Source organism: Mustela nivalis, assembly GCF_964662115.1.
Source record: "Mustela nivalis genome assembly, contig: HAP1_SCAFFOLD_1290, whole genome shotgun sequence".
Classification (NCBI taxonomy): Eukaryota; Metazoa; Chordata; class Mammalia; order Carnivora; family Mustelidae; genus Mustela; species Mustela nivalis.
In genome coordinates, this window is record NW_028135374.1 from 90,945 (window position 1) to 163,033 (window position 72,089).

The 72,089-nt window shown below is 39.0% G+C and overlaps 1 protein-coding gene across 1 annotated transcript; it reads left to right on the plus strand.

Moving 5' to 3' along the window:
- Positions 1-15,670: 15,670 nt before the first annotated feature.
- On the plus strand, positions 15,671-50,423 carry LOC309857791 (uncharacterized protein). Its single transcript, XM_082750553.1, has 11 exons — positions 15,671-16,232; positions 18,663-18,768; positions 23,149-23,196; positions 36,122-36,175; positions 36,816-36,869; positions 39,293-39,346; positions 40,249-40,302; positions 46,060-46,113; positions 46,992-47,045; positions 49,338-49,391; positions 50,343-50,423. The coding sequence occupies exons 2-11, from the start codon at positions 18,713-18,715 to the stop codon at positions 50,401-50,403; spliced, it is 543 nt and encodes a 180-aa protein (XP_082606679.1). The 5' UTR covers positions 15,671-16,232; positions 18,663-18,712; the 3' UTR covers positions 50,404-50,423.
- Positions 50,424-72,089: the final 21,666 nt, after the last annotated feature.

The following is a 72,089-nucleotide window of genomic DNA, read 5'->3' on the forward strand; positions in this document are numbered from 1 at the left end:
CCTTTGCGAAGTGTTGTCTGGACTATTACTTTAATCTTCTTCATCTTTGATTGTCTCTGAATTATTCATCACTTTAAACATATCCCAGGCATCTCTTCTGACACAATATGAGCAATTTGTTTCTTGATGCCACCACTGAAGCTTGTGGTAACCCATTCAATAGTTTGGCCCCAGATGCATTCTAATTGGTAGTTTATATACTTATCTGCCCTACTTGACTGAGGTTGTGAGCTCCACAAGGACTGGGCTTATGTCTTCTTTCTTTGGATAATCTCAATACCTAGCAGTATTGGGCACACTAGATTCTTGGTAAATGCTTGGTCAACAAATGAAAAAGATGAGCAAATGAATGGGTGAATAAATAAAGGAGTCTACTCAGTTCACTGATTAATGTTTATTAGTTAATAATAATTAATTGTCAAATCCCAGCAAATGTTTCTCCCTGGGGTTGATAATTCATTATATGGAAGATCAATATCTTTAAGGTAACATCTTATAAGTGATAATTTCTCTTCTGCAAATTGTTTCTTGATACCAAGGATTATTTTTTCTTTTTTACACATTTGGGGTAAATACCCAGGAGTGCAATTGCAGGGTCATAGGGATGTTCTATTTTTAATTTCTTGAGGAATCTCCACACTGTTCTCCAAAGAGGCTGCACCAACCTGCACATTTGTAATTATGATGCCTCATGTCTCCATCTAGTGAAGCCAATTGGTAGTACAGCAATTAAAATGTCTAAGAATATAAGAACCACAATTGTGAAAAATCATATATGGAAAATTATCCCTCACTCTCTGGGTTCAAGAACCTCCCATTGTGACTTCTTTGTACTTTCCAGAGTTCAGCAAGTCCTTCTTGCCCAGAAGACCTATTTATAAATATCAGAACAGGGTCAATGCCACTGTAAAATAATGTAGATATAAGGATAACATTTACAATTAACTTGTCTTCCACCATTTTTATCTCAAAGAGCCATTGATATTTATTAACATGGAATGTTATTTAGATATTTTACAGAATAACATTTTTGTAAATTATGCAAACAATGCTGGCATGAGTTAATTTAACTAATACACTTTTATAGATTTATTTTTTTATTTGACAGAGAGAGAGAGAGAGAGAGAGCGCACACAAGCAGGAGGAATGGCAGGCAGAGGAAGAGAAGCAGGTTCCCTGCTGAGCAGAGAGCTGGACACAGGGCTTGATCCCCAACCCCAGGATCATGACCTGAGCCAAAGGCAGATGCTAAACTGACCAAGCCACCTTGGTGCCCCTAATTTAACTAACATTTATTGTGTGTTTTTTAGCAATCAAGATATGCTTCAAGATAAATATTATTTTGTAATGGTATCCATTCCTGTAAAGCTAAAAGGAACATAACAAAATAATATATTGTGTAGGTAAATCTCTGTCACCTATCTATCTAGACTGTGAAGAAAAGCAAGGGGTTTATGAATATAATGGTGAGATGGGTAGTCACCTCTGTGGAAACGCAGGATGGATGGATCAGGAAGGAACCTCTAGTAGTTTCCCCGGGATGAGAATTGCTTTCATTCTATGTGAAGTCTTGGGTTTATGGATGTTTATTTTGTTGCTATACTTCCTAACTTAGATGAATATAATCCTAACTTAGATGAATATATTCATTGATCTAGAAATCCTACTTTTGAGACTCTCCTACAGAAATAAAGCACCAGTATATAAAGATATGCATTAAAAAGGGAGAAGGAGGGACGCCTGAGTGGCTCAGTTGGTTGGACGACTGCCTTCAGCTCAGGTCATGATCCCAGGAATGGGATCAAGCCCTGCATCAGGCTCCCAGCTCCACGGGGAGTCTGCTTCTCTCTCTGACCTTCTCCTCGCTCATGCTCCCTCTCACTGTCTCTCTCTCAAATAAATAAATAAATAAATAATCTTTAAAAAAAGGAGAAGGAAGTAAGAAAAAATAAGATAAAGAATGAGTGCAGTTGCTGTGGAAACCCTATATACACTCATTCTACTTCTGTACTCTTATTTAAGTGTGATACTTATTGGTTTTTCATAAAGGCAATATTTAATAACATCATATTATCATATGATGTGCTCCAATAAAAATATTCATGTTTTAAATGTTTAATTTTAAGCAATATTAGGACTTAAACATTGAAATGGATAGATCATATGCATAAATATAATAAGGTATATTATGTTGATAAAAGAACATTGAATATGACAGAGTAGAGAAAGTCTGGTAGCATAAAAAATAGATACATGAATTACAATATTTTCATTTGGGGATTCAAAAAACTTAAAGTTTAAAATCATCTTTGGTGTATTTTATAGAAAATACTGTATTTTCTTGCTGTATTTTATAGAAATACTTTGCTGTATTTTTACTTTTATTTATACAAGTATTTTTAAAAATACTTTTTACAGTATTTTTAAATACTGTAAAAATACTGTAAAAAAGTTTTTAAAATACTTTTTTTATTTGTAAAAGTATTTTTTAAAATACTTTTTCAAAGTATTTTAATACTTTGCTGTATTATAGAATACTTTGCTGTATTTTATAGAAACCCTATGTTCTATAGTATTTTCTATATCCTTATCACTTTGGTATGAATTGGCAATTGTTCCCCCAGAAATATTTTATATAAAGAATGAATGTCTCAAATCCAATGTGAATATTGCTATTCATTAGTATTTTGGATTTGTTTTATATTAATAGTAACACAAATAATATTATTATTGTCATGAATCTAATGTTTGCAGTTAGATGGATAATTGCCTGACTCATTAAATTATAAAAGAAAAACAGCTGTGTTTCTATATGCTAGCGAGAATCTATTGAGGGATGCTTGGCTTATTCAGTCGATGAAGCATGTGACTCTTGATCTTGAGGTTGTGGGTTCAAGCCTCATGGTGAGTGTAGAGATTACTTAAAAAAAAAAAAGAAAGTATTGAGAAATGAAATAAAAATTATGACTTGCAAATCATCAAATACATAAACCCATCTACAAAAGACACAAACCTATAGAAGTAGAGAGTTATGTCATGTTGATGGAGTGTAAGGTTTAAGTTCATTGGTCTCCAGTTGATCTCTGGATTGACCACAGTCCCAATAAAAATACAAGGGGTCCTTTCTGTAGAAAACAACCAGCTGGTTCTAGCATTATTATGGAACTGCAATGCACTAAGAATAGCCAAGTCAGTCTCAGAAAAGAAAAGAGCTAGAGGATTATACTATTTAAGACTTCCTCTAGAGATAATCAAGACACTGTGGTTTAGGCATAAAAACAGACAAAAATGGCAATGGTACAGAATAGAGTTCAGAAAGAGACCCATATATAGTAGATTTTTTTGACAATGGTACTAAGGTAATTCAATGGGGAAAAAGGTCCTTTCAACAAATGGTGCTGCTAAAAGTGGATAAACAAAACAAAACAAAACAAAACAAAAAACAAAAAAACAAAAAGAAAAATTAAATAAACATATGCAAAAGGAAAAAAATGAAATCGGAAACATACCTTACACTATACACAAAAGTAAATTTGAGATAAGTCATATATCTAAACCAATGTTTCTCAGCCTTTTTTCATTATTACCTTCTCTCTTTAGGAGGCTTTAAGACACATTTGCCCCCTAATCATCCCTCCCCAGTGGCCAAAATGAAAAAGAATGGGCCCTGGGGCACTTGGGTGGCTCAGCTGGTTAAGCCTCTGCCTTGGCTCAGGTCCTTGTCTCAGGGTCCTGGGATCCAGCCCTACAGCGGGCTTTCTGCTCAGCAGGGAGCCTGCTTCCCCCTTTCTCTGTGCCCACTTCTCTGCCTACTTGTGATCGCTGTCTTTCAAATAAATAAATAAATAAAATCTTTAAAAATAATAATAAAAAAAGAATGGGCCCTGGAACAAGGATCAAAACACCAGTTGGGGAGGGGAAAAGTGAGAGAAGGCAGGCAAAGCAGGGCGCTGTACTTAACCCACCACAAAGCTTCCCGCCTCTGGAGCTCACATCATCTCCTTAGTCAACCCCCCCACCTTCCTACTCAAGGCCATTGCCAAATATTCTGCACTTTCCCTCAGTTTTCATTCCCCTAGTAGATGGTCTGGAGCCCCCGTTACACAGAAGAACCATAAGCCAAAGGATGGGAGCTTTCCATCCACAAACCTTCGGTGAACTTCACGTTCCACCCCTACTTTCCCCTTTCCTTCCACTTATTGTGAAAGAGTTGTCCCTCTGGGAGACAGCCCTTGTCCCTTCCTTTCGCTGTCACACTGCGTTGTGACTTTCGGCTTGGTTCCCTATCTTGCTACTCATGGCCCTGCCCCAGACTCTGGAGCTGCACACGTGACTGGCCCTTACCGATTATTTGGGAGAGTTAATAAGCCACCTGAGCGCTCTCTGCAAGGAGGCCTCGCCCAACACGCTTTGGGGCGGGGCCAGCGTCAGGGGCCCTGTCTCACGCGGGCCCACCTCCAGCTTCGTGGTGGGGGTGTTCATAGACTTGACCTGAGGGTGCCGAATTCTACCACCTTTGCTTCAGAGAGACCAGAGTTGCGCACTGAACCTTCCAGAGGAGGGTGAGGCAGGCTTTCCGGATGCCTGAGGGTCCTTTCAGCCTGCACCCTCTGGGGACTTTAACGAGCTCTTGCAATTCTGGGCCTCAGATGGTGCTCTGAAGCCTCTCCAGGGACGGGCCCCCCGGGTGTGGATGCCCTCGGCGCTGGAATGCCAGGGACACAGTGAAATAAGGTAGGAATAATATTGACCGCTGTGTTGACCCCCCCTCCCCCCACGGGGTACTGGTTGTTGGGGCTTGGGTGAGCCGGGACTCTAAGGCCCAGATTTCATCCGTCTGTTACTGTGATCAAGCAGGTGTGGTACGCTGATCTCCCATGCTGCATCTCCCTGGTGCCTGCGGAGGCCCCTGCCTTCATCTTTCATTTGGGAGATTCTACACTTACCGGCGGACCTACCGTGCATCAGACGAGGTGTGGTGGAGGATGTGTGTCCGTGTTTGCCTCGCCTGAGGTGGATGGAAATGAGGGATTTTTAAAAAGTTTTTATTGACCGGGACGCCTGGGTGGCTCAGTTGGTTAAGCGGCTGCCTTCGGCTCAGGTCATGATCCCAGCGTCCTGGGATCGAGTCCCACATCGGGCTCCTTGCTTGGCAGGGAGCCTGCTTCTCCCTCTGCCTCTGCCTGCCACTCTGTCTGCCTGTGCTTGCTCTCGCTTCTCTCTCTATGACAGATAAATAAAAAAAAAAAAAAAAAAAAAAAAAAAGTTTTTATTGACCAGCCATGGGAGACTCTTAACGCTACGAAATTAAGTGACGGTTGCTGGATGGGAGGTGGCTGAGGGGATGGGGTCACTGAGCGATGGGCTTGAAGGAAGGCACTTGATGGAATGAGCAGAGTGTTCTGTGTGGATGTTGAGTCACTAAACTCCATGCCTGAAACTAATAGACTGTAGTAAACTGAATTTAAATAAAACTCAAAAAATAAAATAAAAAGCTTGTACTGAGATAGCTCCTATACCTTATGACTCCCCCTTTTAAAGTATGCAGTTCAATGGATTTTAGTGTATTTACAGAGTTGCACGGTTATCATCACAATCTAATTTTAGGATTTCTTGACTCCAAAAAGAAACCTCATACCCCTTTTTCTTCTCCCCACCCTCCACCCAAGACCTGGGCAACCTCTAATCTACTTTCCATCTCTAAGGGATGCCTATTCTGGGCATTTCATATAAATGGAGTCCTATAACCTGTGGTCTTTTATACCTGGTTTCCTTCAGTAGTGTGTTGTCTTCAAAGTTCATCCAACTTGTAGCACATGTTAGCCGTTCATTCTCTTTTTTTGCTGAATAATTTTTTAAAAAGATTTTATTTATTTGACAGAGAGAGATCACAAATAGGCAGAGAGGCAGGCAGAGAGAGAGGAAGGAAAGCAGGCTCCCCAGCCAGCAGAGAGTCCCATGGGGGGCTTGATCCGAGGACCCTGGGATCATGACCTGAGCCAAAGGCAGAGGCTTTAACCCATTGAGCCAACCAGGCACCCAATTGTTGCTGAATAATTTGACCATGTATGGATATCCCACATTTTAAATAATCATTCATCAGTTGACCAACATTTGGGTTGTTTCTACTTTTTGGCTATTATTATTTTGCTATCAACATTCATATACAAGTCTGTGTGGTCTGTCTTTTAACTTTTTTAGGTATATACCTAGAAATTGCTGGGTCATGTGGTAGTTCCCTGTTTCACCTTTGTAGGAACTGCCAAACTGTTTTCCAAAGTGGCTACACCATTTTACATCTCCACTAAGAATGCATGAGGGTTCCAGTTTCTCCTATCCTTGTCAGCATTTGATATCCTCTGTTTGTCTTTTTTATAGCCATCCTGCTGTGTGAGGTGTTACTTCATTGAGGAAAAATGTGTTTTTAACAGTTTTTTCCCATTATACACATATTATAAGGAGAACTTTGAAAAATTTGAAAAAATTACTTTTTTGTAAAATTACTTCAATATATTTGTGTCTTTCCAGTTTTCCTATACATATTGTTACATTATTTATACAATACATACCATTTAAAGTAAAGGTTAAAATAAAAACCTTAACATTTAATCATAAATGTTATGTTTATGTAAACTCCTCTTACACATTACTTAAAAGAACTGATAGTCTCTGAGAGGGATATAACCTATTAATCATTCTATTTTTCTTTGACATTAATATACTTTTCAATATTTTGATATTATGGGAATTGCTTTACATTTTTCTGCATAGTTGTTTCTGCTTAAAAACTGTATTATTTCAAAAAGCATCAAGCTTTTCCTGAATTTCAGGAAAACCCGAGGTGCCACCCAAGGCTACTGCTTTTTCCCACCCTCCTACAATCTCCTTAGGCAAGTTATCCACTCCACTCGGGTGGTTAATTGTCAGGGCTGACTGCTCTGAGCCTCACGCCTTAATTGCTTGTTAAACATTCCTAGCTTTGGTTTTCCATAAGGACCCTAAACCTAAAATCTTTAAAATGGAACCCGTTATCTTTCATTGCCACCAACCTATTCTTCCTCCTTATTTCCAGTAGCAAGAAGGACCACATAGGAAAGAAACAAGGGAGCCATTTCCCTCTCCATCTTCCACGTAGCAAGTTCCACGTTCACAGGTTTTACACATTTTGGTCTGTTTCTCAAGTCTGTGTCTCCTCTCAATTCTTACTACCCAGGTTTATTTATTTATTTATTTATACCCAGTTTATTTATTTATTTGACAGACAGAGATTACAAGTAGGCAGAGAGGCAGGCAGGGCGGTGGGGTCGGGTGGGGTGGGCTGGCGGTGGGGGGAGGGAAGCAGGCTCCCTGCTGAGCAGAGAACCCAATGAAGGGCTCCATCTAAGGACCCTGGGATCATGACCTAAGCCGAAGGCAGAGGCTTTAACCCACTGAGCCACCCAGGCGCCCCGTAGTGTCTCTTACCTAAGCTGTGTAGTAGCCTACTGTTGGCTCTCTAATCCTTCAGTTGTCCCTCTTAAATTCTTTCCTTCACTATTGCTAGACGGCCCACCTAAAACAAAATGATCATGAGATGCCCCTGCTTAAAATCCTTCAGCTGATTTGTATTGCTTACTAAAGTCTATACTCTTCTAAGTTTTTAATTCAGTCATTAGTTAACATACCATGCGATATTAGTTCCAGGTGTACAATATAGTAATTCAATACTTCCGTACAATACCCAGTCCTCATCACAACAAGTGCACTCCTTAATCGCCTATTTCACCCATCCCCCCACTTTCCCTCTGGTAGCCATATTTGTTCTCTTTGCTTCCCTTTGTCTCCTTTTCCCTTTTGTTCATTTGCCTTGTTTCTTAAATTCCAGATATAAGTGAAATCCTGTGGCATTTGTCTTTCTTTGACTGACTTATTTCACTTATCATAATACTCTGTAGCTCCTTCCATGTCATTGCAAATGCCTTACTTTTTATGGCCAAGTAATATTCCATTATGGACATCTCTCTCTCTCTCCATATATGTACACACACACACACACACACACACACATAGCTATACATATTTATGTGTCTATAATACATACAGATATATATAAAATCACATCTTCATCCATACCTCAATGATGAACACTTCAGCTGTTTCCACAATTTGGCTATAGTAGATAATGCTGCTTATAAACCTATAAACAGGAAGGTGCATGTATCTTTTTGAATTGGTATTGTTCTATTCCTTGAGTAAATATTTAGTAGTGCAGTTGCTGGATGATATGGTAGTTCTATTTTTAATTTTTTGAGGAAACTGTATACTGTTTTCCAGAGTAGTTGTACCAGTTTGCATTCCCACCAACAATGTAAGAGGTTTGCCCTTTTTCCATTTCCTTGCCAACACCTGTTGCTTCTTGTGTTGTTGATTTTAGCCATTGTGATAGGTATGAGGTGATATTGTAGCCTTGATTTGTATTTTCCTGATAACTGATGTTGAGCATCTTTTCATGCATCTGTTGGCTATCTGTAGGTTGTCTTTGGAAAGAGACACAGTGAGAGAGGAAACACAAGCAGGGGGAGTGGAAGAGGGAGAAGAAGGCTTCCTGCAGAGCAGGGAGCCTAAGGTGGGGTTTGATCCCAGGATCCTGGAATCATGACCTGAGCCAAAGGCAGATGCTTAATGACGGAGCCACTCAGGGGCCCCTGCCTACTTTTTAATTGTATTATTCATTTTGGGGGGTGTTGAGTTGAATCAGTTCTTTATATCTTTTGGATACTAATCTTTTATCACATATGTCCTTTGTATATATCTTCTCCCATTCTGTAGTTTGCCCTTTAATTTTGCTGATTGTTTCTTTTTTTGTGCAGAAGCTTTCTATTTTGATGTAGTTCATTAATTTTTGCTTTTGTTTCCCTTTCCTCAGGAGACCTATCTAGAAAGAAGTTGCTATGGCCTATGTCAGAGAATGTACTACTTTTTTTAATTGAAGTATAGTTGACATACAATGTTACATTAGTTTCAGTTATACAATATAGTGATTGGATAAGTCTATACCTTATGCTATTCTCCCAAGTGTAGTTACCATCTGTCCCCATACAACATTATTACATTACCATTGACTAGATTCCCTATGTGGTACCTTTAATCCTAATGACTTATTCATTCCATAGCTAGAAGCCTGTATCTCCCACTCCCCTTCAGTCAATTTTCTCATCCCCCCTCTCCCCTCTCCTCTGGTAAACATCAATTTGTGCTCTGTATTTTGGGGTCTGATTCTGCTTTTTGTTTACTTATTTGTTTTGTTTCTTAGATTCCACATATTAGTGAAATCATATGGCATTTGTCTATTTGTGTCTGACTTGTTTCACTTAGCATAATACTCTCTGGGTCCATGTTGTTGCAGATGACAAGATTTCATCCTTTTATGGCTAAGCATTTGTCTACTGATAGACAACTGGATTGCTTCCATATTTTGGCTGTGATAAATAATGTTAATAATGTTGCAGTAAACACAGAGGTGCAGTATCTTTTTGAATTTGTGGGTTTTTTTCCCCATTGGGTAAATATCCAGTAGTGGAATTACTGGATCATATGATATTTGCATTTTCTGTTTTTTGAGGAACCCCTATACAGTTTTCCAGAGTGGATGCACTGATTTCCATTTCCACCAAATGTGCATTAGAGATCCTTTTTCTCCACATCTTCACCAACGTTGGTTTCTTGTGTTTTTGATTTTAGTCATTTTGACAAGTGTAACGTGATATCTGATTGTGGTTTTGATTTTCATTTCCTTGATGATGAGTGATGTTGAACATGTTTTCATATGTCTGTTGGCCATGTGTATATATGTCTTATTGGGAAAATGTTTATTCAAGTCTTCTGCCCATTTTTAAAATTGGATTTTTTTTTGGTGTTGAGTTGTACAAGTTTTATATGCATTTTTGTTAACTCCTATAAAATATATCATTCACAAGTATCTTCTCCAATTCAGGAAGTTGCCTTTTCAATTTTCAATTTGTTGATTTTTTTTTTTTTTTGCTGTGCTTTTTATTTTGGTGTGGTCCCAATAGTTTAGTTTTGCTGTTGTTTCCCTAGCCTGAGAAAAATATTGTTATAGCTGATGTCAAAGAAATTGCTGCCTGTGCTCTCCTCTAGTTATTTTTTTTTTAATTTTTAATTTTTTATTTTTTATAAACATATATTTTTATCCCCAGGGGTACATGTCTGTGAATCACCAGGTTTACACACTTCACAGCACTCACCAAAGCACATACCCTCCCCAATGTCCATAATCCCACCCCCTTCTCTCAAACCCCCTCCCCCCAGCAACCCTCAGTTTGTTTTGTGAGATTAAGAGTCACTTATGGTTTGTCTCCCTCCCAATCCCATCTTGTTTCATTTATTCTTCTCTTACCCACTTAAGCCCCCGTGTTGCATCACCACTTCCTCTCCTCTAGTTTTATGGTTTCAGGTCTCACGTTTGGGTCTTTAGTCCACTTTGAGTTTATTTTATATATGGGAATAATAAGGTGGTGCAGTTTCATTCTTTTGCATGTGTGTGTCCAGTTTTCTTAACACTAGAGATAGAAAGAGACTTAACACCAAAGATAGAAGAGACTATCTCTTCCCCATTGTATATTTTTGCTTCCTTTGTCCCTAGATTAGTTGACCCTATAAGGGTGGGTTTATTTCTGGGTTCCCTATTCTGTTTCATTGATCTATGTGTCTATTTTTGTGCCAGTACCATAATGTTTTAATTATTACAGCTTTATAATATATCCCCAAATCTGGGATTGTGATAACTCCAGCTTTGTTCTTCTTTCTCAAAATTCCTTTGGTATTCAGTCTTTTGGGTTCTATACAAATTTTAAGATTCTTTGTTCTAGATCTGTGAAAAATGCAGGTGGCATTTTAAGAGGGATTGCGTTGAATCTGTAGAGTGCTTTGGGTAGTGTGGACATTATAACAAGATTAAATTTTTCTGGGGTCTCTGTCTGGCTCAGCTTATAGAGCATGTGACTCTTGATCCTGGCATTGTGAGTTTGAACCCTACATTGGTGTAGAGATTACTCTAAAAAAATCTTTGGAGAAATTAATCTTTGAGTTTTTTTTTAATCAATAAGCATGGAATATCTTTCCATTTGTGTCATCTTCAGTGTTTTTTATCAGTGTTTCATAGTTTTCAGAGTACAGGTCTTCCATCCCCTTGCTTAAGTTTATTCCTAGCTATTTTATTCTTTTTGGTACAATTCTAAATGGAATTGTTCATTTTTTCTGGTACATCATTACTAGTATATAGGAGCACAACTGATTTCTGTACATTTCTTTTGTATCCTGATACTTTACTAAATTCATTTATTCGAATAGTTTTTTGGTGGCGTCTAGGATTTTCTATGTATGGTATTATGTCATTTGCAAAAAAATTATGTCACTTGACTTTTTCCTTACCTATCTGGATGGCTTGTATTTCTTGTCTGATTGCTGTGGCTAGGACTTCAGTACTATGTGGAATGAAAGGGGTAATAATGGACATCCATTTCTTGTTGCTGATCTTAGAGGGAAAACTTGCCATTGAGTATCATGTTAGTTGTGCGTTTTTGTATGTGGCTTTTATAATACTGATGTGTGCTTCCTCTAAAAACACTTTGTCGGGATGCCTGGGTAGCTCAGTTGGTTAAGCAGCTGCCTTCGGCTCAGGTCGTAATCCCAGCGTCCTGGGATCGAGTCCCACATCGGGCTCCTTGCTCGGCAGGGAGCCTGCTTCTCCCTCTGTTTCTGCCTGCCATTCTGTCTGCCTGTGCTCGCTCTTGCTCCCCCCCTCTCTCTGACAAATAAATAAAATCTTTAAAAAATTAAAAAATAAAAATAAAATAAAAACACTTTGTCGAGTTTTTATCATGGACAGAAGTTGGTACAGAGAAAGCATTTGACAAAATCCTACTGAGATGACATGATTTTTTACCCTTTTTTGATGTGTATCATATTGATCTGTGAATATTCAACCATCCTTGTTGTTTCCAGAATAAATCCCACTTGATGGTGGTGAAAGATCTTTTTAATGTATTGCTGAATGCAGTTTGCTAATATTTTGTGAGAATTTTTGTATCTCTGTTGATCAGAGGTATTGGTTGGCAGTTTTCTTTTTTTGTAGTGTCTTTGTCTGGTTTTGCTATGAGGGTAATTCTGGCCTTGTAGACTATATTTGGAGATTTTTCTTCCTCTATTTTTTCAAAAATATATTGAAGAGGATAGGTATTAACTCTTTGAAAAATGTTTAGTAGAATTCACCTATGAATTCATTTGGTCCAGGACTTCTGTTTGGAAATTTTCGGATTACTGATTCAATTTCATTGCTAGAAATACAAAATCTGAACAGACCAATTACTCCCTGATTCAGTTTTGGAAGATTGTATGTGTCTAGGAATTTATCCAGTTCTTCCAGATTGTCCAATTTGCTGGCATATAAAGTCTGTACTACTTAATATGCTGTACAGGGCTATATTTGCAACTTCTGCTACTCCCTGCTCTGCATGTTATTTATGGGAGTAATAGATACTGTTTAGTTTCCCCCAAATTCCCCATGATGTTCAGGGCTTCTGTGTAATTGTTTTTTTATGATTTTTCTGTCTGGAATTTCCTCACCACATTTTTCTTCCTGCCTTTTTATTTACTGTCCTTCAAGTCCAAGCTCTAGAATCATCCCCTTCAAAAAATCGAAGTTCCAAAGCAAGCCAATGGCCTTTTGTTCTGTTCCAGGCAGTGTTTATCTCTATTATTCACTTCAAACATACTTTTATTTATTTTTTTGTACTTAAATTCAGTTAGGAACATCTAGTACATCATTAGTTTTTGACATAATGTTCAATGATTCATAGTTGTGTATGCCATAATTTAAATGTATTTCCTGAACATAAAGTTTCTTACTTTAATTTCTGTAGTCTTTCCATGTTTTTTTTTTTTAATAATTTTTGTTGATTTCTGTTCATGAGGGTATGATTCCTCATGTGTTGCTGGATGGTGTTAAGAGCTCATATTTGGATGTTCCTTAGTTTTGGGAATCCTGAGGGATCTAAATTGAGATGATTTTCTTTGGTTTCTGCTGGGTGCTAGGGTCACTACCAATCAGGAACCACTTCAGTTTAATTGATTGGACTGAGGTTTCTTGAACTGTGAGCATAGCATCAATTCAAATCCCAGAAAGAGCATAAAGCTGATTACAAAACATTAGTGAGACTATTAAAATTATTAATATTTTTAAACCCAATGCCAACAGAGACACTGATTTGCTTGTTGGTCATTCTGTTAGCATATAGGTTTTTTTTTTAAGTTTTTTTTTTTTAATTGCAATTAAACATAAAGATTTAGCTCACCATTTTGTCAAATTCCAATCCTATTACATGGGTAACCAACAAAACTCTAGATTCCCAGGAATATGTTAGAACTTTTCAAAGTCCTTTCTTGACATCTCATTGCACAATTTTCCTCCCTCCCTCCCTCCCTTCTTCCCTCCTTCTTCCCTTCCTAGCATTTTGATTAGCCTATTGTTTGCCCCACTTCCTGTTTAGCACTTCAGGCAGCCACAATGTTAACTAACAAAACTCTGGATTTTTTGGCTTGACATACTGCCAAAGCATTCCAGGCTTCTGAGTCATTTACCACTTTAGTTTCAGTACCAGCGTGTGTATGTATGTATGTATGTATGCATGTATGTATGTGTGGGTTTATGTGCCTGTGATAATTTCATACTTCCCTTCTTTTTTAAATTTAGCAATGTATTTAAAAGTATTTTTAGGGGGTGCCTGGGTGGCTCAGTGGGTTAAGCCTCTGCCTTGGCTCAGGCCATGGTCCCGGTCCTGGATTCCAGCTCCCGCATCCAGCGCTCTGCTCAGCATCAGCAGGGAGTCTGATTCCTTTTCTCTCTCTGCTTGCCTCTCTGCCAACTTATGATCTCTCCCTCTCTCTCTGTCAAATAAAGAAATAAAATCTTTTTTAAAGAGGTATTTTTAGAAGTAATGCCAGTGAAAATGGCAAAGCAGGGATCTCTAAAAATTCTTTCCTTTACAAAATAGCAAGAATGTTGGTGAAAATGGTCAGAATCCTCTTTTCCAGAACTCTGGAAATTAACCAAAGGCTTGCAGCAATTTGGGGGAGCATTTATTGAAGAATATACTCTGGATTTTGATGAGAACAGAGAACTTTGTGGTGTTTTATCTTGAGCCATTCGAATTACACTCTCCCCAGCTCCATGGTAGCCTTGAAGACCAGCGTCTTTCAATCATGGTGAAAACCAGTCTTCTGGGTGCCGATGGAAGGGACAGAAGAGGGTTAGAGCTATTCAAAGGTCTGTTCCCAGAGAAATGTCATTATTTGACCTATCTAGTGGGTCCCTGCAAGAGCCCACTCACAAGATTGTCTTTATGTGGCCTGACTTGGAGCTTACCCAGCCTTTGCTCTGGGGACATTTGTTGAAATCAGTGAATCAGAGACCACTGTTGAACATCATGATTGCCTAAGGTATATATAATAGTTGAGGCAAAAGAAAAAGTTGTGTAATGAGATATCCGTAGAGAGTTTGTAAAGCTGCAGCATATTTCTGGGACTCTAGAAGGCCACCTGCACCTCTAAGGCTGTACACGTGTCCAGGACTTTGCCTACTTGAAACCTTTAGGTCTTTTCAGGTCTTTCTTATCCCTGGCCAAGGTTCTTGTGCCCTGCACAGGTGTAGGTTATGGTGGATCTGTAACCTGCCTGGCTGTGTGGAAAGCATGCTCAAACAGTACATGAAACTTCTTGTGTCTATGGAGAGACTTAGTGCTTCCCAGGCATCTGAGGGAATCTGTACATTTATTAGCTGACCATTATGCTAATCAAGCTGACTTCAGTGGCCACACTTTATAAAGAATAGAGACTTTACAGAATTTTGAATTAGAAGTTTCTAGTCAGAATTCAGAAAAGTCACGACACGAACAACAATGAACCCTGGGAAAGGGAAAAATCAGTGATTTGCCGTTATTTTAAAAGTCCAGTTTTCAATAAAATATTAGGACCTGAGAAGAAACAAATATTGGGACCTTCGAAAGAGTTTCTTAGTCTTTTTATGATCCTCTTATGGGACACAGGGAGTTTAGAAGGGCTAAGGTTGTCTTCTTGCCTTTCCCTTAGGGAACACAAGGCTCTGGTAAAATAATTTCTGTTTAGAGCAGTTCTTTCTCACAGAGAACAGAATGCTCTGGGCATATTTCAAAATGATCTAGTCTTGGGATCATCAACATGATACTGAAGTCAGTGACCATGTTTTATTCATTTTTGTATCTTGCCAAGAACTTGCAGAGATTTTTAATAAGTATGACCTTATTTTCTTTTCTGTAACTTCAGCTGTGACCATTTATTAGGCATCAGAACATGTACCAACACGGTATGTCAAACAGGTGTTTTTTATTCCTTCTTGTGGTAATTCTTATAATTTTCATACAGAAATTTCTGATGTTTCATCTGTATTTTTTAAATTTTTTTTCCATACTTGTTTTCCTTTCTTTGGCACTTGTATCCACCTCAGGTTTGCTCTACCAGGAAAATGGGAATATTTTAGATTTAAAATTAATATATTTTTTTAAAGATTTATTTATTTATTTGACAGACAGAGATCACAAGTAGGCAGAGAGGCAGGCAGAGAGAGAGGAGGAAGCAGGCTCCCTGCAGAGCAGGGAGCCTGATGCGGGGCTCCATCCCAGGACCTTGGGATCATGACCTGAGCCGAAGGCAGAGGCTTTAACCCACTGAGCCACCCAGGTGTCCCTAAAATTAATATTTGATTGCTTCCTCTCAATCCCATGAAATGATGCTTGCATAAATAATTTTTGCCGAGTCCTATATCAACCTTGCCTATTTTAGTCAAATTTAGGGTTATCCAGAAAACATTCAGCCCTCTGATTCATTCTCTTTCTTGCAAAATAAAAGGTATGAGACAATCTTCTGTGAGATTATTATCCTCAGATCTTTGATCTTGGTATTCCCCCATTTCCCATCTTTAAGGAGAACTGATTCTATTTTTAAGACCCTATAGCCTGGAACCAACTTCACGGTATACCCCACTCTACTACTACAAACTCAGGACCAACTGGAATCAGTGTGGAACGAAGTCCATTGTATTCCCCACTCTACTTCTATCTCAGAACTATCCGGAATGTGTTGTTTGGGGTTGCCATGGACACGGAACTCTTATTCTGCTACTGGCTTGTTCCAAGCAGCAGGTAAAGAGCTGGGGTGGAGGGCTCTCCAGACAAGCGTATTCTATACTCTACTTTCTATGTTGACTAACCTTGTCCTTCATCCTCACTGAGAGTAAAAAGAATATACTATTCTAGAGGGAGGGCTGGAGGATGGGGGAGGGTACAGGAAGGGGGTCTTTGTGGCCACAGACAGGAAGTTTTGCCTTGTGCTCAGCTGTGGGTGTAAGGGCCTGGTTAGCCATAGGAACTTACTTGTAAACCCCAGATATAGGGGCGGGCCAGGGTGGATGGAGACATCCAATCAGTGGGGCATGCATATATTTACTGCGGTGGGTTGAAATCCCATTGGCCACCTCGCTACTATAAAGGTTAGTCTGTGAGGCTGGGCGGTGGCATAGTAGGAGTACTAGGAGGAGTTAGAAGAGCTGTTAGGGAGAGCCCCTAGAGCCGGTAGATGGGAGAGCCGTCAGGATAGCTCCGGTAGTGAGAGTTGATGGGAACCGCGCCGCCCCTACCGCCCTGCACGGTTTCGCCGCTCAGAGCCGCGGCTCTGGGAAGCAGCGCCACGGCGAACAGCCTTGCCACCACCGAGCTGCGGCCCCAACGCGAGGGGCCTCGCTGTCTTGAACCGCGGCCCCGCCGCAAGGGGCCTCGCCGTCCCGAGCCGCGGCCGTCGGTGCAGCATCGCGGCGAACGGCCTAGCCTCCAGCAGCCTCGCCGTCCGGAGTGCCCTCGCCGTCCCTAGCCTCAGCCCCGCCTTCCCAGCAGCCGCCCGGAACCGCAGCCCCGCAGCGAGGGGCCTCGCCGTCCCGAGCCGCGGCCCTTGGCTGTAGCACCGCGGCGAATGGCCTAGCCTCCAGCAGCCTCGCCGTCCGGAGTGGCCTCGCAGTCCGGAGCGGCCTTGCCGACCCGAGCGGCCTCGCCCACCGGAGCGGCCTAGGCGAGCGGCCGCGGCCTCGCCGACCCGAGCCGCCTCGCGGACCCGAGCCGCCTCGCGGACCCGAGCCGCCTCGCCGACCCGAGCCGCCTCGCCGACCCGAGCCGCCTCGCCGACCCGAGCCGCCTCGCCGACCCGAGCCGCCTCGCCGACCCGAGCCGGGGCCCCGCCTCCCAGGCCCCGCCTCCCCAGCCTCGGCCCCGCCTCGAGGGGCCTTGCTGCTGGGAACCAAGGCCTTGCCGGGAGGGGCCTCGCAGCCGGGATTGGCGGCTGTCGGCTGCGGCGCCTCAGGAACCCGCTAGCCGCCAGCAGCCTCACCGACCCGAGCGGCCTTGCCACCCCCAGCCACGGCCTTCTCACTCTCAGGGAACCAGAGGTGGAGGGACTGTGGGGTGAGGGTGTATGGATGGGGTTATGGGGTGCACTAGGTCAGTATAGGACCAAATAGCAGTAACCTCGTTGCTGGCCAGGAATTGGGACAAGATTTGACTTAATGGGCTTGGTTTGGGGAAATAAAAAAGGAAAAGAAGTTAAAGGCATCATCCTGGAAGGCAGGAAGAAAGACCCCTGCTATTAGTATCTCTAGTAATGTTTGCTCCTGTTTAGGAAAATTTGTTGTCAAGTGACAAGATCCTAGTCTTTCTGTGTCTACCACCCTTTGAGTGGTGGCCCCTGGAAAGCAGCCCTGCCTGCGGGTAAGCAGATCCGAGCTTTGCAGGGTAGGAGTATCCTTAAATATGCGGCTCTGCCTTGGTCCACCCCTTCCTGGCCACCTCTGGAACAGAATGGAGCAACCTCAGAGCTTTGGGATTCCTACTCTCACTGCCCATGAGGTGCTATCTCTTGCAGGTACGGAATTACAGGTGGTTGGCCCTCACACCTAAACTCATCATCAACATTTATGCCCAAATTGACCTATTTATGAAAATATTTTTCATTCGTTTTCATTTTTTTCTCCTTGTCCAGAATTTAGGCCTTGTGGCACATTTCAGGCTGCCTCCTTGATAACTTGGATTGCCACGATAATTTGGCAATATCTTATTCTCCAGTGACTTCTAGTTTCCTTGCATGACACAGATTGTTCTGTGCAATGTTGAAGGATGCATCTTTGCTTTCCCACTCTTTGATTTATGCTACAGAATATTTTAGGATGGAAAGATCACAAATCCCTATGATAATATAAAATTGGTTTGAAATGAGTTTGTTTCCCTTACTGGGTCCTATGTAGCAAGAGAACAATCTTTAAAGTGTCCTGTCTTTGAATTAAATTTACTGTACATTCAAAAAACTTTTCTTCTATTTCTCAACCCAGAATAAAATACTGAGGGGAAAATACAAAATGCACATTTCATGGATTGATAAAATTGTACAGGATTGTAGATTTTATAAGTGTGTGGATTCAAGACTTTAGAAATGCTGGTCCATTTCTAATAAGTTCTGTGTATGACTTTCTAATTGGGCAAATATGTGTTTTAAAAATACTGAATTTAATATGTGCCTTTCCTTTTTTTTAGAGTGTTTGTAGTTTAACCCCTAATTGGAATTAGGAAGATTAATCCCAGACATGCAGAGATTAAAGAACAACCATTTACATATCTCATTGAAGAATCCAAAAAATAAGTAAGTGATAAGCCTTAAATTTACTAAATGTTAAGGATAATTCTCAGCCTTGGTTAATAGAATAGGGAATACATGTATACTTTCTTTCATGATTAATGTAAACTGCATATAAATGAAATTTGGCAAACTCACAATTTAAAGATCTTGTTTTATGCTTATAATTGATTTAAAATACTACAGCTTAGGCAGGATGCCAGTGATAATATGTATGTGGTAGCCACAGTCACCTTCTCTAAAATTTAAATTCAATTTAATTAACATACAGTATAGTATTGGTTTCAGAGGTAGAATTTAGTGATTCATCAGTTTCAAAATAACATCTAGTGTTCATTCCATTGACTTCCGTCATTAATGCCCATCTCCCAGCTACCCCATCCCCCTGTCTACCTTATCCCTTGACCTACCTCCCATCCAGCAACCCTCAGTTTGTTTCCTAGAGTTAAGAGTCTCTTATGATTGGTGTCCCTCTCTGATTTCATCTAATTTTTTCCTTCCCTTCCCCTATGTTCATCTGTTTTGTTTCTTAATTTCCACATAGGAGTGAAATCATATGATAATTTTTTTTGGGGGGGGGTAGACTTATTTTACTTAGCATAATACCCTCCAGTTCCATCCATGTCATTGCAAACAGCAAGATTCCATTCCTTTTAGTGGCTGAGTAATATTCCATTGTATACATATACACCACCTCTTCTTTATCCATTTGTTGTTGGACATCTGGGATCTTTCCATAGTTGGGCTACTGTGGACTTAGGTGCTATAAACACTGGGGTGCACATACTCCTTCCAGTCATTATGTTTGTATCCTTGGGTAAATACCTACTAGTGCAATGGCTGGGTCATAGGGTAGTTCTATTTTAAACATTTTGAGGATCCTCCATACTGTTTTCCAGAGTGCCTGCACCAGTTTGCATTTCCACCACCAGTATAAGAGGGTTCCCTTTTCTCTGCATCTTCGCCAACTTCTATTCTTTCCAGAGTTGCTAATTTTAGCCAGTCTGACTGGTGTAAGGTGGTATCTCATTCTGGTTTGATTTGCATTTTCCTGATGCTGGGCGGCGTTCTGCATTTTTTCATGTGTCTGTTCTCCATTTGTATGTCTTCTTTGGAGAAATGTCTGTTCATGTCTTCTGCCCATTCCTTGACCAGATTTTTTGTTTTTTGTTTTTGTTTTTTTGGTGTTGAGGTTGATAAGTTCTTTGTAGATTTTGGATACTAGCCCTTAACTGATAAGACATTTGCAAATATCTTCTCCCATTCTGGAGGTTGCTTTTAGTTTTGTTGACGGTTTTCTTTGCTGAGTCACAGCCACTTTTAGCTTCTCTGAGACACCTGGGTGCCCTATTAGGGCTGCTCTGTCCTTTCTGGGGAGGTGACCATTTGAGATGGCCACTACAAGGGCTTTAGTTGTCCTGTCTCAATCAATATGTGAAACACTGTTATTTACCCTAGGGAAGGTCACAGATTTTTTATTAGTGAGGAGTGGCTTGCAAATCAGCATGATAGATGTTAGAGACCTATGACTACTCAAGATCTGTGAATTGGTTAAAACAAATAGTAATAGTTACCTTTGCAAGAGTTGTAATGAGGACCAATTGAAATATCTGTGAAACATCAGGACAATGCCTGGCACTTTATAAATACCACTTAAATGTTTATGAGATGAAATATCACTTAAAATCTTTAATTTTAAGAAATTTATTTTTCAGGTTTTTTTCTTAGATATCTATAATCCAAGTGTTGATCTGTTTCTATCCTTTGTATCAACTGGCTTTTCTTTTGTATGTTCTATTTTTTTCCTACTATTTTCTTGGAGAGTGTCTCAACCTTGTCTTCCAACTCCAGATTAATTTGCTTAATTTGCTTTTCATATGTATGTATGAATACTATGTATCCCATGAAATGATTCTTTATTTCAACAATTGGACTTTTAAGTTTAAGATACCCTCTTTTGTGTGTGTGTGTGTGTGTGTAGAAGTTCCTTTTAATGAGCGTATAAGCAGAGGGTAGAATCCTGGCCTTACAGTAAAAAAATGTCATTCGCTGTATGCCTGCAGGTGTTTAACTAGACCTTTCCTGGTCTCAGTCTTTTGTTTTTGTTTTTGTTTATTTTTAGTTTCAGAAGTAGAATTTCATGATTTATCAGGTTTTAACACCCAGTGCTCATTGCATCAAGTGCCTTCCTTGATGCCCATCCTGCAATTTTCCCTTCCCTCCACCCACCTCCCTTCCCAAAACCCTCAGTTTATTTATTCGAGCTCAGCATCTCTTAAGGTTTGCTTCCCTCTCAATTTTCATCTTATTTTTCCTTCCCTTCCCCCTACTTTGTTTCTTAAATTCCACATGTGAGTGAAATCATATGGTATTTGTCTTTCTCTGACTGACTTATTTTGCTTAGGTTTTTCCTTAAGATTTCTTATTCTCATTTCACTTACTATCCTCTTCCCTTGTACCTTTAAAAGGGTATTTCTTTTCATTTTTTTAAAAGATTTTATTTATTTATTTGACAGAGAGAGATCACAAGTAGGCAGAGAGACAGGCAGAGAGAGAGGGGGAAGCAGGCTCCCTGCCAAGCAGAGAGCCCGATGTGTGGGGCTCGATCCCAGGACCCTGGGATCATGACCTGAGCTGAAGGCAGAGGCTTAACCCACTGAGCCACCCAGGTACCCTTTAACGGTATTTTAATGCATACTTAAAATGTTGGTCCGTATGGTCCAATGGTTCTGTTTCAGATGGTATGTGTTGTTCAGTTTGTTGTATTTTGTTTTCAGTGATTATACTCCTTAGGTATCTAATTATTTTGATTTGTGATCTTACATTCCTTGTGGCCATTGACCCCTTGTCTGGTAACTTGTATTAGGGAAGGGCTAATGATTGGCTTGGGACAATTTTAGTCTGTAGCTATTCTTAAAGCATAATTATTAATAGCATGTCTGTTCCACTTTCAGAAGTATCCTCTGTTGGATGAGGTAATACAAGTCATCCTTGTTCAAAGCTGGGGCCTAAGGTTTATCTTTCTCAGTATATTTAACATGAGGGCAATAGCCGGGGGACAGAGAGTCTGCAGAACAGTGAAACACTGTGACCCAGGTAATTTCTGTAGCCAGAAAAGGTCCTGGACAAAGGCAGCATTGGAGAAGGTAATGTTCTAGGTTGTTCACCTTGGCCTTGGAGGTAGGAGAGAGGTAAAAGCCCAAGGATTGCTCTTCAGCCTTTCCCTGCTTTTATTAACTAACCTAAAGTTACCCAAATTTTATTCTAATTACTTCTGGGTAGTTGCTACTAAGAATGGTAGTGACTATCTCTGGGGAAAGGCAAGAACAGAACTTAAAATTTTCCCTTCCACTCAGCCACTCATGACTGCCCATAGCAGTCTTTTCCTGTCTGCTAGTTAAGGGACAGCTGTATCTCCTTGGAGACTCATAGGGTTTGTGGTATTGTTAGTTTTTTAAATCTATACTTTAGTTTAATTTCTGTAGTTTTGGAGGAAGAGTATCCTATGGATAGGAATCCAAAATTTCCCAGGAAATTATGGGAATGTAGTGCTTTGGAAATCTTGAAGTGTTTTTGAAACTTAAATATTATCTGTTTATGTTGTTGTCACTGATTTTTTTTTTTATATTTGTCACATTGGTATTTTTGATACAACATTTGGTGAGGAGGGCAGGCGGCCTAAAAACTTGTAATGTTTGTGAGATGATGAACTTCAGCATGAGTTTATGAAGTAGACACATGCAAAGTGCATTTTCAGTGTGTCTTATTTTACAGGTGACGAAGTTAAACTGTAGAGAGATTACGTTATCCAACCCAGTGGTTTGGTGGCAGGAAGTCTTGACTTTGGATAACTTATCCAGATACCTCTTTGTGATGATCTGAGAGAAAAATCATTCTGAACACTTGTTCTGTTTCCACTTCTGAAAAATCCTTTAAACATTCTTGTTTATTTCTTCTATACCAAATGATGGCCAGAGACTAGCCCTTGGCACTGGAATATTAATTGTTTTGGCAGTTCCTTTATTTCTGTGTCCTTTGCTACCTGTTACCTGGATCCACCTCCCTGTGCCCATGGTCAGATCATTCATATATCTCAACTTGATTCCAGAATGTATGAATGGTTGACCAAATGGAGTAGAAAGGTGGTATAATCACAAAAACCACACCTCCCTTAATTCCTTCTCTTCCCACTGAACAAACAAAGAGCTGAGAGTCTGTCTCAGAGGTTCCATTGCTGTACCCTGAAACTTCCTGTTGTTTCTGTCTTTCTGTCATGTTTCCCCAGGATTTTATTTGTCATGTCCTAAAATTCTGTCAGGAAAAGGAACCTGATTGCTTTCCAAAATGTCTGATTTTAATTTTTATATGTTTTTTACTTTTTAACAGAGTTGTGGATTCTTTCTTAGTATCCTCTGATGGCAGCGATGCCAAGAGGTAAGTTGACTTGACTGATCTGAGTACCAAAAGGTAATAGAGAGCATTGGTAGCAGCAAGAGGTTTCCATAAAAGATTGTAAGCTTCTATAGGTAACTGTCTTTCTTTTGGGGTCTAAGTAGAAAAAAAAAAGTCATAAGAGCAAGACTTTCTACTTAAAGTTTGTTTGGGACCCTGAGTAATCAAAGCTCTTAGGAAACTCTCATAATGTCTGCGGTGAGATACTGCTAAAGTGGGCCAGGTGAAGAGAGGATCCTGTTATTTGAGCAAGAAGAGGTGGCAGTGGACAGGGTGCAGTGGATCTCTCCACATAAAAGAATGGAGCTGAGACCCTGGGTGGCTTAATCAGTTAAGTATTGCCTCCTCTGCTCCTCTGCCTCTCTCCCTTACTCCACATTGTCCCACTTATGCTCTCTCTGAGAAATAAATAAATAAAATCTTAAAAAATAAAAGAAAAAAGAATGGAGATAATAGACCTTGATCTGTCCCCTTTACTCCCCAGAGATTTGCAACGATCTAAAACTGGTGTCTTGGGTGCCTGGGAGGCTCAGTCATTAAGCATCTGCCTTTGGCTTAAGTCATGACCCCAGGGTCCTGGGATCGAGGCCCATATCAGGTTCCCTGCTCGGCAGAAAGCCTGCTTATCCCTCTCCTACCTCTCCCTGCTTGTGTTCCCTCTCTCTGCGTGTTTCTCTGTGAAATAAATAAATAAATAATCCTAGAATAAATAAAATAAAACTGGTGTCCCAAACGTAAACCCACCATCGTATTGGAGGAAGGCCCTGCCTCAAGTGTGCAGTTTTCTGAACCAAACTGAGGAACAGAAAATACTTACATGACACATGAAGAATAAGGATATAGTGAAGGAACTTGATAATCAGGAAATAACCCGAAAGGCTATTTACCTACAAGCCAAGATTGTATTTTGAAGTAAATTCAAGTCAGTGCAGTTCCTTAGGAAAGTTGAGTTTAGCAGTAAAGAATTGCACTTATCTTGATATGTTAGGCTTTTCTGACAGAACTGAAATTTTTAATAAAATTATATAAAACCCCATTTCTTTTTTTTTTAAGGTCTGATGTTCATTTTTTAAAAAAATTCTTTTCAGCGTAACAGTATTCATTGTTTTTGCACCACACCCAGTGCTTCATGCAATCCGTGCCCTCCTTAATACCCACCACCGGGCTCACCTAACCTCCCACCCCCTGCCCCTTCAATACCCTCAGGTTGTTTTTCAGAGTCCATCGTCTCTCATGGTTCACCTCCCCCTCCAATTTCCCTCAACTCCCTTCTCCTCTCCATCTCCCCATGTCCTCCAGTTATTTGCGATGCTCCACCAATAAGTGAAACCATATGATTATTGACTCTCTCTGCTTGACTTATTTCACTCAGCATAATCTCTTTCAGTCCCGTCCATGTTGCTATAAAAGTTGGGTATTCATCCTTTCTGATGGAGGCATAATACTCCATAGTGTATATGGACCACATCTTCCTTATGCATTCGTCCATTGAAGGGTGTCTTGGTTCTTTCCACAGTTTGGTGACTGGGGCCACTACTGCTATGAACATTGGGGTACAGATGGCCCTTCTTTTCCCTACATCTGTATCTTTGGGGTAAATACCCAGTAGTGCAATTGCAGGGTCATAGGGAAGCTCTATTTTTATTTTCTTGAGGAATCTCCAGACTGTTTTCTAAAGTGGCTGCACCAACTTGCATTCCCACCAATAGTGTAAGAGGGTTCCCCTTTCTCCACATCCTCTCCAAAACATGTTGTTTCCTGTCTTGCTAATTTTGGCCATTCTAACTGGTAAAAGGTGGTATCTCAATGTGGTTTTAACTTGAATCTCCCTAATGGCTAGTGATAATGAACATAAAACTGCATTTCTAAGGAAAATTGAAATATTGGTTTCCAAATAGCTAATTTACAAAGGTTTTTTTTGTTGTTGTTGTTGTTTTGTTTTGTTTTTAGAATTCAAACAGTTTACCAATTGAAGACAACTTCTTCTTCTTCTTTTTTTTTTTTTTAAAGATTTTTATTTATTTATTTGACAGACAGAGATCACAAGTAGGCAGAGAGGCAGGCAGAGAGAGAGAGAGGAGGAAGCAGGCTCCCCACTGAGCAGAGAGCTGGATGTGGGGCTCAATCCCAGGACTTTGGGATCATGACCCGAGCTGAAGGCAGAGGCTTTAATCCACTGAGCCACTCAGGCGCCCCTGAAGACAACTTCTAACTAAGTCAGAAAAGTTTGGCTTTGATACAAAAGTTGGGTATTCATCCTTTCTGATGGATACCTAATACTTCATTGTACATATGGACCACGTCTTCTTTATCCATTAAGTCCGTTGAAGGGCATCTTGGCTCTTTCCACAGTTTGGTGGTTGTGGCCCTTGCTGCTATGAATATTGGGGTGTTTGTATCAACATGGATGGGACTGGAAGAGATTATGCTGAGTGAAATAAGTCAAGCAGAGAGGGTCAATTATCCTATGGTTTCACTTGTAGAACATAAGGAATAACATGGAGGACATTAGGAGAAGGAAAGGAAAAGTGAATTGGGGGAAATCAGAGGGGGACACGAAGCATGAGAGACTGTGGACTCTGAGAAACAAACTGAGGGTTTTGGAGGGGAGGGGAGGGGAGGGCTAGGTGAGCCTGGTGGTGGGTATTAAGGAGGGCACATATTGCATGGAGCACTGGGTGTGGTGCATAAACAATGAATCTTGGAACACTGAAAAAATAAAGTTTAAAAAAAGTTTGGCTTTGAAGTCATTGGGGTCTGATCATAGATGTTTTTAATTCTTTAGAAATAATCTAAATGAATTCATATCTGGAATCTCTAATGAAGTCACCAATGCAGGATAAGGTGTATTGAAGGGGGTAGAGAAATTCAGTCCAGAGTATCCATGACAGTATAGAATCTTCTAGACAAGTATCTAAATTTTATTCTAAAAAGTTAGGATTTTCTGTGAGCTAACAAATCATGTTTAGCTAGCAAATCATGTTTACTGTAACTTTGAGATTTAATAAATTCTTGTTGATCAAATAAATTGGTCACATCACGGGTCCATGTAGGAAATCTCTGATAAGTTTTTCCATTTGTTGGTGTTTATAATAAGCTAGACCAACTCTTTAGCCACAGTGATAGTTATGAAAACCTTGATTTTTTCCTAATTCATGTGAGTAAATCGTGTTGCAGTCTGGGGGGAGGAAGCTACAGATGGATCTCTTATTTTGGCGGAGGGAAAGTTTATTCTGAAGCAGGAATAAAATGGAAAGCTATGGAAAGATGTCAGTGTGGACAGGGAGGGTATATAATCTTTTTTAATTTTCAGAAAAGTACCATATTTTAAAGAAAAATTTTTCTGTTTATCACACTTAAATGATCTAGGTTGAAAATGTGACTAGATCTTAGAGAGTAATTTTATCAGTCTTTTAAAATAGAGAAATGTAGAATACTACTTAATCTTCAATTGTGTTCCTTTCTCATTTTTTTGCTGGATGTATTCTGATTCCCCATTTTGTTGGTTTTGTCCGAGTAGTGACTAACAGAATGTGAACACGTTTTGCTGATTAAATTTTTACTCATTGGAGTTCATTTGACTTGTATCTAAGTAACCTGACTAAGGGTACTTGCTATTGCTCTGAGCTGAAGGCATTTTTACTCAAGCCAAGGAAAGAATACATTTTAAAAATCACAGATATCTGAAAAGAAATAGTCATGGGACTTTTCTGCTTCTCTCCTGGCCAGTTATTCAGCTATTTAATGTCAGTGTTGGAGAATGATCAGTGCTGAAGAAGAAATCAGCTGGTCACTGGTGGAATTCATTTGCTGTCTAGACAAAGATTATGTGGAAGATATAGGGCCAATTAATAACTACAAATACTTCTTCAAATTACCTGTAATTTTCTCTTAAATTTTTTTAAAATTCCAGTATAATTAGAAAATAATGTTAATAGTTTCATGTGTACATTATAGTGATTCAGCAATTCTATACATTACTCAGTGTTCATCATGATAAATGTATTCTTTAATCCTCTTCCCCTATTTCATCTGATCCCTCTCACCTGCCCCCAGGTAACCATCAGTTTATTCTCTATTTAAGGATCTCTTTTTTGCTTTGTATCTTTTTTACTTTGTTTGTTTGTTTTGCATCTTAAATTCCACATGTAAGTTTAATCATAGTACATTTATCTTTCTCTGACTGACTTCACCTAGCATTATGCCCTCTAGATCCATCCATGTTGTTGCAAATGGCAAGATTTCATTCTTTTCTATAACTGAATAATATTCCATTTTCTGTTGGGTATATCCTCTCTCTTCTTTATCCATTCATCTATGGATGGACACTCGGGTTGTTTCCATACTTTGGTTATTGTAAATAATGCTGCAAAAAGCATAGGGGTTGCATATCTTATTGAATTAGTGTTTTCATATTCTTTGGGTAAATACCCAGTGTTGGAATTATTGGATCATATGGCAGTTCTATTTTTAATATTTTTTAAAGAAAGTGGATTTAAAAAAAAAATATTCATTTATTTGACAGAGATCACAAGTAGGCAGAGAGGCAGGCAGAGAGAGAGGGGAAGGGAAGCAGGCTCCCTGCTGAGCAGAGAGCCTGATGAGGGGCTTGATCCGAGGGTCCTGGGATCATGATCTGAGCTGAAGGCAGAGGCTTTAACCCACTGAGCCACCCAGGAACCCCACTATTTTTAATTTTTTGAGGAACCTCCATACTGTTTTCCACAGTGGCTGTTCCAGTTTATATTCCCATCAATAGTGCATGAGGATTACATTTTTCTCCACATTCTTGCCAACATTTCTTGTTTCTTGATTTTAGCCATTCATTTTGACAGGTGTGAGGTAGTAGTATCTCATTGTAGTTTTGATTTGCATTTTCCTGATGATAAGTGATGTTGAGCATCTTTTCAAGTGTTTGTTGCCCATTTGTCTTCTTCAGAAAGATGTCTAGTCAGGATTTTTGCCCATTTTTAATTAGATTATTTATTTTTAATAGTTTATTTTTGCTTTTGTTTCTCTTGCCTCAGGACGGATATTTAGAAAAATGTTGCTATGGCCAGTGTCAACAGAAATTATTGTCTTTATTTTCTTCTAGGATTTTTGTAGTTTCCGGTCTCAAATTACTTACTTACTTAATTAATTAATTAAACATAGTATTTGCTTTTTTAAATTTAAAATCAATTAGCCAACATATTCATCATTAGTTTTTGGTGTAATGTTTAATGATTCATTAGTTGCTTATAGCACCCAGTGCTAATCCCACACTTGTGAGTTTATTTTTGTGAACTGTAGAAAGTGGTCTAGTTTCATTGGACCTATTTTGCATGTCGCTGTCCAGTTTCCCCAGCACCAGTTGAGGAGACTGGCTTTTTCTCATTGTATATTCTTGGTTCCTTAGTTGTAGTTTAATTTGACTCTATAAGTGCATGTTTATTTCTGGGCTCTCTATTCTGTTACATTGATTTATGTGTCTGTTTTGTGCTAACACAATACTGTCTTGATTACTACAGCTTTATAGTATATCTTGAAACCTTGGATTATTATATGCAGTTTTGTTGTACTTTCTCAAGATTGCTCTGGCTTCAGGCACCTGGGTGGCTCAGTGGGTTAAAGCCTCTGCTTTCAGCTCAAGTCATGATCCCAGGGTTCTGGGATCGAGCCTCTCACTGGGCTCTCTGCTCAGCGGGGAGCCTGCTTATCCCTCTCTCTCTGCCTGCTGCTCTGCCTACTTGTGAACTCTGTCTGTCAAATAAATAAATAAAATCTTAAAAAAAAAAAATGAAGATTGCTCTGACTGTTCAGTGTCTTTTGTGGTTCCATACAAATTTTAGGATTGTTCTAGTTCTGGAAAAATACAGTTTATATTTTGAACAGGAATTGAATTGAATCTATTAATTGTTTTGGGTAGTATAGACATTTTAACAAGATTAATTTATCTAATCCATGAGTACAGAATACCTTTGTATTTGTTTATGTTGTCTTCAGTTTCTCTTATCAATGTTGTATAGTTTCAGAGTACAGGTCTTCCATCTCCTTGGTTAAGTTTGTTACTAGGTATTTTTATTTTGGTGCAATTGTAAATGGAACTCTTTTCTAAATTTCTTTTTCTGCTACTCCTTTATTAGTCTGTAGAAAATCTACTGATTTCTGGGTATTGTATCCTGCATTTTTGCTGACTTCATTTATTCTTTTATTTATTTATTTATTTATTTTTAACTTTTTATTTTTTATAAACATATATTTTTATCCCCAGGGGTACAGGTCTGTGAATCACCAGGCTTACACACTTCACAGCACTCACCAAAGCACATACCCTCCCCAATGTCCATAATCCCACCCCCTTCTCCCAAACCCCCTCCCCCCAGCAACCCTCAGTTTGTTTTGTGAGATTAAGAGTCACTTATGGTTTGTCTCCCTCCCAATCCATGAATGGATCAAGAAGATGTGGTATATATACACAATGGGATACTATGCAGCCATCAAAAGAAATGAAATCTTGCCATTTGCGACAACATGGATGGAACTAGAACGTATTCTTTTATTTTTTTAAAGATTTTATTTATTTATTTATTTGACAGAGAGAGAGATCATAAGTAGGCAGAGAGGCAGGCGGGGGCGGGGGCAGGGGAAGAAGGCTCCCCGCCAAGCAGAGAGCCCGATGCAGGACTCAATCCTAGGACTATGAGATCATGTCCTGAGCCAAAGGCAGTGGCTTAACCCACTGAGCCACCCAGGTGCCCTTCATTTATTCTAATAGTTTTTTTTGTTGTTGTTGTTGTTGTTTTTGTGTGTGTGTGTGTGTGTGTGTGTGTGTGTGTGTGGCGTCTGTAGGGGTTCTATGAATAATAATAGGAAATAGTGAGTTTAAATTCTTCCTTGCCAATATAGATGACTCATTTCTTTGTTTTCTTTCTTTCATCTGATTGCTGTGGCTAGGACTTCCACTACTATGTTGAATAAAAGCGGTGAGAGTGGACATGCTTGACTTGTTCCTGATCTCAGAGGAAATGCTTTGTTTTTCATCATTAACTATAATGTCAGTTGTGGGTTTTTCATATATGGCCTTTATTGTATAAAGGTATATTCCCCCTAAACCAACTTTGTTGAGAGTTTTTATCATGAATGGATGTTGAAATTTGTCAAATGCTTTTTCTGCATCTAATTAGATGATCATATAATTTTTATCCTCCATTTTATTGACTTGGTATATCACATTGATTTGTGAATATTAAATCATCACTGAATCCCTGGTATAAATTTCACTTGAATATGGTGAATGATCCTTTTAATATATTGTTGAATGTGATTTTTCTAATATTTTGTTTAGAATTTTTGCATCTGTGTTCATCAGTGACATTGACCTATAGTTTTCTTTGTTTGTGGTGTCTTTGCTTTTGGTATCAGGGTAATGCTCACCTCATATTATGAATTTGGTAGTTTTCCCTCCTCCTTATTTTTGGAATGAGGTGAGAATAGGTATTCATTCTCCTTTAAATGTTTGGTAGACTACACCAGCAAATCCATGATGGTCTGCATTTACATTTGGGAGGAATTTTTTTATTATAGATTCAATTTCATTCCTAGTAATTGCCTATTCAGATTTCTATTTCTTTCCAATTCAGTTTTGGAAAATTGTATGTTTCTAGAAATTTATCCATTTCTTCTGGGTCACCTAATTTGTTGGCATATATTTCTCATAGTATTTCCTTTTTCTTTTTTAAGATTTTATTTATTTATTTGACAGACAGAGATCACAAGTAGGCAGAGAAGCTGGCAGAGGGGGTTGGGGGAAGCAGGCTCTCAGATGAGCAGAGATCCCGATGTGGGGCTCAATCCCAGGACTCTAAGATCATGACCTGAGCCGAAGGCAAAGGCTTGACCCACTGAGCCACCCAGGCACCCCTCTCATAGTATTTTCTTATAATTCTTAATTTTTCAGTGGTGTCTCTTTTCTTCATCTGTTTGATTTTATTTACTTAGGTCTTTTTTACCTTAATGAATCTGATTAAGGCTTGTCAGTTTTGTTGATCTTTTCAAAAAACCAACTCTTGGTCACACACACATACATACACACACACACACACACACACACATTTAGGTACCTACAAACTATAGCTGAATTTGAAATAGATGGAAGTGCAAAAGCAGATGCATATTGGAGTTGGGCTCAGTAGTCAAGAAAAGTTTTAAAATCACTCTTGATCCATTAAGGGTTCTCTACAGGTCTAAGAATTTTTTTTCTACCATATAAAGCTGCATTTCTAGGGGAAAATGAAATACTTCTTTCCAAATAGCCAAATTACATGAGATTTTTTTAGTGTTCAACCACATTATGATTTGTAGATAAAGTGAAGCTTATTTGAATGAAAAAAGTATGTAAGATGTTTGATCAGATACATTTTATCCTTTAGTTCTGATCGGAATGAATTGACCTCAGCAACTGATAAGGAGGTCACCAATAAAAGGTGAAATAAACATATGTAACGATAAACCAGAGATATTCAACACAGAGTTTCTTGGACACTCTAAAACGTTGGAAGTCTCCACTTCTTTATGTAACATATTTTTTATCTAGTTTGGTAGAAACTAGATCAGGTAGATCTAGTTAGATCTGATAGAAACTCAGGTCTTCCTATCTGAGTAACCAGCAGCCAAAACTCTTAGAAAACTATCAGATTGTTGTATGAGATTCTACTAGAATGGGCTGTATTAGTTATCTAGGGCTGCTGTAACAAAATATCACAAAACTGAATCATTTAAAACAACAGAAATTCATTGTCTCAGTCTTAGACGCTAGAAGTTGATATCAGGGTGTCAGTAGGGTTGTTTTCTTCTGAGGGCTGTGAGCAAGAATCTATTCCATGCCCCTCTCCTAGCTTCTGGTGATTGCTGTCAATCTTTGCTGTTCCACGGTATGTAGAATCATTGCTCAAATCTCTACCTTAATCTCTACACAGGTGAAGTATGTGTGTTTGTGTCTACATTTTTCCTTTGTCTTAGGACACGAATCATACTGGATTAGGAGCCCACCCTAAACCAGTATGACTGTGTCTTAATTACACCTACAGCAACCCTATTTCCAATAAGGTCACATGCTGAGTTACAAGGGATAAGATTACAACATATCCATTTTAGGTGGGACAATATTCAACTTATAATATTTGACAAGTGAGGAGAGAGTCCTATTTAGAGCCAGAAGAATAATGGCAGTAGACTGGGAACAGAAGAGGCCTTAGTAGGGAATAATGGAACTAACAGACACTGGGTCTACCCCATAGCCTCCAGAGCTTATGTGAGATAGGCCTGAAGCTCAAATCCACTATCATGGTGGATAGAGCCACTGCCTCAGACCTGCATTGCTTGACCCTGTCTAAGAGGCAGGAAAGATGACCATGATGGGTCAAAGTAAGAAGGTGATGGAAGGACTTGCAAATCAGGAATTTAAATGGAGTAAGAGGGATGTGTACACTATAAACTGAAGTTGAGATGAAATAAATGCCACCACAAAAAGCTTATATAATTGGGGATTAGGGACAGGTATAGAACTTAAATTACATAAAAAGAGAAAAATAAAAAAAACAAAAAAGAAAAAAAAAAGAACTTAAATTACTTAAACCTTGATGCTTACTATTTTCACAATTCTAAGATACCAGTCACTGCCATATGATATCTTATTCCTTTAAAAAAATTTTAATTCCAGTATAAGTAACAGACAGTATTATATTAGTTTCAGGTGTACAATGGGGATTCAACAATTTTATACATTGCTCAGTGCTTGTCACCATATGTGTGCTCTTAGGCCTCTTTCATCTGTTTCACCCAACATCCCTATGCTGGGTAACCTAGTAAAGAGTCTTGTATTTCTGACTTTTTGAGGAACCTCCATACTATCTTCCAGAGTGGCTGTACAAGCTTGCATTCTCACCAACAGTGAGAATGTCTCTACATCCTTGTGGAAAAACTATAAAACACTGATGAAAGAAATGGATGCATTTCTCCACATCCTTGCCAATGTTTGTTGTTTTCTGACTTGTTAATTTTAGCCATTCTGACTGGTGTGAGGTGGTATCTCATTGTGGTTATGATTTTTATTTCCCTGATGCCCAGTGATGTTGAGTACTGTTTTCATGTCCATCTGCAAAGGAATGGATAAAGAAGATGTAGTAGATATATACAGTGGAATATTACCCAGCCATCAACAAATGAAATCTTACCATTTGCAATGACATTGATGGGACTAGAGGGTATTATGATGAGCAAAGTAAGTCAATCAGAGAAAGACAATGGTGATTTCATGCATATGTGGAATTTAAGAAACAAAACAGATCATAGGTGAAGGGAGGGAAAAATAAGATGAAATCAGAGAGGGAGACAGACCATAAGAAACTCTTAACTATAGGGAACAAACTGAGGGCTACTGGAGGGGATGTGGGTGAGGGGATGGGATAACTGAGTGATGGGCATTATAAAGGGCACGTGATATAAAGAGCACCGAGTGTTACATGCAACTGATTAGCCACTGAACTCTACCTACTGTCAACTGAATTTAAATAGAATTTTTTTTAAAAGTTTGGGTTGTATTAAGGAGGTCATGTATTGCATGGAGCACTGGATATTATACACAAACAATGAATCATGGAACACTACATCAAAAACCCATGGTGAACTGTATGGTGACTTACATAACATAATGAAATTTAAAAAATAAAAAGTCTGGGTTTTTTGTTTCTTTGCTCTTTGATTTGTTTTTTTTCAGTTCTACATATGAGTGAAATATTATATGGTATTTTTCTTTCTCTGACTTATTTCACTTAACGTTATACTTTCTAGATCCATCCATGCTGCAAATGGCAAAATTTCACTATTTTCTATGACTAATATTCATTTGTGAGTGTGTGTATATATGTGTTTACATATATGCATGCATACCACATCTTCTTTATCCATTCATCTATCAATGGACAGTTCAGTTTTAGCCATTCTGAGAAGTGTCAGGTGATACCTCATTGTAGTTTTGATTTGCATTTCCCTGATGATGAGTGTTGTTGAGCGTCTTTTCATATGCCTGTTGGCCCTCTAGATATCTTCTTTGGAGAAATGTCTGGTCATGACTTCTGCCCATTGTTAAATTGGATTATTTGATTTTTGGTGTTGGGTTGTAGAAGTTCTTTATACATTTTGGATACTAATGCTTTATTGGATATGTCACTTGCAAATATTTTCTCCCATTCAGTGGTTGTCTTTTAGTTTTGGTTGTTTTCTTTGCTGTGCAGAAACTTTTTATTTTGATGTAGACCCAACAATTTATTTTTGCTTTTGTTTCCCTGGCCTCAAGAGAACATATCTAGAAAGATTTTGCTATAGCTAATGTCAGAAATTAGTGCCTGTACCCTTTTTATGATTTTAGATCTCACATTTAGGTCCTTTATCCATTTTGAGTTTATTTTTGTGTATGGAGTAAGAAATCAATCCAGTTTCATTCTTTTGCAGCTAAGTTTTCCAAACACCATTTCTTGATGAGACTATTCTTTTTCCCTTCCATATTCTTGCCTCCTTGTTGAAGATTGATTTGACTATATAATCATGAGCTTATATCTGGCCTCTATGATCTATGTGTCTGTTTTTATGCCAGTACTGACTCTCTTGATTACCAAAGCTTTGTGGTTTATCTCCAAATCCAGGATTGTGATACCTCCAGTTTTATTCTTTTTCAAGGTTGCTTTGGCTATATGTGGATATTTTGTGGTCCACATGAATTTTAGGATTCTTTGTTCTAGTTCTATTAAAAACACTGATTAAAAACACTGGTAATTTCATAGGAATTGCATTGAGTCTGTAGGTTGCTTTGGGTATTATTTTAACAGTATTCTCCCAAATCCTGAGCATGGAATATTTTTCCATTTGTGTAATCTTCCATTTCTTTTACCAGTGGCTTATAGTTTCCAGAATATAGGTCTTCTGTCACCTTAGTTAAGTATTTCTAATTACTTTTTTGGTGCTATTGCAAATGGGAATGTTTACTTTTTTTTTTCTTCCTTTTTAATTTTTTTTTCTTTTCAGTATAACAGTATTCATTGCTTTTTGCACCACACCCAGTGCTCCATGCAATACGTGCCTTCTCTAATACCCACCACCTGGTTCCCCCAACCTTCCACCCCCTGCCCATTCAGAACCCTCAGATTCTTTTTCAGAGTCCATAGTCTCTCATGGTTCCTATCCTCTTCCAATTTCCCTCAACTCCTTTTCCTTTCCATCTCCCCTTGTCCTCCATGCTATTTGTTTATGCTCCACAAATAAGTGAAACCATATGATGATTGACTCTCTCTGCTTGACTTATTTCACTCAGCATAATCTCTTCCAGTCCTGTCCATGTTGCTACAAATGTTGGATATTTATCCTTTCTGATGAAGGCATAATACTCCTTAGTGTATATGGACCACATCTTCCTTACCCATTCATCCATTGAAGGGCATCTTGGTTCTTTCCATAGTCTGATGACCGTGGCCACTGCTGCTATAAACATTGGGATACAGATGGTCCTTCTTTTCACTACATCTGTATCTTTGGGGGAAATACCCAGGAGTGCAATTGCATTTGCAAGTGCAGTTGTCATAGGGAGCTCTATTTTTAATTTCTTAAGGAATCTCCACACTGTTCTCCAAAGTGGCTGCACCAACTTGCATTCCCACCAACGGTGGAAGAGGGTTCCCCTTTATCCAAATCCCCTCCAACACATATAAACCTCATTGATAATAATAAACTGACACACCAAGTTCCAGGTTACTGATTTGCACTTGGATTTCCAAAAATCAGCTGGTTCATATCCTAGACTGTTGTAACTATTTGAATGGAAAAAGTATATCTAGAATTACCTGATGTCTGACAATGTACCTTTTTGATTCTTTAGCCCTGCCCAGAGTGAGTGGACTTTGGAAACCTATGAGGAATCCACCAGTGAAATGTGAGATATTCATATATAAATTTAAAATGATATATATAATCTCAACATATACATGCATGAAAGAATAAAGAGAGAGACTGAGATTTGTAAAAGTCACTCTCAGGAGTATCTGTGGCAGTAGAGAGTCTTCAAAACTGTTTCTGAGTCTTCTCTGTAGTGTATATATGTAACTGTCTTTGTTTTTTTAGATTTAGTTGAATAAAAGAATTCATAAGACAAATGCTTTTTCCCTAAGTAGGTTTGTCTCCTTTGGTAGCAGCCAAACCCTCAGATGAAAGTAAGGAGAAGAGAGAAAGCCCTGAGAACCAGGAATTTAAATGGATAAGAGGGATGGGTGCCTCCAAACTGAAACTGAATTTGAAATAGATTCTACCAGAAAAGGCTATTACACACTGTGAATAGGGTGACAGTATAGAACTTCCTATAAATTGATACATTATTAATAAGCCTAAGTCATTGGCATCTTTTATATAAAGCCTAATTTCTAATAAAGAATGAACTACTTGGTTCATTTAGGTGATAAGTAAATGATTTTTAAAGATTGACTGTTCATAAGTATAGAGCAATTGTAGGTATTTAAATGGAAAAAAAGTCAGTCTGACATTACATGTGGTGTCTATGTGCCTTTCTAATTCTTTAGCCCTGTCCAGAGTGAACGGACATCGGAAAACTATGAGGATTTCACTACTGGAATGTGAGCTATGCATGCATAAATTTAAAATGCTATGTATAATCTCAACACATACATTCATGGAACAGTAGAGAGAGAGACTGAGATTTGTAATAGTCACTCTTGGGCATCCATGGCAATATAGTATCTTTAATACTGCTTCTAAGTTCTTACTGTAGTGTATGTAGGTAACTTTCTATCTTTTTCTTCTTCTTTTTAAGATTTAGTTGCATAAGAGTGGAAGCCATAAGAGGGATGCTTCTTTGCTTGAGTACATTTGTCTCCCTTAGTAGCAACCAAACCCTTAATGAAAGTAGGAAGAGAGAAAGCCATGAGAACTAGGAATTTAAATAAATAAGAGGGATGGGTGCCTCCAAAATGAAATTGAATTTGAAATAATTTCTACAAAAAAGACTGTTACACATTATAGTATAGAACTTCTTATGGATTGTATAGAACTTTTTATGGATTGATGTATTATTTATTTGTAGGCCTAACAAAGTCATTAGCATCTTTTTATTTTATTTTTTGTGTTCCAAGATTCATTGTTTATACACCACACCCAGTGCTCCATGCAATACATGATCTCCTTAATGTCCACCACCAGGATCACCTAGCCCTTCACTCCCCTCCCCTCTAAAACCTTCTGTTTCTCAGAGTCCACAGTGTCACATGCTTTGTCTCCCCCTCCTATTTCCCCCAATTCACTTTTCCTTTCCTTCTCCTAATGTCCTCCATGTTATTCCTTATGTTCCACAACTAAGTGAAAACATATGATAATTGACTCTCTCTGCTTGACTTATTTCACTCAATATATTCTCCTCCAGTCCCATCCATGTTGATACAAAGGTTGGGTATTCATCCTTTCTGATGGAGGCATAATACTCCATTCTATATATGGATCATATCTTCTTTATTGATTCATCTGTTGAAGGGTGTCTTGGCTCTTTCCACAGTTTGGCAATTGTGGCCATGGTTGCTATGAACATTGGGGTACTTATGGCTCTTCTTTTCATTACATGTGTACCCTTGGGGTAGATACACAGTAGTGCAATTTGCAGGGTGATAGCGTAGCTCTATCATTACCATCTTTAAAAAAAGCCCCATGTCTAATAAAAAGTGACATACCTGGTTCATTTAGGTGCTATATACATGAATTTTTTTTGAAAGATTTTATTTATTTATTTGACAGAAATCACAAGTAGACAGAGAGGCAGGCAGAGAGAAAGAGAGAGAGAGAGGGAAGCAGGCTCCCCACTGAGCAGAGAGCCCGATGTGGGACTTGATCCCAGGACCCTGAGATCATGACCTGAGCCGAAGGCAGCAGCTTAACCAACTGAGCCACCCAGGCGCCCCTATATACATGAATTTTTAAAGGTTGACCAGATCATATGTATTCAGCAGTTGTAGCTATTCATATAGAAAAAAAGTCAGTCTAGAATTACATGTGCTGTCTGACTATGTGCCTCTTTATTCTTTAGAAATGCCCTGAGAGAAGTGAAATCAGATGGCTATGAAGTCACCAGTAATTTGTGAGCTATAAATGGATAAAGATAAATATATATCCCTATGCACTCATATGAAAATATTTATATATTAAAACAGACACACACAAACATAGGCTCTGAGAGAAAGGGAAGTAAATGTCAACCTTCACATGAACACCCATGACAATACAATTTCTTTGACTCTTTCTGAATCTTTTCAATGTAGCACCTATACACAACTGTTTATCCTTTTTGGCTCCAGTTGCGTTAAAGAAGAACAGGTCCTAGGAGGATCCCTCTTCCGCTGGGGACTACCAAGCAAAACCTTTCATAGATTTCCAGAATGCCTGTGTATGAGACTTAGTTGATTGGGTGAAGAAGGGAAAGAATGCTATTAAAGACAGGAGGAGGTAGCAGTAGGCAGGGGGCAGAGGAGCCCTCAGCATAAAGAAAGGAGCTAATGAATCCTGGATCCTTCACCCTCCAGAGCTTTGCCACCATGTGAAGCCACTGTCCCAAAGCCACAGTCACGTGGAGGGAGCCCCTGTTCCAGACCTGCCAGTTTCTTGACACCATCTGAGAGCAGGGAAGGCAAGCTTGAGAGGTGAAAGGTGGTGAAGGAGGGACTGGAGAAGCAGAAAATTATATGGGAAAGAAGGAGGTATACCTGCAAATTGAGGGTGAATTTGAGATCAGTTCGACCATAACAGGCTGTTCCACATGGGCCAGGCTGAGTAGTTAAGATCTGTATTTGATCCTGGAATCATCTGTGTTTTTGGAAGGTCCATAATACTTATTAAAAACATGTAAATCTTCATTTCTAGAGCAAACAAGATATTAGGTTTCAAATAATTGATTTGCACGTGAACTTTCTAAGTGTTAGTGAGTTTATAGGTTCAACTAAGAAAGTAAGTCTGGAAGTCATGTGATGTCTTACCGTGTCTGTTTTTAATCCTTTAGCCCTGGCCAGAGTGAATGGACAGCCCCGTCTACCGAAGAACTCTGCGAAGTGATGTGAGCTATGATGAATACATACATAAATAAGTATCTCTACACACACAAATACACACACACAAACACATACACACACACAACGTACACTGAGATTTGGGATGTTTGCTCTCAGGCTCACACATAGGAATACAGAGATCCTGTGATACTCTTTGTAATGTCTTCTCTTGGTAAGGCACTATATGTAATATTCTTTGTCTTTTGAAGGAAGGTGGAAAAGGATGAACAGGCTCTAGAGAGAGTCATTTCGATTCCTGGTTTTGTTCATATTTGTCCACCCTTGACAATTGTGGATGAGAGTCTACTACAGTGGGCAAGGGAGGAGGAAAATTTATTTGGAGGAAGGAAGAGTCAGCAGAGAGGATGCAGCTAATGGATCCTGGATCTGTCCATCACCCTCCAGAGCTCAGCCCCCATGTGAGGCTGGTGCTCTAAACTTACCAACAAACTGGAAGGAACCTCTGCCTGGGGTCTTTAGCCACTGACCCTGCCTGAGGGGTAGGAAAGGCAACCAGGAAGCATGAAGAGTAAGCAGGCGATGAAGGGAATTGAGGGTCATGATACAAGTTGGAGTCAAAGAGATCTGTACCTCTCAACTGCAGCTGAATTTGAAATAAATTCTACCAGAAAAGGCTGTTACACACTGGGATTAGGGTGACAGTATAGAACCCCTTACAGATTGATACATTGTTTATCTGTAGGCCTAACATAGTCCTTAGCCTCTTAAATATAGCCTCATTTCTAATAAAAAGTAACCTACCAGGTTAAATTAGATGATATATGCATGAATTTTTAGAGATTGACCAGTTCATACGTAGAGAGCAGTTGCAGCTATTTAAATGGGGGGAAAAAGTCAGTCTAGCATGACATGTGGTGTCTGACTATGTGCCTCTTTATTGCTTTAGCACTTCCGTGACTGAAATGAAACTGGACATGGATGAGGAAATCACCAGCAAATTGTGAGCTATAAGTGAATAAAGATAAATATATATTTATATGGACATATATGCACATATGTACTTATATACTTGTATCAACACAGACTCACAAAGACACATACACAAGCAATAGGAATTCATCAAAATCCTAGAGGACAAGAGAGGCAGCAACCTTTTTGACCTTGGCCACAGCAACTTCTTGCTAGACACATCCCCAAAAGCCAGGGAAACATAGGAGAAAATCAACTGTTGGGGCTTCACCAAGATAAAAGTCTTTTGTACAACAGAGGAAACCATCAACAAAGCTAAATGGCAACCTACAGAAAGGGAGAAGATACTTGCAAATACCTTATCAGATAAAGGGCTAGTATCCAAAATCTATGAAGAACTTAAACTTAACACCCCCAAACCCAAAACATGTTGTCAAGAAATGGGCAGAAGGTGTGAACAGACATTTCTCCAGAGAAGACATACGGATGGCCAATAGACACATGGAAAAAGTGCTGCACATCACTCAACCTCAGAGAAATGCAAATCAAAACCACAAGGAGAGACCATTTCATACCAGTGTCAAGGGCTACAATTTAACAACTCAGGGAACAATATATGTTGGTGAGGTGGTAGAGAAGGGGAACCCTCGAATGCTGTTGGTGGAATAATGCAAACCGGTCAGCCCCTCTGGAAAAGAGTAGGGAGGTTCCTCAGAAAGTTACAAAGCATAGAGCTACCCTATAACCCAGCAATTGCACTAGTAGATATTCATTCAAAGAATACAAACATAGTGATTTGAAGGGATACAGGCACCCTAATGTTCCTAGCAGCAATGTGTCCACAATAGCCATACTATGGAAAGACCCGAGACGTCTATGAACAGATGAATGAGTAAAGAAGATGTGGGGTATGTATACTCAACCATCAAAAGGAATGAAATCCTGCCATTTGCAATGACGTGGATGGAACTTACGGGATATTTTACCCAGTGAAATAAGTCAGTCAGAGAAGGACAAATACCATCCGGTTTCACTCATGTGGAATTGAAGAAACAAAACAGATGAGCATGGGGGAAGGGAAGGAAAAGAGGAAGACAGTGAGACAAACCATAGGAGACTCTCAACTAGGGGAACAAACTGGGTTGCTGAAGGGGGAGGTTTCTGGGGGATAGGGCAACTGGGTGATGGGCATTAAGAAAGGCACTCAAGGTAATGAGGACTGGAAGAATCACTGAATTCTTCCTCTGTATCTAAAAATACAGTATATGTTAAATAAATAGAATGTAAATTAAAAAAGAAATAGATGAAGTTTCTTAATATATTCTTTTTTCCCCCATTTCATCTTGTTTCTTTTCAGTGTTCCAAGATTCATTGTTTATGCACCACACCCAGTGTTCCTTACAATACATGCCGTCCTAATACCCACCTCCTGGCTCACCTAGCCCCCGACCCTGCTCCCCTGTAAAACCATCAGTTTGTTTCTCAAAGTCTACAGACTCTCATGGTTATTCTTAAAAATATCTGCAACAGGTTTACACACTTCACAGCACTCACCCAAGCACATACCCTCCCCAATGTCCATAATCCCACCCCCTTCTCCCAAACCCCCTCCCCCCAGCAACCCTCAGTTTGTTTTGTGAGATTAAGAGTCACTTTTGGTTTGTCTCCCTCCCAATCCCACCTTGTTTCATTGATTCTTCTCCTACCCACTTAAGCCCCCATGTTGCATCACCACTTCCTCATATCAGGGAGATCATATGATAGTTGTCTTTCTCTGCTTGACTTATTTCGCTAAGCATGATACACTCTAGTTCCATCCATGTTGTTGCAAATGGCAAGATTTCATTTCTTTTGATGGCTGCCTAGTATTCCATTGTTTATATATACCACATCTTCTTGATTCATTCATCTGTTGATGGACATCTAGGTTCTTTCCATATTTTGGCTATTGTGGACATTGCTGCTATAATCATTCGGGTGCACGTGCCCCTTTGGATCACTACGTTTGTATCTTTAGGGTAAATACCCAGTAGTGCAATTGCTGGGTCATAGGGCAGTTCTATTTTCAACATTTTGAGGAACCTCCATGCTGTTTTCCAGAGTGGCTGCACCAGCTTGCATTCCCACCAACAGTGTAGGAGGCTTCCCCTTTCTCCGCATCCTCTCCAGCATCTATCATTTCTTGACTTGTTCATTTTAGCCATTCTGACTGGTGTGAGGTGATCTCTCATTGTGGTTTTTATTTGTATATCCCTGATGCCAAGTGATATGGAGCACTTTGTCATGTGTCTGTTGGCCCTCTGGATGTCTTCTTTGCAGAAATGTCTGTTCATGTCCTCTGCCCATTTCTTGATTGGATTATTTGTTCTTTGGGTGTTGAGTTTGCTAAGTTCTTTATAGATTTTGGACACTGGTCCTTTATCTTATATATCATTTGCAAATATTTTGTCCCATTCTGTCAGTTGTCTTTTGATTTTGTTAACTGTTTCCTTTGCTGTGCAAAAGCTTTTGATCTTGATGAAATCCCAATAGTTCACTTTTGCCCTTACTTCCCTTGCCTTTGGCAATGTTCCTAGGAAGATGTTGCTGTGGCTGAGGTCAAAGAGGTTGTTGCCTGTGTTCTCCTCAAGGATTTTGATGGATTTCTTTCACACGTTGAAGTCCTTCATCCATTTTGAGTCTATTTTCATGTGTGGTGTAAGGAAATGGTCCAATTTCATTTTTCTGCATGTGGCTGTCCAATTTTCCCAGCACCATTTATTGAAGAGGCTGTCTTTTTTCTATTGGACATTCTTTCCTGCTTTGTCGAAGATTAGTTGACTGTAGAGTTGAGGGTCTATTTCTGGGCTCTCTATTCTGTTCCATTGATCTATGCTGTCTTGATGATGACAGCTTTGTAATAGAGCTTGAAGTCCGGAATTGTGATGCCACCAACGTTGGCTTTCTTTTTCAATATCCCTTTGACTATTCGAGGTCTTTTCTGGGTCCATATAAATTTTAGAATTATTTGCTCCATTTCTTTGAAAAAGATGGATGGTACTTTGATAGGAATTGCATTAAATGTGTAGATTGCTTTAGGTAGCATAGACATTTTCACAATATTTATTCTTCCAATCAAGGAGCATGGAACATTTTTCCATTTCTCTGTGTCTTCCCCAATTACTTTCATGAGTACTTTATAGTTTTCTGAGTTTAGATTCTGTGCCTCTTTGGTTAGATTTATTCCTAGGTATCTTATGGTTTTGGGTGCAATTGTAAATGGGATTGACTCCTTAATTTCTCTTTCTTCTGTCTTGTTTTGGTGTAGAGAAATGCAACTGATTTCTGTGCATTGATTTTATATCCTGACACTTTACTGAATTCCTGTACAAGTTCTAGCAGTTTTGGAGTGGAGTCTTTTGGGTTTTCCACATATAGTTTCATATAATCTGCGAAGAGTGATAATTTGACTTCTTCTTTGCCGATTTGGATGCCTTTAATTTCCTTTTGTTGTCTGATGGCTGAGGCTAGGACCTCTAGTACTATGTTGAATAGCAGTGGTGATAATGCACATCCCTGCCGTGTTCCTGACCTTAGCAGAAAAGCTTTCAGTTTTTCTCCATTGAGAATGATATTTGCAGTGTGTTTTTCATAGATGGCTTTGATGATATTGAGGTATGTGCCCTCTATCCCTACACCTTGAAGAGTTTTGATCAGGATGGGTTGCTGTACTTTGCCAAATGCTTTTTCAGCATCTATTGAGAGTGTCATATGGTTCTTCTTCTTTCTTTTATTGATGTGTTGTATCACATTGACTGATTTGCGGATGTTGAACCAAACTTGCAGCCCTGGAACAAATCCCACTTGGTCGTGGTGAATAATCCTTTTAATGTACTTTTGAATCCTATTGGCTAGTATTTTGGTGAGAATTTTTGCATCTGTGTTCATCAAGGATATTGGTCTATAACTCTCTTTTTTGATGGGATCCTTGTCTGGTTTGGGGTTCAAGGTGATGCTGGCCTCATAAAATGAGTTTGGAAGTTTTCCTTCCATTTCTATTTTTTGGAACAGTTTCAGGAGAATAGGAATTAGTTCTTCTTTAAATGTTTGGTAGAATTCCCCCCACGAAGCCATCTGGCCCTGGACATCACAGATATATTCAGAACATTTCATCCCAAAGCAACAGAATACACATTCTTCTCTAGTGCACATGGGACATTCTGCAGAATAGATCACATCCTCGGTCCTAAATCAGGACTCAACCGGTACCAAAACATTGGGATCATTCCCTGCATATTTTCAGACCACAATGCTCTAAAGCTAGAACTCAACCACAAAAGGAAGTTTGGAAAGAACCCAAATACATGGTGAAAACAGCATCCTTCTAAAGAATGAATGGGTCAACCGGGAAATTAAAGAAGAATTTTTAAAAATCATGGAAACAAATGATAATGAAAATACAACAGTTCAAAATCTGTGTGACACAAAAAAGGCAGTCCTTAGAGGAAAATATATAGTGGTACAAGCCTTTCTCAAGAAACAAGAAAAGTCTCAGGTACAAAACCTAACCCTACACCTAAAGGAGCTGGAGAAAGAACAAGAAAGAAACCCTAAGCACAGCAGGAGAAGAGAAATCATAAAGATCAGTGCAGAAATCAATAAAATAGAAACCAAAAAAACAATAGAACAAATCATCGAAACTAGGAGCTGGTTCTTTGAAAGAATTAATAAAATTGATAAACCCCTGGCCCGACTTATCAAAAAGAAAAGAGAAAGGACCCAAATAAATAAAATCATGCATGAAAGAGGAGAGATCACAACTAACACCAAAGAAATACAAACTATTAAAAGAACATACTATGAGCAACTCTACGCCAACAAATTTGACAATCTGGAAGAAATGGATGCATTTCTAGAAACATATAAACTACCACAACTGAACAAGGAAGAAATAGAAAGCCTGAACAGACCCATAACCAGTAAGGAGATTGAAACAGTCATTAAAAATCTCATGGTTATTCTTAAGAACATCTGCAACAATACAGTGTGTTTGACTTTTTTTGAATCTTTTCAATGTAGCACCAAGAGGCAACTGTTTATTCTTTTTGGCTCCAGTTGCATTAAAGAAGAACAGGTCCTCGGAGGATCCTTCTTCCCCCTGGTGACTACCAATCAAAACCATTCAGAGATTTCCAGAATGCCTGTGTATGAGACTTACTTGATTGGGTGAAGAAGGGACAGAATGCTATTAAAGACAGGAGAAGGTAGCAGTAGGCAGGGGGCAGAGGAGCCCTCACAGAAAGAAAGGAGCTAATGAAACCTGAATCCTTCACCCTCCAGAGCTTTGCCACCATGTGAAGCTACTGTCCCAAAGCCACAGTCACGTGGAGGGAGCCCCTGTTCCAGACCTGCCAGTTTCTTGACACCATCTGAGAGCAGGGAAGGCAAGCTTGAGAGGTGAAAGGTGGTGAAGGAGGGACTGGAGAAGCAGGAAATTAGATGGGAAAGAAGGAGGTATACCTGCAAATTGAGGGTGAATTTGAGATCAGTTCCACCATAATAGGCTGTTCCACACTGGCCAGACTCAGTAGTTAAGATCTGTACTTGATCCTGGAGTCATCTGTGTTTTTGCTAGGTCCATAATACTTATTACAAACACATAAGTCTTCATTTCTAGGGCAAACGAGATATTAGATTTCAAATAATTGAATTTTTCGTGAACTTTCTAAGTGTCAGTGAGTTTATAAGTTCAACTAAGTAAGTCTGGAAGTCATGTGATGTCTTACCGAGTCTGTTTTTAATCCTTTAGCCCTGGCCAGAGTGAACAGACAGCCCCATCTACAGAAGGACTCTCCAAAGTGATGTGAGCTATGATGAATACATACATAAATAAGTATCTCTACACACACAAATATACACACCCACACTGAGATTTGGGATGTTTGGTGTCAGGCTCACACATAGGAATACAGAGTTCCTGTGATACTCTTTGTAACGTCTTCTCATGGAAAGGCACTATATGTAATATTCTTTGTCTTTTGAAGGTAGGTGGAAAAAGGATAAACAGGCTCTAGAGAGAGTATTTTGATTCCTGGGTTTGTTCATATTTGTCCACCCTTGACGATTGTGGATAAGAGTCTACTAGAGTAGGAAAGGGAGGAGGAAAATTTACTTGGAGGAATGAGGAGTCAGCAGAAAGGATGCAGCTAATGGATCCTGGATTTGTCCCTCACCCTCCAGAGCGTGGCCCCCCATGTGAGGCTGGTGCTCTAAACCTACCACCAAACTGGAAGGAACCTCTGCCTCCGGTCTTTAGCCACTGACCCTGCCTGAGGGGTAAGAAAGGCAACCAGGAAGCATGAAGAGTAAGCAGGCAATGAAGGGAATTTAGGGTCATGAAACGAGTTGGGGTCAAAGAGATCTGTACCTTTCAACTGCAGCTGAATTTGAAATAAATTCTACCAGAAAAGGCTGTTACACACTGGGATTAGGGTGACAGTATAGAACTTCTTACAGATTGATACATTGTTTATCTGTAGGCCCAAATAGTCCTTAGCCTCTAAAATATAGCTTCATTTCTAATAAAAAGTGACCTACCAGGTTAAATTAGATGATATATGCATGAATTTTTAAAGATTGACCAGTTCATACTTAGAGAGCAGTTGCAGCTATTTAAATGTGGGAAAAAGTCCATCTAGCCTGACATGTGGTGTCTGACTATGTGCCTCTTTATTTCTTTAGCACTTCCGTGACTGAATTGAAACAGGACATGGATGAGGAAATCACCAGCAAATTGTGAGCTATAAGTGAATAAAGATAAATATATATTTATATGGACATATATGCACATATGTACTTATATACTTGTATCAACACAGACTCACAAAGTCACATATACAAGCAATAGGAATTCATCAAAATCCTAGAGGACAAGAGAGGCAGCAACCTCTTTGACTTTGGCCACAGCAACTTCTTGCTAGACACATCCCAAAGGCAGGGAAACAAAGGCAAAAAAGAACTGTTGGGGCTTCACCAAGATAAAAGGCTTTTGTACAACAAAGGAAACCATCAAAAAAGCTAAAGGGCGACCTACAGAATGGGAGAAGATACTTGCAAATACTTTATCAGATAAAGGTCTAGTTCCCAAAATCTATGAAGAACTTACCAAACTTATCACCCCAAAACCCAAAACATGATGTCAAGAAATGCGCAGAAGCCATGAACAGACATTTCTCCAGAGAAGACATACGGATGGCCAGTAGACACATGGAAAAAATGCTGAACATCACTCAGCCTCAGAGAAATGCAAATCAAAACCACAAGGGCAGACCATTTCATACCAGTGTCAAGGGCTACAATTTAACAACTCAGGGAACAACAGATGTTGGTGAGGTGGTAGAGTAGGGGAACCCTCGAATGTTGTTGGTGGAATAATGCAAACCGGTCAGCCCCTCTAGAAAAGAGTAGGGAGGTTCCTCAGAAAGTTAAAAAGCATAGAGCTACCCTATAACCCAGCAATTGCACTAGTAGATATACATTCAAGGAATACAAACATAGTGATATGAAGGGATACATGCACCCTTATGTTCCTAGCAGCAATGTGTCCACAATAGCCAAACTATGGAAACACCCGAGACGTCTATGAACAGATGAATGAGTAAAGAAGATGTAGCGTATATATACTCAACCATCAAAAAGAATGAAATTCTGCCATTTGCCATGACGTGGATGGAACTTAACAGATATTTTACCCAGTGAAATAAGTCAGTCAGAGAAGGACAAATACCATCTGATTTCACTCATGTGGAATTGAAGAAACAAAACAGATGAGCATGGGGGAAGGGAAGGAAAAGAGGAAAACAGTGAGACAAACCATAGGAGACTCTCAACTATAGGGAACAAACTGGTTAGCTGAAGGGGAGGTCGGTGGGGGATGGGGTAACTGGGTGATGGGCATTAAGAAAGGCACTCAAAGTCATGAGGACTGGGTGTTGTATGCAACTGATGAATCACTGAATTCTTCCTCTGAAACTAAAAATACAGTATATGTTAATTAAATTGAATGTAAATAAAAAAAAGAAATAGATGAAGTTTTCTAATATATTCTTTTTTTCCCCATTTCATCTTGTTTCTTTTCAGTGTTCCAAGATTCATTGTTTATGCACCACACCCAGTGTTCCTTGCATTACGTGCTCTCCTAATACCCAGCACCAGTCTCACCTAGCCCCCCATCCCGCTCCCCTCCAAAACCCTCAGTTTGTTTCTCAGAGTCTACAGTCTCTCATGGTTATTCTTAAGAACATCTGCAGAAATACAGTGTCTTTGACTCTTTCTGAATCTTTTCAATGTAGCACCAATGAATACTACATTCAATGTAGTATCCTTTTTGGCTCCGGTTGCGTTAAAGAAGAACAGGTCCTAGGAGGATCCTTCTTCTGCCTGGTGACTACCAAGCAAAACCTTTCAGAGATTTCCAGAATGCCTGTGTATGTGACTTAGTTGATTGGGTGAAGAAGGGACAGATTGCTATTAAAGACAGGAGGAGGTAGCAGTAGGCAGGGGGCAGAGGAGCCCTCGCAGAAAGAAAGGAGCTAATGAAACCTGGATCCTTCACCCTCCAGAGCTTTGCCACCATGTGAAGCCACTGTCCCAAAGCCACAGTCACGTGGAGGGAGCCCCTGTTCCTGACCTGCCAGTTTCTTGACACCATCTGAGGGCAGGGAAAGAAAGCTAGGGAGGTGAAAGGAGGGCCTGGAGAAGCAGGAAATTAGATGGGAAATAATGTATACCTGCAAATTGAGGGTGAATTTGAGATCAGTTCCACCATAATAGGCTGTTCCACACTGGCTAGACTCAGTAGCTAAGATCTGTACTTGATCCTTGTGTCATCTGTATTTTATGGACCTAGCAGGTCCATAATACTTATTACAAACATGTAAATCTTCATTTCTAGGGCAATGAGATATTAGGTTTCAAATAATTGATTTTCACGTGAACTTTCTAAGTGTCAGTAGTTTATAAGTTCAACTAAGAAAGTATGTCTAGAAGTCATGTGATGTCTTACCGTGTCTGTTTTTAATTCTTTAGTCCTGGCCAGAGTGAATGGACAGCCCCGTCTACCGAAGGACTCTCTGAAGTGATGTGAACTATTTTGAATACATACATAAATATGTATCTCTACACACAGAAATACACACACACGCATCTGCACACGCACACAGACACACACAAACACACTGAGATTTGGGATGTTTGGTCTCAGGCTCACACATAGGAATACAGAGATCCTGTGATACTCTTTGTAACATCTTCTTATGGTAAGCCACTATACATAATATTCCTTTTATTTTGAAGGGATCTGTAAAAAAGGATGAACAGGTCATACAATCATTTACTTTCTTCTAGGCTTCACCCTTAATACTAACAGCGAAACTGATAGGAAACTAAAATTGACTGTTTCTCTTGCTGTACTGGAGTGGGTTAGGGAAGAAAAATTTCTTTTTGGGAAGGAGGGTAATATTAAAGTATAAGCAGTAAATGGTTTGAGTTGGCAGAATGAAGAGAATTCTTTAGCAGAAAAGATTTGAATTAATAGACCAGATCTGTTTGTGTTTGCCAGCATGTGCAACTGGTTCCCCAAGACTGGACCTATCATTACATTGGATAGAATCATTGACTAAGATACCATCTGAAGGTTAGGAAAGACATTCATAGTTCCTAAAGAGCACAGATGGACTAGAGGGCCTTCAGGTATTTAGGTTCATCAATAGAAATGTATATTTACACTGAGGTAAATGAATAAGTCCCACCATGAGAGGATGTTGTACACTAGGTCAGATCCAGTAGTATAGAACTATATTTAAACTCTTAGCCATTAGTTTTTTTTTCTTGACAAGGATGATGTATTCATTATGAACATATAAAGTCTCATTTCTGGGGGAAATGACATATCAAGTTTCATATAACTCATTGATGTGTAAATTTGTAAAGAGTCAATTATTTTGCAAGTTAGAGAGTAATGTTAAAATTTGAACCAAAATATTTAATTTAGAAAATCATGTAGTCTGACTGTGTCCCTTTTTCATCCATTAGTACTACTACCATGAGTGAATTTACATCGGGAACTTCTGATGGAATCTCCAAGGAAATGTGAGATATGAACAAAACTATCCACATGTAAATACAAGTATGGGGCAGATTGAGATTTGGGAGATTGATTTGCAGGAGGATCCATGAACTTTAGAGTCTTGGACACCATTTGTAACTTTCTATCCAGTTTGAGTGGAATTTAATAAAAGAGGAACAGGCCAAAAGAGGGATGCATCTTATTCCTTGTCTTTTTCTCCCCCTCAGTTAGTGGCCACCAAACCTCCTAGGAAACTATCCTAATGCTCCATGTGTAAGGCTCTACTATAATGGAACAAGAGAGCAGAAAAAGCTATTTTGGAGCAGGGAGAAGGTTCAGGAGTAAAGAAATGTACACAAACTTGATTCATTAAGGTTTTTCCCACAGGACTAGGATTCTAATTATAAGCATAGAAAGCCTTATTTGTAGGGAGATATTAAATGCCAAGTTTCAAATGACCAGTTAGGTTAACTTTTAGGTCAACTAGACTGCAAATTGTAGCATAGTATAGATAATTTTCATCTATAAACAAGTCTAGAGAGGCATGAAAAGTCTTAGAATATGCATTTTTAATTCTTTAACAATGACCATATTCAGGTGAAAAAGCTAATTTGTGTTGCCCCTTTGATGAAAGGTGAGATATAAACATATGGAGATAGAGGAAGGGAGATACTGAGATTTGTGGAATTAAGGAAAGTATTCATGGCAATGAGTTTCTTTGGTACTTTATCTAAAGTCTTTGCAACTTTCAGTATGTAACTTTCTTTCTCTTTTGCATTTTTTCTGGGGGAAAAAGAACAGATCATAAAAGGAAATAGTCTGTTACCTTTAGTAGCATCCAAAACACTTAGGAAAGTACCAGATTGCCCAAGTATGAGATTCAATGTACTCCCTAAGTATGTGGGCCAAGAGAAGACAGAATTGAATTTGGAGCAAGGAGGACTTAGTGGTGGATAGGGAGCATAGGACCCCTCAGCAGAAAAAAAAATGGAGCTAGCAGAGGCTGGATGTATCTCTGACCTCCCAGAGTGCTGACAACATGTGAGTCTGGTGCTCTAAACTTACCATCACACTGAAGGCAGGTTGGCAGTTACCTGACCATTTCTGAGGTGCAGGAAAGGCTTTTAGGATGGGTTAATAGGTGGTTTAGGGACTTGAGAAGGCAGAAAATTACAAGGGCAAGCAAGGTGAGTATCTACAAACTCAGCTGAATTTGAAGCAAATTTAATCACAAAATGGTATTGGTAATTAAAAGAAGTGTACATAAACCTGATTTATTAATTTTTTCCACAGAACTAAGGTTTTCATTACAAACAACATTCATTTCCAAGGAAAAATTATATAATACTAGGCTTCAGTGAGTTGATGAAGATGTAATTTTTTGGGGTCAACTACATTATAAATTGTAGGGTAATTGTAACTAATTTGTGTTTAAAAATCACTGTAGAAAGACATGGAGTCTTCCTATGTGTATTTTTAATCCCATAGCTCTGATTTTAGTGTGTTGAAAAAAGTAGCCACCAACGAAAGGTGAAATATAAATATGTAAAGGGAGAGGAAGGGGGATACTAAAGTTTTTGAGATCTAATTAGTTATGAAGTCCTTGTCTCCAAAAGTTATTTAAATCCTATCCAGGGAAAAGATATCCATGATATTTGAAGAGTAGAAGGTGGTAGAGGGACTGAGGTTCTAAATCACTAATTGACATATTTTTAAGAGTTCAGTCAGTTTATATATTGTAGAGCAAATGTATCTAATTTCAACCTAAAAAAAAGTAAGTCTCTGAAGTCACTTGGTTCCATGTACAGTTTTAATTCTTCATACTGACCTGAATAAAGTGACACCAGAAGTATTTGACTACACTTTAATATATTTCAACTTTCAATGATGGTGCATGAAAGACTACTGATGTCATTTATTTGGGTCAGTGCTATATATACATTGATCTCTCTACATAGAGAGAGAGCCGAAGAAAGAGGGACACAGAGGAAGACAGGCAGAAGACTAAGATAGGAGATAGACTGAGGGTGTGGGGGCGGGGAGGAAAAATAGAGAAGGGAGAAGGGTGGGAGGAGGGAGAATAGAAGGAGGGAGGTGGGGGAGAGAACGCTAGAGAGATTCACAAAATTTGATCTTGGAAATGCTTTTTCTTTTTTAGATTTTATTTTTAAGTAATACCACCCTGATTGTGCCCCATCAGTCTCATCTTGCCTGTTTTTAAATTTTTTTCCCTTATTGTTGAGTTTTGAGAGATCTTGATACATGCTGAATACAAGTTTTTTTTTAAATTTTTTCAATTTATTTATTTTCAGAAAAACAGTATTCATTATTTTTTTCACCACACCCAGTGCTCCATGCAATCCATGCCCTCTATAATACCCACCACCTGGTACCCCAACCTCCCAACCCCTGCAACTTCAAACCCCTCAGATTGTTTTTCAGAGTCCATAGTCTCTCATGATTCACCTCCCCTTCCAATTTACCCCAACTCCCTTCTCCTCTCTAACACCCCTTGTCCTCCATGATATTCGTTATGCTCCACAAATAAGTGAAACCATATGATAATTGACTCTCTCTGCTTGACTTATTTCACTCAGCATAATCTCTTCCAGTCCTGTTCGTGTTGCTACAAAAGTTGGGTATTCATCCTTTCTGATGGAGGCATAATACTCCATAGTGTATATGGACCACATCTTCCTATACAAGTTTTTTTTATCAGATGAATCTTTTACAAGTATTTTCTCCCAATCTGTAGTTTGTCTTTTCATTTTTTTAATAGTGTCTTTTGCACAGTAGAAATTTTAAATTTTGAGGAAATCTAATTTTTTCTCATGGTAGGGCTTTGGTGTTCAATCTAAGAAATCTTTTCATAATCCAAGGTGACAAATATTTTCTGCTTTCCTCTAGAAGTTTCACAGTTTCAGGTTTTACATTTAGCTATATGGATCCATTTTGAGTTAATTTTTGTGTACGTTTTGTGATACAGGTTGAAGAGCATTCTTTGTGAAAATGTATGTCCAGTAACTCCACTATGGTTTCTTGTAAGATTCTCTTTTGTCCATAGAATTGCCTTTGCATTTTTGTTGAAATCAGTTGCCCATATATATCTATAGGGGTCTATTTCTGATCTCTCTTTTGTTCTACTCTTCTGTGTGTCTGTTCTTTCCTTAATACCACATTGTCCTATTTAACTTTAGAGTAAATGCTCAAATCACGTAGTGGCATTACTCTGCCTTTCCATTCAAATTTTAGAATCAGGTTGTCAATATCTATAAAAAATAATGCTGTGATTTTTAAAAAGATTTTGTTGAATGTATAAATTGGTATGTGGAAAATTAACATCGATATTGAAATTTCTAATCTATGAACATGATACATTTCTTATTTGGACCATGTTTTCTTTTCTTTCATCATGTTTTATAATTTTCAGCATGCACATCTTGCATATATTTTGTTAATTTATACCAAAGTATTTCATGGGCTTTGGTGCTAATATAAATGGTACAGTTGCTTACATTTCTATTTTTCAATGTTTTATTGCTCATCTATAGAAATATAATTGAATTTTATATATTGGCCTTTACTTGGTAACTTTTTTAAATTTACATTTTAGTTCCATTAACTTTTATGCAGATTCCTTGGGATATTCTTGGTAGAACAAGCATATCATCAGCAAATAGGGGGAGTGTTATTTCTTTCTTTCTAATCTTTATTTCTGTTACTTCCTTTCCTTGCCTTATTGCACTGTCTAGGGCCTCCAATACAACTTTGAATAGAAGAAAGTGTGAACTGACAGCCTAAATTCCTAATCACTGGAGAAAAAAGTCAGTCTTTCACCATCAAGATTGCCATTAACTGTAGCAATGGCTATGGCTTTTTGTAAATGGTGCTTGTCATGTTAAGGAAGTTTCTTCTATTTGCAATTCTGCAGTTCACTGAAAGTTTTTTTTTTTTAAAGATTTTATTTATTTATCAGAGAGAGAGGAGGAGAGAGCGAGCATAGGCAGACAGAATGGCCAGAGGCAGAGGGAGAAGCAGGCTTCCCTCCGAGCAAGGAGCCCGATGTGGGACTCGATCCCAGGACCCTGGGACCATGACCCGAGCAGAAGGCAGCTGCCTTAAAAAAATAACATTTTTTACATTGTGAAAATTAATAAAGGAAATCTCACTAATACAGACTTGTGAAGTTTGGCAAGGGGAGCTCTCATACCCTAATACTTGCAGTCAGTTGCACATCCAACAGAAAGAGACTGCAAATCAATACTAACACAGCCCAGCCAAGAGAAATTGTCACAACTCAACCAATGAAGAACCACTATACTTAAGCCTCCCAATTTACTCTCTTACTTTTACTGTTTACAACTGACCAGTTTATTGTTTACTTTTAGTTTATAACAACCCCTTCCAACTTCCCCCTTTCCTCTATAAAAGAGTGTTTCTCTCCTTTGTGGTTTTGCCATAGCTTGCTTGTCCTGGATTGCAATTCTCTGCTCTTCCCAAATGAATCCATTTTTTTCTGGTAAAATAACTGGTAATTTTATATTTTTTCTTTTAAAATATTTTTAAATTTAAGTTTATTTTTACTTAGTGATCAAAAATGGGATCCAAAAAAAAAAATTGGGATCCAGAGAAGACCCCCAACAGCTCTGAAGCTGGTGAGCAAACAAACAGTGCCAGTACCCACAGAGCCAATTCCTGAATAAACTCATTTTTGCTGGTAAAATAACTGGCAGTTTTATTATTTTTATTTTTTAAAATATTTTTACATTTGAATTCAATTTAATTAACATATACTGTATTATTAGTTTCAGAGGTAGAGTTCAGTGATTCATCAGTTTCGTATAACATCAAGTGCTCATTCCATCAAGGGCCCTCCTTCATGACCATCACCCACTTACCCCATTGCCCCACACCAACCCTCCAGTAACCCTGAGTTTGTTTCCTAGAGTTGTGAGTTTCTTATGGTTTGTCACCCCCTCTGTTTTCATCTGACTTTTCCTTCCCTTCCCCTATGTTCATCTGTTTTGTTTCTTAAATTCCACATATGAGTGAACTCCTATATTTGCCTTTCTCTGACTTATTTTGCCTAGCATAATACCCTCTAGTTCCATCCACGTCATTGCAATAGCAATATTTCATTCTTTTTGATGGCTGAATATTATTCCATTGTATATATACACCACATCTTCATTATCCATTCATCTGTTGATGGATATGTGGACCCTTTCCATAGTTTAGCTATTGTGGACATTGCTGCTATAATCATTGGGGTGCATGTGCTTCTTTGAATCACTGTATTTGCATCTTTTGGTTAGATACCTAATAGTGCAATTATTGGGTCATAGGGTAGTTGTATTTTTAACTTTTGGGGGAACATCCATACTCTTTTCCAGAGTGGCTGCACCAGTTTCCATTCCCACCACCAGCATAAGAGGGTTTCCCTTTCTCCACATCTTTGCTAACATCTGTTGTTTCCTGAGTTGTTAATTTTAGCCATTGTGACTGGTGTGAGGTGGTATCTCATTGTGATTTTGATTTGTATTTCCCTGATGGCAGTTCTATTTTTAAGGTTAACATTACTTGGTGATCAGAAATGGGATTCAGAGAAGACCCCCAACAGCTCTGAGGCTGGTGAGCAAAGAGGTGCTGGTACCCACAGAGCCAATTGTGCTCACTGCTTTCTTGCCCACCCTGGGGTTTGAGGGTAAGTTTTCTCCTGGATTTTGAGCTTTACACTTTGTGTTCAAGCTCTTCAGACTTTATTCAGGATCTGTTTCAAGGTCTTGTGTTTTGTATTTGTGTTTTTTTTATTTGAAAGTACTCATTTGGCCTTTGGTCCAACTCTTTTTCAGAACCAGACTCTCCCTGTTGGAACTGTGTATTTGAACTGTGTTGGCCTTTGGTCTGACCCCATTTGGGGACTGGACCATGCCATGAGGAACTGTGCCTGTTGGAATTACACAAGGCTTTAGTCTGACTCCTGTTTGGGATCAGATTGCTCCTACTGAACTGTGCTATCCTTTGGTCTGACTCCTTTTCGGAACCACATTTTATTACTGGAACTTTGCTGGCTTTTGGCCGGATTCCTTCTAGAACCACGCTGCTCCTACTGACACTGCTGTTTACGAGTTTATCTCTTTGCTCTAAAGAAAAACCTCTAAGAAATGGGATGCCGGTCATCAAAACGCTCTGAGGGCTGCCTCCTCTTTTCCTCCTTCACCACTATGGGCACTCTGTTGGTTTTATATTTTCAAACTATGGTCCCTTCACATGTAATTTATCACTAAGTGTACTGACCTGACCAAAAATAATTTATAACTTAAGTGGCCTTATAAGAAATTTTAATATCCCCAAACTTGTTTTACTCAAAATTAAGTTAGAAAGTCATGGCTCCAAAACAAACAAACAAACAAAAAACTGAATGAGATACCTCCTTTAAATGGTACCTTGAGGCTTTCAGATGTTTTCAGGATTCTGTTTTGCCTCTTTGTGAAATACTATTTCTTTATTTTTCAAAAAATTTCATTATATTCACTTAGCCAACATATAGTACATCATAAGTTTTTGTTGTAGTGTTCAATGATTCATTACTTGTGTATAATATCTCTAAATTAATTGAGGCAAACAAGCAATTGAAAGGGGTCAAAATGGCTTCTGAGGCCTCACCCCATTCCCTGGGCCACTCACCCCTTGGTTGCAGACAGTAGAAGTCACCTTGTGCTCAGGCCCCAACTCTGGTGTCACTTTCCTCTATTCTCTCTATAGAACTTGCATTTTCCTCCTAATCTATCCCCATTCCTCCTCTCCTGAAACTATCAAACCTGCCTCTTTAAAGTTAAGTCTAGTGAGTACCTAAATAAACCTCAGGTTTCCCATCTTCCCTTGACTAAGTCCAAAATGAGACCCATAATTAAAGTTTCTTGAAGTGACTGGTACATGCATGCAGCAGTCCATCTTGATGACAGCACATGCCAGGGGCGATTCTATTTTGCAGAACTGCTTGTCTCATTTGGAAACTCTCCAGTGAGGAGGGTGACTGCCTTATGGGTGGAATTAAAGGTGGTAGTCATGTGTTTGGCTAAAGCTTATACCTGCATTCTACGTCAGTGGTCAGCCACAGAAGGGGAGAGAATGGACAGGGGTTGGAACCACCAAGATGTTCTGTTGGTTCTATGTCAGGCCCTGACCACCTCCCAGTTGGTAGGCTTCTCCTATAAGTGGGTGAGTATGTGGCCTGGCAGGTAGGGGCACCCCAGATTCAGCACTTAGTCTAGTTATAGGGTAAGTAGGGCCTGCCATGAGTACCACATGCCCAAAGCCATCCCCACAGAGAGGGGAAGGCACCAACAGGAATGGATGCTTGTTTCCATAGTCAGGTACCAGCAATGATGAGTAAAGTGTAACTGCATTGTTGTGTGGGGATCCATCCTCCATTATGACCTGTAGCATCTGTGGTCCTGTTGTGCCTCTCTATGCCAATGGGGCTATTCCCATGATTTGAACCAATGTTGCATTTAATCACCCCCAAAAACCCATTTAATCATCCCATTTAATTATCCCAAAAGCCATCCCATACCTATTCTATACGTAGAATATTATTTAACTGTTCCCATATCAAGGGAAAAATTTTGCTCTTTGTGTCTTCCTGGGCAGGGAGCCTGGATACCTAGTGAATATGGGTCCATCCAAGTAGGGGAAAGAAAGTGTTATACCACGTATAAAAGCATTCCCAAGTGCTTTGGAGGGCAGCTTGAATTTGTCAAAGGAGGCCCATGGTCGCTGATAGGGGGAGTTCACTACACACCCAGTAGTTGATCCTTTTCTATAAGAAGTTGTGGTCAGGGTCCATTAGGTAAATGGGTTTCCTGTGCAGAATCTAAGGGCAAAAAGTAAGATGCTGAGTAGGCACCAGAAAAGGCTAGTGACAACTGACCTATAGAATCAGGAGGGGTGGGTGTTCCTGGATAACCCCACCCCTGGCCTCAGTCTAGCTCCAAACTGACTGTACCAAATTGTTAGCTCCTTTTCTGCTACATGGCAGGACAAACTTGGAAAGGATAGTGGGGTTATAATAATTCTCTGTAGGGCCATTATGATAGTATCCCTTTTCATGAGAGGCCTATTGGGGTGCATGCGCTTCTTTGTTTTCAGTGGAATGGGGTAAAGAAATGGGGGGGATGGTTGGGTCTTATTCTATCCCTATCCTACAGGACTGAAAACCCAAAACACTGTACACTTGTTTGTCATTTCCAGGGCTACATAGTTACATGTTCTGCTATAGATAGATCTTGTGGCAAGGGCAGTAAAAGGTTATCTTGTGTCCCTACATGCAGCAAAGAGCATCTTCCTGCATGCTGTCTACTTGTATTCTAAGGGTGACATCAGGGGTCCTTGAGCAAGTAGAGTATAGGCACTATTGGAATGTATATATTTATTTAATGTCTGTATAACTGTTGACAGGTGGTGTTTCCAAAAGGCCAACTGAGCTATACTGGGATTACATGGTAGATGAGGATGCCAATGGACATCTTGAGCTTTGGACCCCTTTGCACTTTATGTCCTGTGAAATGGGAGCCTTGGTTGCTGTCAGTATCAGTGGGCACCCTGTATGTAACACACAGCTGTTCCAGGCCACAGATGGTGGCCTTCTGTGTGGCATACTTGGTGGGGTTGGCTTGCAGGAGTCCTGAATAAGTGTCATTCATGTCAAAGCATAATGTCAGCCATCAGAGAGTGGCAGGGGACCAGTCAATCTGCTATCTCTGAATGGAGTGCTCTGTTTTCTTCCCCACTACCTGTCTGTGTCTCTTGACAAAGGTCATGGTTGTACCTGGGCACAGGTTGGGCTTTGTCGGTAGATGGTTACAGTGTCTTGGTAATGCAGTGGTAAGTCCCAGTTCTTAACAACTGCCCACAAGGTCTGTTGTCCTCAATTTCCCATGTTGTATAGCTAGGTGGCATTGTCTTCTTTTGGCAAGTCTTCTAGGAGGCAGATGTGGCCCAACTCATCGTTCTGTTGATTACCAGGTGGGGTGTGTGCAGTGTGTGCATCTACATGGTAAACAGTAGTGTTCATACCTTGTATGCACTGGAGTTCCACATGTTGATTCCCCAGCATGGGTGCCCTGTCACCATCTAGTCCTGTGCCTTCCATTGAAGAAATCATATGGTTGGTCCCTTATAGATTTCCCAGATTCTGTGCATAGAACAATGGAATTGGGCTCATGAAGCGCTTATGTTGTTTGCAGTTCAGCCCATTGACTTCTATGTCTGGCACCAGAGTCCATTAGATAGTTTCAGTTGAGGGTTGGATGGCAGTAGCTGTCCAGGTGCAGAGGTCACACCTTGCTGACCCTTGCTGACTCTACAGGCATGATCAGGGATTGGTAACTGTAAAGAATGGCAACTGTGGTGGCTTTGCAACCTCAGTTAATGGCTTTCCTTCAGAGGTGACATGAGTCAACAGGCCAAGAATGGAGTGTGGCTCCACACTAAGAGGGCTATTTGTCAAGGTACTGTGTTGTTGCAAGTAGACATGCCATTTAGCTGCAGTCTGGATTTGGGCAATATCTGACTTGGGCTCTTGGAATGTATCCTTTAGCCATGCTGCTATAGGATGCTGAGTGCAAATGGTCACTGGGATCCTGTTAGTCATGTCTTCTACTTGCCGTAAGGCATGGTAATTAGCCCACAGTTGTTCTAAAATGCATTATCTTGCTTCAGTTCCTTTCCATAACAGTGACCAGAAGCCTTACAGTATGCATTTGTGCCCTTGCCATTGCCATAAATTCCATCAAAACCCTTCTGGGTAACTGACTCCATCCAGTCAAGTGGCTGCCCCTGTACATGAACGCTTAAGTCTTGGATCTGTGTGACAGCCACCTTGGCTTCTTCAAATGCTTCTCTTTCCTTTGAAGACCAATCCCAATGGGCTTCTGTTCTTACAAATCTATAAAGGTGCTGAAGCTCTTGAGCCATGCAAAGGATAAATGGATACCAAGAGCTTAAGGAACCTAGGAAAGTTTGCAGCTGTTATGGTGTGGTGAGATGTGGATATCCTTGTATCTTATCAATAACTGCTACAGGAACAACTTCTTTTAAAAAAAATTCTAGTATAATTAACGTGCAGTGTTTAATAGTTTCAGGTGTACAATACAGTGATTCAGCAATTTTATACATTACTCAGAGCTTATTATGTTAAATGTACTCTTTAATCCTCTTCACCTATTTTACCTATGCCCACCTACTTCTCCTATGGTAACCGTCAATTAGTTCTCTATATCTAAGAGTCTGATTTTTGTCTTTTTATTTCCTTATCTGTTTGTTTTGCTTCTTAACATCCACAAATGAATGATCTCATACAGTATTTGTCTTTCTCTGACTTATTTTACTCAACATTATATTCTCTAGATCTGTATATGTTGTTGCAAATGGCAAAATTTCATTTTTTATGTCTGAATAATATTCCATTGTATGTATATATACCACCTCTTCTTTAGCCATCCATTTATCAATGAACACTTGGGCTGCTTTCATAAATTGGCTACTGCGAATAATGCTTTAATGAACATAGCAATGCATATATCATTGGAATTCATGTTTTTCAAATACCCAGTTGTGAAATTACTGGTACATATGGTAATTCTATTTTTAATTTTTTGAAGAACTTCCATCTGTTTTCCACAGCGACTGTACCAGTTGGTATTGTCACCGATCGTGTTCAGGGTTCCTTTTTCTCCCCACCCTCGCTAACAACTGTCATTTCTTGTGTTGTTGATTTTAGCAATTCTGACAGATGTGAGAAGATATCCCATTGTAGTTTTGATTTACATTTCCCTAATAATGTCTGATGTTGAGGATATTTTCCTGTGTCTGTTGGCCATCTGTAGGTCTTTTTTGGAGAAATGTCTGTTCATCTGCTCATTTTCAAATTGGATGTTTTTTTGGTTTTTAATGTTGAGTTGTATTTGTTTTTACATATTTTGGATAATCCTTTAACAGATATGTCATTTGCAAATAACCTCTCACAGTTAGCAGATTGTCTTTTTGTTTGTTTACTTCCTTCATTTTGCAAAAGCTTTTTATTCTGTTATCGTCCCAATAATTTAATTTTGCTTTTGTTTCCCTTACCTTAGGAGATATATCCTGGAAAATGTTGCTATGGTTGAGGGCAAAGAAATTACTGCCTATATTTTCTTCTATAGCTTTTATGGTTGAGGTCTCACATTTACGTCTTTAATCTACTGCAAGTTTATTTGTGTGTATGGTGTAAGAAAGTGACCCAGTTTCCCTCCTTTTCATGTAGCTGTCCAGTTTTCCCAACATCATTTGTTAAAGAGACAATCTTTTTCCCCATTGTATATTCTAGTCTCCTTTGCTGTAGATTAGTTGACCACAAAAGCCTGGGTTTATTTCTGGGCTCTCTAATATGTTCCTTTTGTCTATATCTCTGTTTTTGTGCCAGTACTATACTGTTGTGATTACTATAACTTTGTAGTATATCTTGAAATCTGGGATTGTAATATGTTCCACTTTGCTGTTCTTTGCAAGATTGCTTAAGTCATTTGAGTTCTCTTGTGGTTCCATACAACAGTTTAGGATGCTTTGTTCTAATTCTATGAAAAATGCTTTTGATATTTTGATAGGGATTGCATTAAATGTATAGATTGCTTTGGGTAGTATGTCTATTTTAATAATATTTGTTTTCCCAAACCACAAGCATGGAATATCTTTCCCTTTGTTTGTGTCATCTTCAACTACTTTAATCAATGTTTGAAAGTTTTCAGAGTATATTCTTCCTTCTCCTTGGTTAAGCTTATTCCTAGGTATTTTACTCCTTTTGGTGCAGTTGTAAATGGGATTGTTTTCTTAACTTTCCTGCTACTTTATTAGTGCTTAGACATGCAACAAATTTCTATATGTTAATTTGGTATTCTGGGACTTTAATGACTTCATTTATCAGTTCTAGGAGTTTTTGGTATAGTCTTTAAGGCTTTCTATATATAATATTGGATTACCTGCAAATAGAGACTAACTTTCTCCTTACCAATTTAGATGGCTTTTATTTCTTTTTCTTGTCTGATTGCTATGGCTAGGACTTTGAGCACTATGGTGAATAAAAGTGGTGAGAATAGACATCCTTTTCTTGTTCCTGACAGGGGAAATTCTCCCAGTCTTTCACCATTAAATATAGTATTAGTTGTGGGTTTGCATATATGGCCTTTATTATATGGAGGGATATTTCATCTAAACCTGTTTTGTTGAGTTTTTATCATGAATGGATGCTATATTTGTCGAGTGTCTTTTCTGCATTGATTGAAATGATCATATATGTATCATCCTTTCCCTGGTTGATGTGTTGTATCACACTGATTGACTTGAAATATTGAATCACTCTTGCATCCTTGAAATAAAGCCTGCTTGGTTTTGATGGCAAGTTCTTTTTAATCTATTGTTGGATTTGGTCTGTTAGCATATTGAGGATTTTGGATCTATGGTCTTCAGTGATATTGGCCAGTAATTCTTTTTTGTAGTGTCTATCTGGTTTTGGTATCAGGGTAATGGTGGCTGCATAGAAGGAATTTGGAAGCTTTTCTTCCTCTTCTATTTTTGGAATAACTTGGGAAGAATAGTTATTAACTGTTCTTTAAATGTTTAATGGAATTCATCTGTGAATCCACCTGGTCCTGGAGTTTTATCAGGAGTATTTTCAATGACTTAATCAATTTCATGCTAGTAATTGGCCTGTTCAAATTTTCTATGTCTTCCTGATTCAGTTTGGGAGGTTCTATTTCTAGGATTTATCCATTTCTTCTACGTTGTCCAATTTGTTCACATATCATTTTTCATGAGATTTTCTTATAAACATTTGTAATTTTGTGGAGTTGTATCTCCCTTCCTTCATTTCTGAATGTATTTATTTGTGTGTACTCACTGCCATGTCCTCTTTCACTCTCACTCTAGCTCTTTCTTTTTGAGTTTGGCTAAAGGCTCATCAATCTTCTTGATCCTTTCAAAGAACAAGCTCCTGGTTTCATTAATCTGTTCTATTGTTTTTAAGTCTCCATTTCACTTATTTCTACTCTAACCTTTATTGTTTCCTTCCTTCTGCTGGCTTTGGTTTTGTCCTTTGTCCAGCTCCTTTAGGTGTAAGGTTAGGTTGTTTATCTGAGGTATTTCTTGCTAATTGAGGTAGGCCTGTATTGATAAAATCTTTCATCTTAGAACAGCTTTTGATGCATCCCAAATATTTTGGACCATTGTGTTTCATTTTCATTTGTCTTCATGTATTTTTTAATTCCTCTTTGATTTCTTGGTTGACTCATTCATTGTTTAGTAGGAAGTTATTTAGTTTTAAATTTTAAAATTTGATTAAATTTTTTTTTAATTTTTAATTTACTTTTTAAAAATTTTTTTCAATTTATTTATTTTCAGAAAAACAGTATTCATTATTTTTTCACCACACCCAGTGCTCCATGCAATCCATGCCCTCTATAATACCCACCACCTGGTACCCTAACCTCCCACCCCCCCCCGCCACTTCAAACCCCTCAGATTGTTTTTCAGAGTCCATAGTCTCTCGTGATTCACCTCCCCTTCCAATTTACCCCAACTCCCTTCTCCTAACACCCCTTGTCCTCCATGATATTTGTTATGCTCCACAAATAAGTGAAACCATATGATAATTGACTCTCTCTGCTTGACTTATTTCACTCAGCATATTTTTTATTTATTTTCGGCATAATGGTATTCATTATTTTTTCACCACACCTAGTGCTCCATGCAATCCGTGCCCTCTATAATACCCACCACCTGGTACCCCAACCTCTCACCCACCCGCCAATTCAAACCCCTCAGATTGTTTTTTAGAGTCCATAGTCTCTCATGGTTCACCTCCCCTTCCAATTTCCCCCAACTCCCTTCTTCTCTCTAACTCCCCATGTCCTCCATGCTATTTGTTATGCTCCACAAATAAGTGAAACCATATGATAATTGACTCTCTCTGCTTGACTTATTTCACTCAGCATAATCTCTTCGCGTCCCATCCATGTTGCTACAAAAAGTTGGGTATTCAGCCTTTCTGATGGAGGCATAATACTCCATAGTGTATATGGACCACATCTTCCTTATCCATTCGTCCATTGAAGGGCATCTTGGTTCTTTCCACAGTTTGGCATCCATGGCCATTGCTGCTATAAACATTGGGGTTTTAAATTAAAAAATTAAAAGAAATTTTTTTCTTGTGATTGATTTCTGGTTTTGTACTATGTGGTTGGAAAAGATGCATGATATGATTTCAATCCTTTTGAATCCTTTGAGATTTGATTTCTGGCCTAACAGGTGATCTATTCTGGCGAATGTTCCAAAAATAATATGTATGCTGCTGTTCTAGGATGGAATGTTCTGAATCTATGTGTTAGGTCCCTCTAGTCCAATGTGTGATTTAAAACTACTGTTACCTTGTTAATTTTCTGTCTGGATGATCTATCCATTGATGTAAGTGGGATGTTAAAGTCCCCTACTATTATGTTATTACTCTCAAATTCTTACTTTATGTCTGTTAATAGTTGCTTTATGGATTTAGGTGCTCCTAGGTTGAGCACCTAATTGGTTATATTTGGATGCATACAATTATGCCTTCTTGTTGGTTTGTTCCCTTTATGTTTATGTCTCTGTCTCTTGTTACAGTCTTTGTTTAAAATCTGTTTTTCTGATCTAAGTATTGCTATCCTGGACTTTTGCTTCCATTTGCATAGTAAATGTTTTTCCATCCTCTCACTTTTAATCTACATGTCTTTAGATCTGAAATGAGTCTCTTGTAGGCACCATTTACAGATAGGTCTTGTGCTTATCCATTCAGTCACCCTGTGTCTTTTTATTAGAGCAGGTAGTCCGTTTGCCTTCTAAGTAATTATAAATAGGCATGTACTTACTGCCATTTTGTTACTTGTTTTATTTTTTATTTTTTTTTAGATTTTATTTATTTGAGAGAGAGAGAGAGAGAGAGAGAGAGAGAGGAAGTGAGAGAGAGCATGAGCAGTGCCAGGGGAGAGGGATAAGCAGACTCCCATCTGAGCAGAGAGCCAGATGTGGGGCTTGATCTCAGGACCCTGAGATCATGACCCGAGCAGAAGGCAGATGCTTAACTGACTGAAACACCCAGGTGCCCCTTTGTTACTTGCTTTGTAGTTATTTTTGTAGCTCTTCTCTTGTTTTCTTCAGTTGTGGCTTAATGGTTCATAAAGTGATATGCTTGGATTCCTTTCTCTTTATTTTTTTGCATAATTACAGGTTTTTGATTTGTGGTTATCATTAGGTTCATGTCTAACATCTTTTGCATATGGCAGTCTATATTAAATTGATGGTAGCTTAAATTTGAACCCTTTCTAAAAGCACTATATTTTTACACCTCCCACCACATGTTATGTATGTGATGTCAGACTTTATATCCTTTTATTTTATGAATCCCTTGACTGATTTTTATAGGTGCAATTGATTTTACAGCATTTTGCTTTACCTCTATACTGGCTTTATAACTAATTTACTACTTATTATGTTTGTATTTATATGTGAAATATTTTCCTTTCATGATTTTCTAATTCTTTTTTTTTAATTTTTTATTTTTTATAAACATATATTTTTATCCCCAGGGGTACAGGTCTGTGAATCACCAGGTTTACACACTTCACAGCACTCACCAAAGCACATACCCTCCCCAATGTCTTGATAATGGCCTTTTCTTTCCACAAAAAGAATTTCCTTTAATGTTTCTTGTAAGACTGGTATAGTAGCAATGAACTCCTTTCACTTTTTTTTTTTTTGAAGAACTATTCATTTCTCCTTCTATCCTGAAAGAGAGCCTTGCTGAGTATAGTGCTCTTAAGGGCAGGTTTTTTTCTTCTCAGCACTTTGAATATATTATGCCACTTCTGGCCTCAGAGTTTCAGCTGAAAAATCAGCTGATAGACTTATGGGGTTTCCCTTTTATGTAACTGCTTTATTTTTCACTTGCTGCTTTAAGTTAAAATCTCTTTACCACTACCTTCTACCTTTTTAATTGTTATGTATCTTGGTGTGGACATCTATGTATTGACTTTATTGGGGGCTCTCTGTGTCTCCTGGATCTAGATGTCTGTTTCCATCCCCAAATTTGGGAAGTTTTCATCTGCAATTTCTTCAAATTTTGCCCCCTTTTCTTTCTGTTCCCCTTTTGGGATTTCTATAATGTGAATGTTAAGTTATTATGTTTGATGATTTTGCTGAGTTCCTATCCTATTCATATTTTGATTCTTTTGTATTGTTGTTTAGCTTGATTGCTTTCTGTTACTCTATGTTCCATCTTGCTGATTGATTCTTCTGCCTCCTATGCTCTATTTATTCCCTCTAGCATATTTTTAATTTTGGTTATTGAGTTCTTTACCTCTGGTTCTTTCTTATATTTTATAGCTCTTTTTTGAAGGTCTCCCTGAGGTCCCCCACTCTTTTTTTAAGTTCAGAAATTATCTTTATGACCATTAATTTGAGTTTTTTTTTCTTTTAAATCAAGCATATTGCTTATCTCTGTCTCATTTTAGCTCTTTTGCTCTTGTTTTTTCCTGTCCTTTCATTTAGGACACATTTTTCTGTTTCCTCACTTTAACTAACTTCCTGTGTTTGTTTCTATGTATTAGGAAAGTCAGTTATGTCTCCTGACTTTGAAAGTAGGAACCTTATGAAGAGGTTCTGTGGTGCCTGTTTACCAGAAACAGGTGCTTCAGGGGTTTCTCCTATGTGGATTCCATGTACTCTACTGCTGTAGGTTAAGCCTCACTTTCCTTCAGTCCAGTTGGCTACAATGGCCTGTTGGCTACAATTTGCCTGTTGTAGGCTGGCTTAGGTCACTCTGCTGTCAAGGGGCCAGTCTGGGACTGCCATGGACTTGCAGTTGGGTGGTATCAGCAGTCAGACAAGATGCCTGCCCTTAACTCATTTGCTGGGGCTGCAGTCACACTGAACTCAGGGCACTCTCCCTGTGCTGCTGAGAGGCTTTGGTTGGTAGGTGAGACCTGAAGACTAACGAGATATCAGCCTCCAACCCATCTACCAGAACTACAGTGACCCCAAACTGTTGTTTTATCTCCCTGTGCTGCCCCCTGGCAGGTTCTTGTTGACAGATGGGTCTGGCAATCTGAGCAGATGCCTGCCCTTATCTATCTGTTTGGGTGGCACACGCATTGATTGACAGGGCACCCTGCACTGCCAATTATAAGGTTCAGCTGTTGGGCCTACAGTAGAACTAGTGTGTGTAGTTATCTTCCCTTTACCTTCCATCCTTAGGGCAGGTGTCATTTTGAAGGCAGCCCCTCTAAGTTGGGCATGTTGGATGTGGCAGATCCACAGGAGAATACAAGGGTAGGGGACATGCTGTTGGCAGGGTAGCTGTAAAGTATTTTCACTGGTTCCTATAAGTGCCAGGCTATCTAGGCTAGGGAGGGGGCAAATGGCCCCACCAGCTCTTTTGTTCTTGGGGAAGTCTAAAGATCACTGCTCTCCAGCACATACTCTGAGATTAATAAATAAATCTCCTTCACTATACCCCAGATACTTTTCAAACTGCTGCTTCTATGCTTATCTCAGTGGGATTGCTTGTTTTTCTTGCTCCTTAAGGGCAGGGACTCAGTTTCCTATTGCCCTCTGGCTCTCTTAGAACTAAGCCCACTGATTTTTAAAGTACCCCGAATTAAGTCCTGCTGGTTGCACAAACTCACAAAGTTAAAGCCTACTGGCTTTCAAAGCCAAATGTTATGGGGCTTGTATTCTCATTGCATGTACCCCAAGTCTGGGGTAACTTCTCTGGAGTCTCCTTTTCTCTCTTTTCCATGTTTGTGGGGTCCCTCTTATTTGCAGTTAGTCTTAGCAGAAGTTTTGTTTCCCACTGTATCTCCACCCCACCTCCACTTTTCAGTGTGGCCTCCTCTCTATGATGACCTGTGGAAGGTCTCTTCTGTCAGTCTTCAGGTCATTTTCTGGGTTAGTTACACTGACACGGCTACTATATTGGAATGTCCAAGGGAAACTTAGGATCCTCTTACTCCATCACCTTCCCAGAAAAAAATAGGGAAATTAAAGCCTCCCTTTCATGCCTTGTGATTCTGTCAGGCATGGGTTCTGTATTGTCACTTTGTCAAGTAAATTCTGAAATATTGTTACATTTCCTCACTACCCAGAGATCCACTCAGTGTGTGATCAGAAGGGTGTGTTTTAAGAAAATGGCAGCCTCAGGGCAATTACCCTCTTTTGACCAATCAGTTTTGTGTCCACATTAGCTTCAGTTTCCTAAGCCTGGGCAGAGGTGGTGACCGCAGTGGGGGGAGGGAGAATTTTCAGGCAGTGGGGAGCTCTTATATCTCAGGTTAGCCTAATAGCATTCATCAGTACTGAATTTTAGCAGGACCCAGTTCTATTCATCTGTTCACTCCATTGGCCAGTCTAATCTTGGGTGCAGGCTGTAAGAGCTGCTTTCACATTAATACTACTTGGGGTAAAATTTGGGTCCTGTGTTGTAGACTTCAGCAGGGCAATAACTTGCTCACCTTGTCTCCAGGCATAGCTGGAGGCTCCATCAAACAGACTTCTCCTCCTCCTGTTAATGGAAGGATCCCAGTCTCTAGGGTGTTTCTCCTTGAAAATGTATCTTACAGGGGCACCTGAGTGGATCAGTGTGTTAAGCCTCTGCCTTCAGCTCAGGTCATGATCTCAGGGTCCTGGGATCGAGCCCCACATCAGGCTCTCTGCTCAGCAGGGAAACTGCTTCCCCCTCTCTCTGCCTGCCTCTCTGCCTACTTGTGATCTCCCTCTCTCTGTCATGTAAATAAAAAAAATAAAATTGTTAAAAAAATAAGAAAAAAGAAATGTATCTTCCTAAAGTTCTGTATCTCCAAAGTGCACTTGCCACTCCAATGTGTTTCTCATTAATGATTAAGTATTGTGTTCCTGTGTGTCTTTTTTTCAAGAGATTAATGTTATAAGACAAGAGTATCATTTACTGAAGGGCTTTGTTTTACTGCTATGGAAACAGGTTTGGCCAAGGTTTGACGACTTGCACAGGATCCCACAGTTTATTAATGGGAGAGTTGGAACATTGATCTCTTCTACCCTGCCTTTCTGTCTCCATGTTATCTTGCTTTAGTTAATGAACCCAAATTTAATAATACCATAAACTTGGGACTGGGGCTTTACAGGCAATGGAAATATTACTAAACATAGTTTTGAGTTTTATTTGCATTTATTCTACATATGAAAGTTTTAAAATCATGAAGCAGAACATTGAAAATCTTGGTAAAGAACATTTTGTTGTGAAACTTTGGAAGAACTTTCAAACTATATTGTCCTTTGTTATTGGGTAAATTTATATTATGTATTAGAAGAAATCTGTGATATACTTGAAACTCTGGAATTTAATTTCTACTTCTTTTTGCAGCAGCATTATTAGTAGAATTTTGTACTCACTGGTATCATCACTCACGTTCAGGTATGTGAAACCCTAGAAAAGGAGATAATTACACATATCGTTAAATTTGTTTTTTAATTTCTTTTCAGCATAACAATATTCACTGTTTTGCATCACACCCAGTGCTCCATGCAATACGTGCCCTCCTTAATACCTGCCACCAGGCTCCCCCAACCTCCCACCCCCTGCCCCTTCAAAACCCTCAGGTTGCTTTTTCAGAGTCCATAGTCTCTCATGGTTCACCGCCCCTTCCAATTTCCCTCAACTCCCTTCTCCTCTCCATCTCCCCATGTCCTCCATGTTATTTGTTATGCTCCGCAAATAAGTGAAACCATAGGATAATTGACTCTCTCTGCTTGACTTAGCATTAAATATTTTTAATAATAAAGTACCTCAGGGGGGCACATTTTCACTGTCAATATGTTGCTAAAAAGTCCTTGTGCCTCATTTAATGTAATTTGTCTTGAAATTTTAGTTTAAGCTGAACATTAAGAATTGCAAAGAAATGGTATTTAAGCCTGATAATAACATATTAGTATATTTTTTCTACCTGTAAAAGTAAATTAATGAAGGATGCTTTTTAAAATCCAAGTGTTTGTATTAAACACTTTATTTGTCTAGAAGTACTCCTAATCCTGGAAACATTCTACTTGGACTTCTCTATGTGACTGTAAGATTTCCGGCCACTATATAGAGTCACGCAAAATACTTGCTTTCTTTTAAATGTATTTAAAATTAAAATTTATTTTTAATTTTTATTATGTTCAGTTAGTCACCATATAGTACAAAAATTATTAAAAATTTATAATATTTCAATTTGCATTGGAATTATAAAAAAGTATTTTGAGGACTAATACATTTATCTTCATAGATTATACAAGTAGTGTAATCAGCTTATGAAGAATGTGTTTAGAATATATGAAAGCAAGATTTAGGAAGTACTTTAGAGTTCAATCATGTATGTATTTATGGAACTGAATTCCTTCCCATGTGCCCAGCACTGTGCTAGAAGCATCTATTAATATATAATCTCACTGATAAAATCTCTTACTAGTCAAAGTGGACTTTTAAGGGCATGTTAGTCATGCTCTCACTTGGTTTTTATTGCTAAATTTGTGAAAGTTAGCAATACAAATGAGATTCTATCTATTATGAGATATTGGTAGAAGCCCCTTAAAAAAATTTCGCATTTAAGCTGACTTTACACGTTGAGACATGTAATTTTAATTCAGGTTGCCTGTGCTATCTTGAAGCATTAATCTGATGTGTCCTTTGTAAAAGGGCATGATAACATGAAATGTTGGTATGGGAATTTTAATTCTCTAACAATTGCTTCCATTGGGTAAAAACTTAGTAATTGTTTTGAGATTCTAAGGCAACACAGTATTCTGTACCAGTGGACAATTTAATCCCAAGTGACATTTTGGTATATATCATTGGCCTAAATGTAGTCTAAGTTTAAGAGTAAAAAACACTTTATCTTTATTCTGTTTCTCTGTTGTAGAATATTTGGAATTATGCTCGTCTTTGTGGATCTGTCTCTCATCATTACAGACCTGATTGTCGCTAATAGCACAACATATATTCCTTTGGAATATCATTCAATTTCTTTAGCTATTGCTTTATTTTTTTTTGATGGATGTTCTTCTTTGAGCATATGTAGAAGGGTAAGTTTGATTAATTGTTTAAAAGCATGTGAAGCTATTTTGTACTGCTATGAGCAACATCCCAAAATAATTACCAAGGAAACCCAACAAATGTGTCCCTCTTTATCAAAGTATTTCTCCTCAATGCAAATGATGGGTATTAATCCTTTCTTATGGCCGAGTAATATTCCATTGTATACATGGATTGACATGGATGGAACTGGAACGGATTATGCTAAGTGAAATAAGTCGAGCAGAGAAAGACAATTATGATATAGTTTTCCTTATATGTGGAACATAAGGAATAGCATGGAGGACATTAGGAGAAGGAAGGAAAAATGAAGGGGGTGGAATCAGAGCAGGAGACAAGCAATGAAAGACTATGGACTCTGGGAAACAAACTGAGGGTTTCAGAGGGAGGAGGTTAGGGTTGTTTTAGTCTGATGATGGGTATTAAGGAGGGCATATATTGCAATGAACACTGGATGTTATATGCAAATAATGAACCATGGAACACTAGATCAATAACTAAGAAAAAGAAATGTAAAAATAAAAGAAAAACTATTCCCCTTGGAGGA

Coding starts and splice junctions, on each gene's coding strand:
- LOC309857791 (XM_082750553.1), top strand. CDS start 18,713: ATGCAGAGATTAAAGAACAACCATTTACATATCTCATTGAAGAATCCA. Junction 36,870..39,292: donor GAGGATTTCACTACTGGAAT/GTGAGCTATGCA, acceptor TTAATCCTTTAG/CCCTGGCCAGAGTGAATGGA. Junction 47,046..49,337: donor GAGGAAATCACCAGCAAATT/GTGAGCTATAAG, acceptor TTAATTCTTTAG/TCCTGGCCAGAGTGAATGGA.